The sequence below is a fragment of the Piliocolobus tephrosceles genome, chromosome 8 (assembly GCF_002776525.5).
Source record: "Piliocolobus tephrosceles isolate RC106 chromosome 8, ASM277652v3, whole genome shotgun sequence".
NCBI lineage: Eukaryota > Metazoa > Chordata > Mammalia > Primates > Cercopithecidae > Piliocolobus > Piliocolobus tephrosceles.
In genome coordinates this window covers 92,269,243-92,341,331 of record NC_045441.1, presented here as the reverse complement: position 1 = coordinate 92,341,331, position 72,089 = coordinate 92,269,243, and the positions used below count along the sequence as shown (strand labels likewise).

The 72,089-nt window shown below is 36.3% G+C and overlaps 1 pseudogene; it reads right to left on the bottom strand.

Annotated features, from left to right (window-relative positions):
* Window positions 1-43,692: 43,692 nt before the first annotated feature.
* Window positions 43,693-44,162, bottom strand: LOC111552414 (annotated as a pseudogene).
* Between the last annotated feature and the right edge of the window lie 27,927 nt (window positions 44,163-72,089).

Genomic DNA, 72,089 nt, shown 5'->3' with positions numbered 1-72,089 from the left:
TCAATTTGACAGCACTGTCTCCACAAAGAGGGACCAGGCTAATGTTTAAATATTATTGTTCATAGGAGGAAGGCTAGCTCTCCTCTTTAATATCTGAAAATTGTCTTTGCTACCCAAATACATCCCTTACTCACAGATATGGATTGAACATACATGTGCGCCCACAGGTGAATATGTGCATGATCACAGAGTTCAGATTGTTACCTAGGCTACAAGGTAGCTAAAGACATTTAGTTTTTCTCCTAGGGCAGTTTACCCCTAATTACCCTGAAAATTAAATAAATCTTAGGAATTTGACATTTTCTGGAAATAGCCCTTTGATATTTATAAACATGTTAAATGCAATACAATTCACATAATGCTCTATAAAAATGTTAGTACATATTTTAATCGTAATTTTCCCACCTAAATGTTAAAATTTGTTATACTTATCATGGTTATTATTTTGGATGTCTTATGGACTCCTTAAATTCGATCAAAGGATTTAAATGAAGATCATTTAGGGTTTCTGTAAGTTTTTACTTACAAACTATTCATCAACATTTTTCAACAATAAGGCAATTGCACAGTACAACAAAGGATAATTTATAAATTTTCAATAGGACTGAAATCACGCCTGTGTGATGAAGAGCTTCATGATGCTACTAATAATTCAATTGCTTTGAAGATACTGGAATACATCCTGAGTCAAGTGTCACCAATTACTTCTCAAACATAATGATGTAAGAATATTCCAAAAATCATTAAATTCTGAGGTAAAGGCTAACTTAAATTGTTTAGTGAGACCTCGTGGAAAGTATCTGTTGGACCAGTGAATGCATTTGACAGATTGTGTGCTAATATGAAATGCCAACACGTGATTACTTCAATTAAAAATCCACTGACTTGGCCATGTCTTTTGTGAACCTCTTACAAATATGGAGAGTAATCATGAGCAATGGTGCACGACATGACAAGTTCTGAGGAGGTTTACAACAACTTCCATTATATTTATATTATTTTTATATTAATACTATAATAATATGACTTAATGTTACCTTTAAAGTGAATGCAATATGTATATATATAATATATAGTGTATATATATATCATACTTATATTATATACACACACACACTAGAGAGAGAAAGAGAGAGGAGAGGTACTCCAAATAATAAGTGCCATCTAGTAACAATCATCTTACCTTCTTTATATATAAGAATTTCCATAGCTTGATATAATTGTTCCACAATATATACATATATATCAAAATGTCACATTGAACCTCATATTGACAGTTATCATTTTTCTATTAAAAATAAACACTTTAGCCTGGTGCAGTGGCTCATGCCTGTAATCAATCCCAGCACTTTGGGAGGCCGAAGCAGGAGGGTCACTTGAGGACAGGAGTTCAAGGGTAACCTAGGCAATACAGAAAGACCCCATCTCTACAACACAAAAGTAAAAAAACAGCCAGGCATGGTGGCACATACCACTAGGCCTAGCTACTCAGGAGGCTAAGGCAGGAGGTTTCCTGGAGCCCAGTAGTTGGAGGCTGCTGTGAACTATGATCATATCACTGTACTGCAGCCTGGACAACAGAAAAAGACTCTGTCTCTAAACAAACAAATGAATTTTTTCTGTTGGGGTGCAGAGTAAAAAAAAGCAAAACGATAAAACAACTATATATATATTTCTATATACAGAGAATTATATATATATAGTTATATATATAGTTATATGAAAGAATTTCCAAAGCCTGTAAGTAAGTTTGAGGTTACCTATTCATTCATTTCAAATACTCAAATATTTTTAAGTAATGAAACATTCAAGACAAAAAGAAAGAGCAAAATTACACTCAGTGGCAACTTTAGAGCCTTTGGAGACTAAAGAACAATTATATATACATATATATCATATATATGCATGAAATATATATCTCATATATATGTTGCAGTAAAGCAATCACTATTACTTTAACACAGTTTATTACAAAGCAGAGCTGTCATCCAGTGGCCTTCTACTAAGAGTTGAAGTTACAATCTACATGAGATCTGATGTTGGTTGTGAAGTTGATTTCTGCTCTTATCTCCCTGTAGAGTTTCCACCCACTGAGCTTCAATGGATTGTATGAATAATGGAAGTAGAAATAGTTTCTATTGCTATCTGAAATATAAGGTAAAAAAGAAAAATCACACATGTGAATGAGAAAATGTGGTTATTACTAAAATGTATGCTCTTTCATATTTGCCATCTCAGCATTTTGAAAATGAGACGTCAGTCTCTGAAACCAGGTGAGGAGGATCCCACCTTCCTCATCAGAAGAGGAAGTGATAACTCATGCAGATCTCTACGTAAGTCGCCATTACTGGAATCAGATCATGAAAGAGAATATTTACCATTCATACCTTTGCTTTTAAAATGTTTGAGGTACAGTTAATAAATGTTTATATATTCACATTAGACTCAACCTCTTCACCTCATGCTAATGTTGTAAAAATTTGTCATTCTACTGCTCTTATAATTAATACAAAATCCATGTAAAGATTATAAAGGTTGATGAGGTTTTCAAGTGAAGAAGGAAAACAGTATATCAGTTATGCCTACAATTGTGTATTTTTTTATTTATATCTCACTTGAAAATTGTGGGAGACAGCATTGACTTCCAGCTCTTGAGGTCTATGGTGAGCATGTGAGCAAAAATTTGGTAAGTTTGGCTTTTGTCATATATCATCCTCCTTTGTCTATTAGTACTTTGTCAATCATAATATAACAACACCAAAGTCATTAATATTCTTCAGCAAGCTTACATTTTAATTCTTTTTCTCATTGCTCAAAAATTATAAATAAGTCTTAGTATTATAATATTAATAATATGTTGGCAGTTTATTTTCGAAGTTGGGAGTACTTGGCTAATAGAGTTATGACTTGCTTATTTACCTTTCAGGAAATATATTTTCTAATATTGCCATATTTCTAATATGATAAGCAATGGACTTATTTAAAATATATTTCACAAACTAAAAATAGTCTAACTTCTGTTTTGAACTTTATATTTTTAAAAGCATTTTATAAATGCAAAATAATTATTATAGTTTTTCTCTCCAATTAAACATTTTAAAATAACCAAAAGTAAATACTTACAATTATTTGATATCTTTTATTATGGAGATGTCAATAAAAAAATCAGATATCCAAATATCCAGTATTTCTAGATATCTTAATCCAGGGGAAGATAAAAATGATTTCAAAGCAAAGTACCTTACACATGCGTACATTTTTAACAAAACGCTTGGAAACAAAGAGAATATACATTCTGGTCTTCTCACCCAGGATCACCTCACAACATCCTTCTGGATATTTTCCTCTTACTCTGCTCCACTCAAAGCACAAATTTCTTCAAAATGTAGTACTCTATGCATGTTGGTTGACAGCAACCCAATAAAGCTAGACACTTACGCCAAGGCCTGTGTTCAATTCAGCAGAGATGAACGCTTAACACACCATTAAGCCAACCATTAAGGCCGCCTTGTTCTCTCTGCTTGGATGCTGCCTAACCTGCCAGGAAAAGGCCCCTCGAGTGCTTCCAGTGAAAGAGGCACATCACAGCAGCAGAGTAATGGATTCAAAGCACAAATAAGAGCTCCAGAGGGTGATTGCTAGGATTGAAAAGCAGCTGGCTGCTGCCTTAATATTCTCTGATTCTGTTTAAGAGCAAGATTCAAAAAGAAAAATGCACACACAGGGAATGGACCAATCATTAGAAAATAAATATTTAGATAACTCTTTTCCATTGTATTCAAAAACGTTCTCTTAGAGTTTCTATGTCTATGACTTAGAGGTAAATTTCCAACAAGCTATATTGTATGTATGGGTGTGTGTAAAAATGTACCCAAGGTGTTTATTTTTTCATATTGCCACTATAACACAGTCTATAACAATTTAACAAATGAAGCAAGGTAATTCTTCTCACTATTAAATTACCTTCTTGAGAGTAGGCTGGGTTCTTTCTATGATTTAACTTATTAAATATTAACAAAAATCATTTTTTTATTTTACAAATTAGGAAATAAAAATGTAAAGATGTTAAGTAAACTTATCTGAATATGCAAAACTAATAAAAATAGAGTTTTCACCTAAGATCTATCTGATATTATGCCCTGAAGCATCTGTCATTCACATAACATCACATCACCTCTACTCAAAATTTGTTATCTAATCTTTGATAGCTATAAACCAAGTTGTTTCATTTGCTGAGACAAGTGTCTAAGTATCTATAAATATGACACTTGGTTTGAAATTGAGCTCTGATGATTTCACATTCAGTAACTTTCTGTAAATATATTTCGCATACCATACAATTTTTCCATTTAAATAATACAATTTAATGGTGTTTAATAAAGTCACAGAATTGTTCAACCGCTACCACGATCAATGTTAGAAAATTTTCCCACTCAACAGGAAACCTCATACCCTTTTACAGTCATCCTACCATTTCCCACAACCTCCCAAACCAGCCATAGAAAACCACCGATCTACTTTCTCTCTCCCTGCATTTGCCAATGCTAAGACATTTCCAATAAATAGAATCAAACAATATGTGGTCTTCTGTGGCTGGCTTCATTCACTTAGCATCATATTTTCAAGGCTCATCTATGCTGCAGCATGAATAAGTATTTCATTCTTTCTTATTGCCAAATAATATTGTATTGTATGACTATACATTTTATTTATCCATTCGTCTGTTGGGCATTTTGATTATTTCCACTTTTTGACTATTATGAATCATGCACCTATGGACATTTGTATATATGTTTTTACATGGACATATGCTTCCACTCTCTTGGGTGTATACCCAAAAGTGAAATTCCTGGATCCTATGGTAACTCTAGGATTAACCTTTTGAGAAACTGCCAAAGTGTTTTTCAAAACTGTGATCTTTTTTTCATTCCTGATTCTAGTTGCATGAGTCTTCACCTCTTTTTTTTTGGTCGGTATAGATAAAGGTTTGTCAATTTTGTTAATTTTTATTTAAAGAACCAACTTCTGATTTTATTTTTTTCTTTTATTTTTCTGTTCTCTATTTCTTTTCTAACCTCATTTTTTCCCTCTTTCTGCTTGTTTCAGGTCAAGGGATGTTTGAAGATGGTAGGTCAATACATAGTTTTGAACATATAAATATTTTGATTGTGTATTTACATGACTGTCTTCTCATAGTCTGGATTCCAGGTTTTGGAAATCAGGAATTCTGACTTATTCACCTTTTTCTCAATTCCTATTATCTTTGCCACAAAGCACTGCTAAAAATATCAATAAACAATTAAAACCATGTTTTTAAATGGACTGAGGAACTAACAAGAAAATTGGGAATAATCAGAGAGTGAAAACAAAGTTAAATTAGAAAACTAGAAACAGGTAAGCAACAGGCCATTTTCACCTTGACAATAGCAACCAAACAAAGGAAGGAGAATCGAGCTTTAGTTTTCACTGACCTATAGGAGTGAAACAGAATACTGTGAAAGGTAGGAAATCTGACAAGGTACTCAAGGTTGGTCCAGTAAACTATATATACACCTGCTTCCCCAGGGCAACGGCAAGGGAAAACACATGCTACAAACGTATCTATAGAACATTCAAAGCATACTAAAATAAAACATATTTGTGATTATACAAACATGTGGTAAAACTATGAAAACTATGAAAGCAGGCAAAAGAATGATAAACACTAAATTCTGATCATGTTTCCTCTGAGCAGAAAGAGAAGAGAATAGGTTACACAAAGATACATAGGGATTTTAAAGGATATGATAAAAGAATTTTTATAAACTGGACAGTAGAATGTAGGTATTCATACTATTATTATTATACATTTTAAATACATTTTAAATAAATATTTGTATTTTACAACATCTGATTTTAAAAATTAAAAATAAATATACATAGAAGGAAGCCCATAGATCATTGTAAAAATAATATGAAACCTAAATAGTTGAATGACCAACTCAAGGTCAAACAGCTTGTTAACAAAGTCCAGAATTAAACTAAGTTTTATTTAATAAGTATGTACAAAACTTTTGACCAGCCATGGTGGTTCACGCCTGTAATCCCAGCACTTTGGGAGGCCGAGGCGGGTGGATCACCTGAGGTCAGGAGTTCGAGACCAGCCTGGCCAACATGACGAAACCCGTCTCTACTAAAAATATAAAAATTAGCTAGGTGTGGTGGTGCGTGCCTGTAATCCCAGGTACTCGGGAGGCTGAGGTAGGAGAATCGCTTGAACCCAGGAGAGGGAGGTTGCAGTGAGCTGAGATCATGCCACTGCACTCCAGCCTGGGCAACAGAGAGAGACTTTTTAAAGGCCATCTACAAAATGGTATAATTTTATCACTAGGAAAAATGACTTAAAATAGCAATAATGTAATTGGCCATATTCTGCTAACCACAAGTTTTATATCAATTAACATTATTAAATGTCCTTAAAAATATAGCTACAATAATTTGCAATAAGATTTATCTACTTGTGGCTCATTTGCTACAAGTCCCCATTCCCAGGTTTACTTTTCCTAATCACAGAACATTCTTGAAAAGTTGCACCCTACTGCCTTGTTTTGTCAAGATGTGTAAGTAACTTTCAATATTAGAAAATAGTACCAAAAATTCATAAAGGAATATAATCCCTTCATATTTTCAAAAAACAATAAATCAACATACATATGATAACATGCATATGTGGACTTTTTGTGCAAAGAATCACAAGAGTTGGTAAATTTTCTTTATGCTTATTTTACCACAATTTTCAAAAGTGGTTTTAGTCAGTTGTGGGAGCTTAAAGAAATAGATCATAAAAGACAAGTCAGACAAAGTTGATTCTAACATTGTTAAAAGTGCGGTTCTCAAAGGGCAGTTCCTGGACCAGCAGTATCAGCAACAACGTCATCATCACCTGGGAAACTGTTAAAAATGCCAGTTTAGCAATTTATGTTTCAATGAACCCCCTAAGTGTTTCTGATACTAGCTGTGAGAATCACTGATCTATTTTATATTCAGGACTGAGAGCTATCAACTTTAGGGCAGGGATTTGCAGCCCTAAGACATATTAGAATCACCTGGAGAAATTATAAGCCATGCTGCTATCTGGAGCCCATCCCAGATTAACTTAATTAGAATCTCTGGAGGTGCAGCTGCTATGAAAAACAGTCTGAGGTCCTCAAAACAAATAAAAAATAGAGCTAACATATTATTCAGCAATTCCACTTTTCAGTATTTATAAAAAAGAATTGAATTAGGCTCTTGAAGTGATTATCTGCACTTCTATTTTCATTGCAACATTATCCACAATCGCTAAAGCGTGGAAGCAACCCAAGTGTTCATTGACAGATGAATAGACTTTAAAAATTTACACACACACACAGGTACACTATTCAAGCTTTAAAAAAGAAAAAAGAAAAAGAAAAAAAGGATATTCTGGGCCGGTCGCAGTGGCTCGCGCCTGTAATCCCAGCACTTTGGGAGGCCAAGGAGGGTGGATCACTAGGTCAGGAGATGGAGACCATCCTGGCTAACACAGTGAAATGCCGTCTCGACTAAAAATACAAAAAAGTTAGCCGGGCGTGGGGGCGGGCGCCTGTAGTCCCAGCTATTCAACAGGCTGAGGCAGGAGAATGGTGTGAACCCGGGAGGCGGAGCTTGCAGTGAGCCGAGATGGGGCCACTGCACTCCAGCCTGGGCGACAGTGAGACTCTATCTCAAAAAAAAAAAAAAAAAAAAAAAAAATTCTGCCATATATGACAAGGATGCAAACATACTTGAACCTGGGGGACATTATGCTAAGTTAAATAACCCAATCACAAGAGAACAAATACTGTGTGCTTCTAAAATAGACTCATAGAAGAGACAACCGAATGGTGATTGCCAGGGGCTTGGGGTTGGGTAAATAGAGAGTTGTTCAATAGTTACAAAGTTTTAGTCACGCAAGATGAATAAGTTCTAGAGATCTGCTATACAATATTGTACCTATAGTTAATACTGTATTATGCACTTAAAGAAATTTAAGAGAGTAGATCTCATGTTGAGTATTCTCACCACCGAAAGGGGGTGGGGGAGACAAGATGTGCTTACTGCCTTGACTGTTTTTGTGATGCTGGTTTCACAGGAGTATGCACATGTCCAAACTCATCAAATTGTTTACAATAAATATGTGCAGATTTTTGTACTTCAATTATACGTCAATTAAATAAAACAGCTCCCCAGATGATTTTAACATGCAGCTAGAGTTAAGAAACATTGCTCTGATGGCCATAAGATGGTTTAGTTAAGGTCCTTAAAAACTCTAATCTTTAAGGCATCTGGGCATGCCTTAGATGTGTAGAGTGATGCAGTGTAAACGAGTGATACGTATAGCTTAACTCCATCACCAAAATTACCGTTACTATGAGATGTGGCTGGATATTTGGTTTTGTTTTGTTTTCGTTTTCGTTTTTTTGATACGGAGTTTCACACTCGTTGCCCAGGCAGGAGTGCAATGGCGCGATCTCGGCTGACCGCAAACTCCGCCTCCCGGGTTCAAGTGATTCTTCTGCCTCAGCCACCCGAGTAGCTGGAATTACAGGCATGTGCCACCGCGCCTGGCTAATTTTGTATTTTTAGTAGAGACGGGGTTTCTCCATGTGGGCCAGGCTGGTCTCCAACTCCCAACCTCAGGTGATCTGCCGGCCTCGGCGTCCCAAAGTGTTGGAATTACAGGCGCGAGCCGCCGCTCGTGGCTGGCTGGATGTTTTAAGTGTTTGAATCAGAGTCCATATTCCTTAAGGAAACTACTGATTATCATTTGATTTTTTTATGTACCATGTCTAGAGCTTACACTTTGATCATGTTACATGGAAGCAAATCTGGTCCTTTTCAAAAAAAAGTTCACTTCAGATTAATAAATTGGCCTTTGAATTTATTTTTTATCAATCACAGGAACTTAAGTAATATAAATGTGGCCAGAGATGGGGCTTAAAGGCCTTAATTCTCTAGTGATAGCATTCCTATATGATCCTATATTTTTAATATTTTGTTCTCTACACCTACCATGTGGTATTTCATGATTATTAAGAAACAAAATGTTTTCAAGTCACACAGTTTTCTTTTAATTTATGCTTTGTAAATGGTGATTGTTACTATTTTCATCATTTCCTTTCTGTAAAAAGTAACTTTCATTGTAGATCTTCTCCCCAGTTCAAGTGCTTTTAATTCAGTGTTATAAATTCTCCAGGACCCACCCTGTAGCACTATGGCCAGACTTGGATTTCACAGGCAATGCCCTTCGCTCTGAGCCTTTCCATCTGCTTTTCTCCCACTCACTTGGCTTCCAACATCCTTATTTTATTTCCCACCTTTCACCTATAGAGCAGTGAACTGATTATGAATACCTACATCTATTGATTAATCAAAAGACAGATGAGGTTGTTATATAGCTTTCCTCATTTTAAATATATTAAGTATATTTTAAAGGTTTCCTTTTAAACTCAATTATCTTTCCTTTTCAGTTTAATTTTAAAAAGTAAAAACCCGTAGAAAACTTTTGACAAGAAACACTTTCAAGGCAGGTTGACGTCAGCATTTGTTAAAATTTCTCCAGATGATTCCAGTGTGTCACTAGGGTTGCAAACTCCTATTCTAGAGTCCATAGTTCATTACCCTGGCTATACATTAGATTCTTGAATCCCACTCTTAAAGATCCTGATTTAAGCTCTAGAGGTGATTTGAATGTGCAGCCAGGGTGGACAGTTGCTGCTTTAAACCAGTGATACTCATAGTCTCCATCAGAAACACAAGGAGAGCTCATTAAAACCGAAGGCACTGCGGGAGAAGATAGCTGGTTGTAGACTTCATGTCTACCAGGCAACAGAAATAGAAACTGGATGCTACTCGTTTTATGCCGTATAGCTTCTGATTCTAGTCCCCAATATGTAATGAAACAATACAATATGCAGTAGTCTCATATATTGGAATATCTGCAAAATGGAGACATAACTTGTAAAATATGTCGCAAAATTTTTTGGTTTCCAGCAAGACACCATACGAGTCTGTAACTTGCTTTCTGAGTATTATCTGATCTGATTCTATGAAAAGTATTTTGCAACTGTAAATTGTAGACAGCTGATAGCAATGCAAAATGATTGTCTGTAGATGCAAATTCTGTCTGTCTGGAACAAGTTCTATTGACTTTCCTTCTCCTCTACCAACCAACAGAAATAGAAACTGGATGCTACTTGTTTTATGCCTTATAGCTTCTGATTCTAGCCCCCCAATATGTAATGAAATAACACAGTATGCAGAAATCTCATATATTGGGACATCTGCAAAATGGAGACAGAACTTGTAAAATATGTCAAAAAAATTTTTGGTTTTCAGCAAAACACCACACGAGTCTGTAACTTGCTTTCTGAGTATTATCTGATCTGATTCTATGGAAGGTATTTTGCAACTGTAAATTGTAGACAGCTGATAGAAATGCAAAATGATTGTCTGTAGACATGCAAATTCTGTCTGTCTGGAACAAGTTCTATTGATTTTCTTTCTCCACTACAAAACAGGCATGCTTTGCCTCATTTTGTGCATTCAGAGCTGTTTCCCACCTTTTCTAACATTATTTTAACTAATTTAGATTTTTTATTTTTTATAATAAAGGACTGGCAATAGACATTTTTTCAAAGAATCTTTTGAGCTCAAAGGAACAAAAAAAATTTCAAGGGAATTTTTAATTGTAACAGTTTGATAGTGTTTAATAAAAAATAATATTTTACATATTATGTGCCTATCCAGGTACAATGCAAAAATTATAAACTAAATTTTTCCCAGAATCATTTCATCCTAAATATAAACATAGCAAAGATCTCCTGGTATAGTGTATAATCACATATTACTTACAAGGACTCAAAAAAATTTTTGAGACTAAATATCAGGATGAACCACTAGGTGGCAAAGTAACATTTGTCAAATTTTTAAAAAGACTTGAAACCTTCCTTCAATGTTATTTGTAATTGAAATACGACGGTCACTGGATTCTGATTCAGTAACATTTTCTAAATATGCTCTTATTCAAATGAAACTATGTGGTTAGTTTTCTCAAGAAAAACCTATCTTCATAATACATTTTTAAAAAGAACACAAAAAGTTGTGTTGGATTGAAGCCTCTATTCTGAAATCAAAGCTAAACTTGAATTTAACAGTTTTATATCTGATGTAACAAAAATCCTCAAGTATTAATGGACCTTACATATCCCCTGGACTAAAAGTTCACCTTTAGGCTGAAATGACCTTTAAGATTTTCCTGATCATTAATTATTTGTGCTCCTATTAAACATTTTCATGTAGAGATAATATGCTCTCTCACAAGGCATATCTATTGTTCTTTCTTTAACATTATACCTTGGGGTTTTTCTTTCAAAAAAAAAATTGTTTATTTTATTGCAGTTCTGGAAAATGTGTGAAGATCCCATCACTAACCTACAAGAAAGCAAAGAATAAGGCAATATAAATAAAACCAAATATAAGAATAATAACATGGCCAGGCGCGGTGGCTCAAGCCTGTAATCCCAGCACTTTGGGAGGCCGTGACGGGCGGATCACGAGGTCAGGAGATCGAGACCATCCTGGCTAACTCAGTGAAACCCCGTCTCTACTAAAAAAAAAAACTAGCCGGGCGGCGCCTGTAGTCCCAGCTACTCGGGAGGCTGAGGCAGGAGAATGGCGTGAACCCGGGAGGCGGAGCTTGCAGTGAGCTGAGATCCGGCCACTGCACTCCAGCCTGGGCAACAGAGCCAGACTCCGTCTCAAAAAAAAAAAGAATAATAACACTAAGTGTGTAAATGAATTTAACTCCCTAAAGACCAAATTCATAGGTTGGGTGATTTTTCTAATCCAACTACAGGCTTTCTATTTTATTTTCTCTTTAATAAAGTGACACAGGAATGTAGGTGAATAGGAAAGTTATTTCAGAAAAAGATGGAACAAAAAGACAATATAAAAATAAAAATACAGGCTGGGCGCGGTGACTCACGCTTGTAATCCCAGCACTTTGGGAGGCTGAGGCAGGCGGATCACCTGAGGTCAGGATTTTGAGACCAGCCTGGTCAACGTGGGGAAACTCTGTCTCTACTAAAAATACAAAAAATTAACCGGGCATGGTGGCAAGTGCCTGTAATTCCAGTTACTCAGGAGGCGGCGGCAGGAGAATCACTTGAACCTGGGAGGCGGAGGTTGCAGTGAACTGAGCTCGCACCATTGCACTCCAGCCTGGGCAACAGAGTGAGACTCTTGTCTTAAAAAATAAATACATAAAAATAAAAATACAATTCTTAATATACATATTAACATGCTAAAGGACAAAGTAGGCTACATTGTAGTTATAAATAAATAGTGTAATTTTCAAAAAAGAAATCACACTCATAAACCTTTCCATGGTTAAAATTTTAGATCAAAATATTTCTAACAAAGAAAAACAGGACTTCTGGTAATGACAGCAGGAAGAAATCAGGTGGTCTCTTCCACAGAGAACAATGACAAGCATCAGACAAAAATATTAAAAGCAACTCTTTGGAGGCACTGAAAATGACCAGAGATAGGCAAAATATTGAGAAGAATGTACTCATGGAAGGATACTATTTCCTTGGGTAAGAACTCTGAGTCTGTAATTTTCTTTCTGGAACATTCCTCAAACCCACCCTTTCCTTCAAGTCAGGAAGTAGAAATCAGCAGCCTGAACAGCTCAAGATGGCAAGTGATGGAATTCAGAGGAAGAGAGCAACTAGAAATTTAACAGAGAAATTCTGAAAGTGAGACAAAATCTGTCTATAAACTCTATCCAAGTCTCCAGCTGACCACTAAACTATGTGTGCAGAGGGAAGATCCCATAAGCCTGATGAAAATGTAGGCAGAAACTAGAGGTGGGTGTACTCCTGAAAGACATAACTGCTCCTAGTGGGATTTGAGGGCTTGTTGCACCTCTGACCCACAGTCTTCCCCAACCTGCACACAGCTTAGGAAGCAGAAAGCAGAAACCTTTCAAGTTTGAGGTGTTGAAGAGCAGAAATTGGAACTGGCAGAGCAACTAGTTATTAAAGGGGGAGGGAGATAGATTTTGCTGTTTACAAAAAAAAAAAAAAAAAAAAAAAAAAAAAAAGCCAAAGTTCTCACAATATCAAGAGATTCCAGAATCACTGCAAAGTCTTATCTTAAAGGTCAATTTATTAAAGCAAAAATGATGAGACATGCCAACACACAGGAAAATATAACTCATTTTTAGAAAAAAAAAAAATAGCAGTTTCTGAAAGGTTCCAGATGTTGAATTTGACAAAGACTTCAAAGAATCTATTATAAATATGTTCAAATAATTAAATGAAAATGTCACTTTAATGAATAAACTAATAAGGAATTTTAACAGAGAAATAGAAGATATATGTAACTGAAATGAGAAATTAGATGTGAACAATAACACATCTGACATTGCAGAAGAAAGAATCTGTAAATTTGAAGATAACTCATTGAAATATCCATTCTGAAGAACTAAGAGTAAAAAGACTGAATCAAAGTAAACAAAAAGATCTGTGGGGTGATATCAAACAGTCCAACATTTATGGAATTTGAATCCTAGAAACAGAGGAGAAAGAGTAAAATGTAAAACAACTTTTTGAATACAAAATAATTTAAATACCTTAAATTCTGTGGAAAGCATGTAGTTCCAAAAACCTCAACAAACCAAAATTAGTATAAATTCAAAGAAATCCACACCTAAACACACAGATGAAAGCCAAAGCTAAAGAGAAAATTCTAAAAATAAGAAGTGTTTTTAACATTATTTATCATAGCAAAAAACTAGAAGCAATCTACATGCTCATCATCTGTGACTGGATAAATAATGACATACTTTAATGTAGTAGACCATCATTCAAAAACCAAAAAGGAATAAATTGCTGGGTGCAGTGACTCATGCCTGTAATCCCAGCAGTTTGGGAGGCCGAGGAGGGCAGATCACCTGAGGTCAGGAGTTCGAGACCAGCCTGACTAACATGGTGAAACCCCCGTCTCTACTAAAAATACAAAAATTAGCCAGGCGTGGTGCGCATGCCTGTAATTCCAGCTACTAGGGAGGCTAGGCAGAGAATCGCTTGAACCCGGGAGAAGGAGGTCGTAGTGAGCCAAGATCGTGCCACCGCACTGCTGCCTGGGCAATAAGAATGAAACTCTGTCTCAAAAAAAAAGGGGGGGGGGAATAAATTACTGGCACCATAACTGGGATGAAATCTCAAGAATACTATACTAACTAAAAGAAAGTACACACAGATGATTATATACTGAGTGATCACCTTTATAAAATATTCTAGAAAAGGAAAACAACCCAAAAAGCAAATCAGTGATTGACTGCAAATTGGGATGGAGGAAAGGATTGACTACAAAAACATAGGAGAGAAATTTGGGAGTGATTATGATATTCCATACTTTGATTTTGCACATAGTTACAAGATTGTATTCATTTACCAAAACTCAATAAAAAAGTTTAAATGGCTGAATTTTATTGTCCATAAACTATACCTCAATATAATTATGAATAAAAATAACTACAGGTAATGGACACCCCCACATACATACTATGAAAGTGGAAGATCTTGAACTTAGTAGACATTAACAGGTCAAGACAGCAAAAGTAAGCAAAAATATAAAGTGAGATGTTTTAGACCATTCTTGCACTGCCATAGAAATACCTGAGACTGGGTAATTAAAGAGGCTTATTTGGCTCACGGTTCTGTAGCCGGCAAAGGAAATATAGAGGTATCTGCTTCTGGGAAGGCCGCAGGAAGCTTACAATCATGTGGAAGGCAAAGGAGGACCAGGCACATCACATAGTGAGAATATAAGCAAGAGAGAAAGTGGAGGAAGAGATGCCACACACTTTTAAATGACAAGATCTCATGTGAACTCAGAGCAAGAGCTCACTTTTCATCAAGGGGATGGCATAAGCCTTCCTAATAATTCCTCAAAGCCTTAACTCACTCTAGCATTAACTCAAAAGTCCAAAGTTCAAAGTCTTATCTGAGGCAAGGAGAGTCCCTTCCACCTATGAGCCTGTAAAATCAAAAACATTAGTTACTTCCAAGACACAATGGGAGGATAGGCTTTGGGTAAACACTGCCATTCCAAATGGGAGACGTTAGTCAAAAGAAAAGGGCTACAGATCCTACGCAAGTCTGCAACCCAGCAAGGCAGTCATTAACTCTTAAAGCTTCAAACTCTTAATATCATTTGATTTCATTTCCCATATTTAAGGCACACTGCTGCAAGGCGTAGGCTTCCAAGAACTTGGGCAGCTCAGCCCCTGTGGCTTTGCAGGATTCAGCCCCCAGGGCTGCTTTCAGAACTTGGAGTTGAATGCCTGTAGCTTTTCCAGGTGCAGGGTACAAGCTGCCGGTGAATCTACCATTTCGGGATCTGGAGGACAGAGGACCCCTTTTCACAGCTCCTCTAAGCAGTGATCCCTGGGGGCTCTCTGTCGGGAATCCAACTCCACATTTCTCCTTGATACTGCCCTACTAGAGATTCTGTATGAGGGCTTTGACCCTGCAGCAGGTTTCTGCTTGTGCATCCAAACTTTTCCACACATCCTCTGAAATCCAGGTGGAGGCTCCTAAGCCTCAACTCTGTGCACCTGCAGGCTTAACACCAAGTGGAAGCCACCAAGACTTACAGCTCATACTCTCTGGTGCTGAGGCTCAATCTGCACATGGACCCTTTGAACCAAGGCTGGAGCCAGAGTGGCCAGGATACAGGAAGCAGTGTCCTGAGGCTGCTAAGCGTAGTGGGGTCCTGGGTCTGGCTGAGGCAGGGAATCGCTTGAAGCCGGGAGGCAAGAGTTGCAATGAGCCAAGATCATACCACCACACGTCAGCCTGGGTGACAGAGCAAGAGTCCGTCTAAAATAAAAAAATAAATAAATAAAATGAAACATAGGATGAATTTTCTCTTACATTGGGAGAATTAGGATCTTTCATTTTGTTTCATAAGGGCATAGGTTGAATCTATGTGTAAATACTAGAGCAAAATCAGGTTAAAGAGATGTGGGAGCCCAACCAAAAGCTAGTGGCTACACTGGCAGCTTAATGCCGTCTCTAATCTGAACCAGGATTGAATTACAGCATACATAAAGCAGGACATGTATAGGGATTTCATGTGCTTCCCACCAGTCTGCTGGAAGAGAGTCAGTGTTGTTTACTTTAGCACTAGATATTTTGTCTCAGAGCCAGTGATCCACAGCCTCTAATTTCATAATCCAGAGATCATTTTCAAACACTGACCTGGTCAAGGAGACATCTTCTAAGTCTAAGGCATTGAATTCTGTAGGAAATTAAAACAGTAAATATACAATTAGGAAATAAGTATGCCACCTAGTCTTCATGTATGTGTGTATTTGATTTCCTGATTTTTACTAGAATTCTATTTAAAGATTGTAAATATATGTACCAAGTTGATGAGATATGCCTAAAATTGTGCTTAATGAAATTGAAGGCATATTTTAAAGCCTTAAGAAATTTGTTATTGAACCACATTTTGATAAACATCTGTTCTCCATTCAGTCCAGCACTTGATTCTCTTTTTCTCTCCCCTTACCTCTTACCCACATCTCTCCTTCTCTCTCTCTTTCCTTTTCTCTCCTCTTGTAGCCTCTGGTTTGGAAAAATACCTGAGTGGTATACTTGTCACAGAATTACAAAATATTATTTATGTATATATATTTTGAAAATGAAACCAATTAGGATTCTACCTCTCATCTTCTAAAACTTATGATACTTAATATGATAATATGAGTAATATTCATTAATTCTACAGGTAAAACATTATTTGCAGATGGATAAGAGATATTTTCTAAGGGCAAATTCAGTAAGTCTGTATGTTATTATAAGTCAAAAATAGCAGGAATTATTATAATAAAAACTTGAAAAGCATAACTTGGACATATAAATCAGATAATCTTGTCCCAGAAATGGAAAAGCCTGTAGAGACTGCAAACTGTGTTCTATTTCTGAAAGAACTTAAAACAAATATTATACATTCCATCACTGAAGAATCATCCTCATCATGATACTGACAATTGACTTTATATACTTATGAAAAAGCAGTTGGATATTCTGAATTTTCCATATGCAACTGTGATATCAACATACTTCCAGCTTTCAATTTTTGTTTTGTTGTTGTCTTTTCATGTTGTTATTGTTGCTGCTCTGATACTAGGGTAGACATAGCAATTTTAATAACTGTCTTTACCATTGTCCTGTGTCATCTACAGCTCTGACTGATGACCAAGTGACACTTCTCCCAGGCCACAGGTGGCTGTGACAGAATCCTATGGCATTTTCTCAGATAGCTCAGGCAGTTGTAGGGAATATTCTGTGAAAGAGGATTCACAGAAATTTGAATTGGAAACATACAGAAAAAAATAAGGTCATTGATGAAAACTAAAGATGAAATAAAGCCATGAGAACGATTCAGGGTCATGAGGGTCATGCTAAATTGAGTTTATAAGGAGAAAGAAACTCTTAAGCACAATAGGAAATTGAGAATATGAATAAACAAGAGCTGCAAGGTAGAACAATAGAGAAGGGCTGTATTTTAGCATTCCTGTAAGACAGCATACTTTAGATTTATGAAAATCATTTAATGTTCAGCCATAAGTTCCTATAAGAAGGAATTGTGAGGAGACTTATACATCAGATACTTCTAGATGGCCTATAGGCCATAAAATTTTCCCAAGGTGCTTTGGATATTTGCCATCAGTTCAATCATCATGACCATTTTCAACTATTTCCCCTAACATGACTGCATGTTTAGGCAATATATTACGTTTATTAAGATAAGACAGCATTTTTAAATATGATTGCTATTTGATAAATGTCATTTGCAACCTCCATCACTGCACTCATTAATTCATTAAACAAATATTTATTAAGCTCTTATTGTATGCCAACACATTGTTATCTGTGATCATCTGAGGTAAAAACTGAAGGGATCCACAGGAGGACACTAAATTACAGAAAACTTGTCAAACAACGAATGAATCATACTTAACAGGGAAAAGTTGAAATCTTTTCCTCTAAGATCTGGAACAAGACAAGGATGCCCACTTTCATCACTTCTATTCAACATAGTACTGGAAATCCTAGCCAGAGCAATTCGACAAGAGAAGACTGTAAATGGCATCCAAATTGGAAATGACAACGTTAAATTGCCCCTGTTTGCATATGACATCATCTTACATATTTTTTAAAACCCCTGAAACTCTACCCAAAAATAGCATGTTAGAACTAATAAACTAATCCAGTACATTTGCAGGATACAAAATCAACATACAAAAATCAGTAGCATTTCTATACACTAACAGCAAACTATCTGAAAAAGAAATCAAGAAAACAATTCCATTTACAATAGCTACAAAAAATATATATACCGAGGAATAAATTTAACCAAGGAGATGAAAGATCTCTACACTGAAAACTACAAACATTGATGAAATAAATTGGAGACACAAATAAATAGAAAGATATTACATGCCCATGAATTGGAATAATTAATATTGTTAGACTTTTCCTACTACCCAAAGCGATCTACAGATTCAATGCAATACCTATCAAAATACCAGTGGCATTCTTCACAGAAATAGAAAAAAAATTAAAATATGTGGAACCACAAAAGACTTCAATAGCCAGAGAAGTCTTAAGAAAAAAGAAAAACTGGAAGTGTCACACTATCTATCTGACTTTAACTACAAAGCTGTAGTAACCAAAACAGCATGGCATTGGCATAAAAGCAGAGACATAAAGCAATGAAACAGACTAGAGAACACAAAAATAAATTCAGACACTTACAGACAAGTGATTTTTGACAAAGATGTCAAAAACACACAATGGAGAAAGGACAGTCCCTTCAATTAAGGGTGCTGGGAAAATTGGATATCCACACACAGAAAAACAAAACTAGACCATTATCTCTCACCATAATCAGAAATCAACTCAAAATGGATTAAATACCTTAACGTAAGATCTAAAACAATAAAAGTGCTAGAAGAAAGCATATGGGAAATGCTTTGTGACGTTGGTCTGGGTGAAAATTTTTTGGATAAGATCCCAAAAGCACCAGCAACAAAACCAAACATAGACACATAGAATTGCATCAAACTAAAAATCTTCTGTATGGCAAAGGAAACAATCAATAGAGTGAAAAGACAATCTACAGAATGGGAGACAATATTTGCAGACTATACATCAGACAAAGGTTAATATCAAGAATATATAAGAAGCTCAAATAACTCAATGGTAAAAAAAAAAAAAAAATGCAATTTTCAATGAGCAAAAAACCTGAGTAGGTATTTCTCAAAAGAAGATATACAAATGGCCAACAGGCATATGGAAAAAAACTGCTCAACATAACAACAATAAGATATCACCCCACTCTAATTAGAATGGCTAGTATCAAGAAGACAAAATAAAATAACAATTGCTGGCACAGATGTAAAGAAAGAGGAAGGAACTCTTATACACTGTTGACGGGAATGCAAATTAGTACAGCCATTATGGAAACCAGTATGGAGTTTTCACACACACAAAATCCAGCAATCCCACTAATAAGTATTTATCCAAAGAAAATGAAATCAATATGTCAAAATGATGTCTGCATCCCCATGTTTATTGCAACACTATTCACAAATAGCCCAGCTATGGAATCAACCTAAGGGTCCATCAATGGATGGATTTTTTTTTAAGTGCTATGTATACACAATGGAATACTATTCAGCCATCCTGTCATTTGCAACAGCATGGATGAATCTGAAGGATATTATGTGTATTAGTCTGTTATCACATTGATAAAGAAATACCTGAAACTAGATAATTTATAAAGAAAAGAGGCTTAATTGGCTCACGGTTCTGCAAGCTGTACAAGAAACAGCTGGGGAGGCCTAAAGACACTTTCAATCATGGTAGAAGGGGAAGGAGAAGAGGTACGTCTTAGATGGTGGCAGGAGAGACAGAGCAAAGGGGGAGGTGCTACACACTTTTAAACACAGACTCCTGAGAACTCACTCAGTATAATGAGAACAGCCAGGGTGATATCTGCCCCTATGCCCCTCCCCCAACACTGGGGATTACAATTCCACATGAGATTTGCATGGGGACACAAATCCAAACCATATCGTTATGTTAAGTGAAGTAAGCCAGGAACAGAAAGATAAATACCTCATGATCTCACTTAGATGTATAAACTAAAGGAATTGATCTCATAGACATACCGAGGAGAATAGTGGTTACCACAGAGGCTAAGGGGAAGGAAGTTGGGGTGGAGATGAGGAGAGATTGGTCAATGGATACAAAGTTTACAGTAAAATAGAAGAAATAAATGTTGGTGTTCGCAACAGAGAGACACTGGTTAGCAATACTGTATTGTATATTTCAAAACAGCTAGAAGAGAGGATTTTGAATGTTCTCACAGCGAAGAAACGATAAATGCATGAGGTGATGAATATGCTAAGTACTCTGATTTGATTTTTATATGGTGTATATATGTATTAAAACATTGCACTGTACCCCATAAAAATGAGCAATTATGTCTCAACTGAAAAAAAAAAAACCTAGTGCAGTGACTCACACCTACAATCACAACAATTTGGAAGGCTAGAGAGGACGGATTGCTTGAGCCCAGGAGTTTGAGACCAGCCTGGGCAACATGGTAAAACCCCATCTCTACCAAAAATACAAAAGTTTGCTGGGTTTGATGGTGTCTGCCTATAGTCCCAGCTACTAGAGGGGCTGAGGTGGAAGGATTCTTTGAGCCCAGGAGGCAAGCGTTGCAGTGAGCTGAGATGGTGCCACTGCACTCCAGCCTGGGTGACAGAGTTAGACCCTGTCTCAAAAAAAAAAAAAAAAAAAAAAAAAATTAGCTAGATCTGGTGGTGCACAACTGTAGTCCCGTCCACTCCAGAGGCTGGTGGGAGGATCGCTTGAGCCTGTGAGGTGGAGGCTGCAGTGAGCCATGATCACGCCATTGTACTCCAGCCTGGGTGACACTTTCCTAGATAATTTGAGACCTCTGCCCACCAAACAGGAAAGAAGTAAAGAAAAATACTTATGTCATGCTAATTCTTCAGATAATTTAGGCCTGAAGAAACAAAGGAAACCAACTTTACATCCTGGGGTAGGATGATACACGCAGAAGTAACAACTAGCACGAAGTCCCTGATGAGAAAATGAACTCAAGGCCCTTATTTTAAGAGGAGAAACCACGGTCCTGGGTAAGGAAGATTATACAGCAAAGCTGGAGCTCCAATCTCAACATTTTCACTTAAAGTACATTTCTCAGCCAGGCACGGTGGCTCAGGCCGCCGAAGGGGTTGGATCATGAGACCAGCCTGACCAATATGGTGAAACTCCGTCTCTACTAAAAATACAAAAAAAAAAAAAAAAAGAAAAAATTAGCCAGGCATGGTGGTGCGTGCCTGTAATCCCAGTCACTAGAAGGCTGAGGCAGGAGAATCGCTTGAACCCGGGAGGCGGAGGTTGCAGTGAGCCGAGATCATGCCACTGCCTTCCAGCCTGGGTGACAGAGTGACAGTGAGACTCCATCTCAATAAATAAATAAATAAATAAATAAATAAATAAATAAATAAATAAAAGAAGTACATTTCTCTTCCTAAAGGAATGAAATGAAATTTCCTAGAAATGAGATGTAGTGTGTATGGATTATGTGATCTACATAAAATCAAATTTACCTACTTAAATATCTTCAATAATTCCCATGATAGAAGAAAAAGGAACATCCTATAAAAGGAGCATTAATAAAATGGAATATCAAAATGTCATGTAGAGGAAGGTCAGGTAGTGATACAGAAAATGTTAATGATATATTATAAAAAGAGGATTTACAAAGAGTATGTAGTTTGCTTTTCCCTTATGATCCTGCCCAAAAGCTGTTGGTGCATCTGAGCTATGTAGTATATGCACCTCCTAGTGCATATACCCCAGTGGGGTGTATATAGCATATGTTCAGAAGGTGAATAGACTTGCATGGAGTGTCATAACCCTTACAGAGTGAGGAGGACATCTATGCTGGGAGGTGGCCTGATATTGGATGTGGAAACCCAAGCAGAGTGAGGAGGGCTTTTGCACAGAAATTTTGTCTGGTTCAGGGTGTCAGAGTCTGAGAGGGGCCAGGCAGGTGTCCGTGCAGATATCTGCCTGGTAAAAAGTATCATATCTCTTGTAGAAAAAGAAAGTTATCTGTGTAAGAAAAAATAGTGACAGTAGCAGGACATTAGTTACATACAAGGATATTGATAAAATTAGTAAATACATTAAGTATAATGAGAGCTAAGTTTCTCACTGTCAATGAAAAGAGGTGCCAATAGGAAAAGAGAGAAAGCTAGAATTAATCCAGTAGTGTTAGATAGGAATTGGAGATATCAGTGTTATCTCATGCTCTAGATCTACAGATAGGTAAGTAGATTAAAAAACAGATGTATATGTGTACGTGTGTGTGTGTGTGTGTGTATGTACACATATTATCTTAGCTTGGGCTGCTATAACAAAATACTATAGACTGGATGGCTTAAACAAGAAAAACGTATTTCCCACACATCTACAGGCTGGTCCAAGATTAAGTTGCCTGACAATTAAGTTCCTGGTGAGGGCTCTCTTCCTTATTTGCAGACAGCTTCCTTCTTGTCATGTCATCACAGGGCCTTTCAATGGTATGTGGACATGGGGAGAGAGATTTTCTCTCTTCCTCTTCATATAAGGCCCCCAGTCCTATCAGATTAGGATCCCACAATTATGACATCAGTTAATTAATGACTTCTTTAAAAAGGCCTGTTTCCAAATGTAAGCACATTGGGAGTTAGGGCTTCAATGTATGAATGGGGGGAGTGACACAATTCAGTTCATATATATACATACATTTTGTACATGTGTGCAAATGTACAACCAGCACCCAGATCTTGACTTCTAATACTATTTTCTACTAAAAAGAACCAGAACTCCTAGTAAAAAAAAATTACTGACTTCAAGCCTGGAGAAAAAAACGATACAAGATAAGCCTGAAATATATTTGTGTGAGAAAGTCAAGAAATGCTCAATGAAAGGGAACATCTCCAAAGGATATAGAAGCCAGATTGAAAGGGCTCCCAGTGGCCATGTCTGGGATAATTTCATCCTCAAAATAAATTATTATATAAATTTATTATAATCTATTGAATAAAATAGGAATCTATGAGTCCATAATAATTAATTAAATAATTATATAGAGCAGAATCTTTATAAGGAACAGTATACTTACATCATTCACAATGTAGACTTTCTCTTCCCTTGGGTTTATCCTCTCTCGGTTCTGGCTGCTGCCCTCAACCCCTTCTTGTTGATATTCCCTGGCCTCTGGTCTCAGCCCTGAGCACTTCTCACACTAAAGAGTCAATGAACAACCAACCTTAAAACTTAGGAGTTCTCCTTGATTCTCCCTTTGCCTAAATCCCCGCATCCAAAAAGTAAACACATCTTATGTTCTTAAACCATTCTTCAAAACTAATTTTTAGTTGCTAAGTTTGTGTTATGCATTTTTTACCTCAAAACTTTTCCATCTATTCCAGCCTACCTACTTCTGCAATAATACAAGCCTAAATTACTGCCTCCTTTCCGGCCTCCCTGCCTCTGGTTTATTCATTCTGCCATTCATTCATCAAGTTTATATTTAACTTCTATTATGCATTAGGACAAGACAGCCAGTTCTCTCCCTCATGTAATTTATAGCCTACTGGTGACTAATGAACTAATTTGATAAGTAATTATAAAATTAACCTTGTAAGTATAATTGTGACACTGATGCAAAGGAGAACTACAGAAGTTATGAGAAGATATAACCAAGAAAAAAATTCTAATCTGGAGGATGAAAAATAATTATCATCAAGAAAGTTGTATTTGGGCACGGTGGCTCACTCCTGTAATCCCAGTACTTTGGGAGGCTGAGGCAAGCAGATCACCTGAGGTTGGGAGTTGGAGACCAGCCTGACCAACATGGAGAAACACTATCTCTACCAAAAATACAAAATTAGCTGGGCTTAGTGGCATATGCCTGTAATCCCAGCTACTTGAGAGGCTGAGGCAGGAGAATCACTTGAACCCAGGAGGCGGAGTTTGCAGTGAGCACAGATAGAGCCATTGCACTCCAGCCTGGGCAACAAGAGCAAAACTCCATCTCAAAAAAAGAAAAAAAAAAAAAAAGAAAAAAGAAAGAAAGTTGTATTTTAGCTGTGGTCTGAAAACAATAACGGTTTTTAATGGTGGGATGGTTGGGATAGAAAATTCCAAATAATATACATTGCATGTGCAAAATCCTCAAAGCAAAAAGAAGCAAGGTACATTCTAGAAGCCAAAATAAGCCAGCCTAGTTAAAGAACAACGAGGGAGGGAGAGAGAAGAGGTGGATTTGAGAGATAGCTGGGAGGTAAAATTGACACGAGTTTGGATGCACCGGATCCGGTGTTATCTGGGAGAGAGAGGTATCAAGGATGACTCTTGAATTGCTGATTTTAGCAACTAGTTAGATGATTATGCTATTTGCTTTGAAAAAGAACTGGAGTGATTCCAGGCTTGCAATGGAGGAGGAGGAGAAAGAACATGTTTACTTTCAATTTCAGGTATAAAAACTTTTATCTGCCTATGGAACCACTTAGAGGAGACAAATGGAGCTTGGAGGAGACATGTGATAGACGTGTAAATTTGAGGGCAGCTATTGAAGATAGGAATTTTCAGAGACAGAAGACTCAAAGAAGCTAAAGGAAGGAAGCCTTTCTAAATGCAGGAAGTGATTAAGTCTCAATGTCTGCTGACACATCACAGAGAATAACTAAAATTCGTCTATTGGAATTAACCATATGAAGGTCAAATTACTTCCAACTCTTAAACATACCAGTCAGTGGGAGGGCTGGTAGTGGGGGATGCAGCCCTCTCATGCGACATTCCTGATTGACTCACCTCCACCACAGGGCACTTATTCACATTATTTCTCACTGCCCCACCTACCCATGTTCCCTCAGAAATATTACCTTTACTCAAGCACCGATTCAAATTTCTCCCCTCAAGAACATTTTTGGCTTGTGTTTTTATTTACAGTGCCCATCACTTTTAATGTTCATTGTGATTTTTATGTATGTGTTAGCTCTCCCTATAAAAATATTAGCTCTTTGAGGGCAAGGATCATATTTCTTTCATCGTTGCTTCCACAGTGACTGGCACATGGGATATAAATATGAGTTCAGTTGTACTTTTTAAATTTTCTATTACTCATGAGTTGCTTTTCAATGAATTTCTCATTATCCTGTTTCTCTTTTCATGTGCATTTCTGAAAGAGGCTGACAAGATGTTTCCCAGTGAGCTTTGCCAGGTGTCGGCACATTCGTGAAGTCACCATGGATACAAGTTCTGTTCCTCAATTTTGTAAGTCAAAAATCTTAATTTCACCAGTTAATCTAGTGGTGGCCAGATTCTAGAAAGTATTCACAACAACTAAGTTTACAAATATAAACATATATATATATATATATATATATATATATATATATATATACACAGGTACACACACACACATATACACACATACACATACACTCCACCCACACACACAAATCAGAAGATGGCATACTTTCATATGTTAAATATTCCAAATTAAAGAATACTTTGAATGTTTATGAAATATGGAAACAATAATATACACATTAAAATATTTAGCTTTTCCATGATTTTCATATTTGATGTTTTGAAAAAGGAAAAGGCAATGATAGAGAATGCAGAATCCATAGATCCTGTGAGAGTCATGATAAAGTGGGAAGAACATAGTGCATCTGAAATGAAACAAACCAGGGTACCAGTTTCAACTATGGTTCTTAAGCAATTTTTTATCCATAAACTAGGAATCACAAAGCCCACCAAATAGGATTATTATGAGAATTAACTAATTCAATTTATAAGAAGTTCCGAGGGCACTATATAATATGAATACAAGATAAATATTGAGTCTCATTCTTTCACTTTTGTTAATATCAGTATATCATATTATATAGTTTTTTGTAGTCCTAATTCTCCACTTAGATGAGAAAATATTTACTTCCTACCCTCTTTACATTATTTCCCAGCTAAAGTATTATTTTATTTATCAACAGTTTCTGGAATTGAAGTAACAGATTTCAGAAACTCTGGACTAATAGGAAAGCAAACATTATCTTCGTTCAAAATCAAATGTAAATACATGACCAACTGACCCTACCAGAACTCCAAGCCCAAATCATCAAAGCATACACGTTAGAATGTGTAGAAGCTAATGTTGACTAGGAACACTCTGTGTGCAAGTGAATATTCTAGATCCCTTCTGTCTAGAGAAACAGATTTCTAGGAACATGTTAAAGATGTGTTAACACAAAATCTCTCAGGCTCTGAGCCTTGCTAACCTACTATGATGGTTAATTTCATGTATCAACTTGACTAGGCCATGGAGTGCCCATACATTTCTTCTAACATTATTTCTGGATGTGTCTGTGAGGGTATTTCTGGATGAGATTAACATTTGGATCAGTAAACTGAGTAAAGGGGATTGACCTTCCCTTTACTATGTGGGCAGGCTTCATCCAGCCAATTGATGGACCACAGAGAACATAAAGGCTTGATTCTTTTGTCTGCCTGTGATGAATTGGAACATCAGTTCTTTTCTGCCTCTGGACTCAAACTGAAACATCGGCTTTTCTGGAGCCTTGAGCCTGCCAGCCTCCAAATAAGAACCACACCATCAACTCTCCTGGGTCTCTAGCTTGCCAACGGCAAATCTTGGGACTTGTCAGCCTCCATAATAGCAAGAGTCAATTCCATATATATATATATATGGAATATATAGTATATAGATATGGAATATATAGGATATATATGGCATATAGGAGATATATATCATGAACATATATATCTATATATGTTACATATATAGGCTCTCTTTCTCAGGAGAACTGACTAATATACATATCTTGGGAGAATGAAAGAGATTGATGAGGGTCCTTCCAGTGGCATAGTTAATGATAAAACTCACTGTAGATTATTGTCAATATTTACTATCTCAACCAGTGCCTCCAGATCTCTTAATTGATGTAGCATGCTAAAAGCATACATTTACTAGAAATATTTAGCAATATTTAGAATCCTTAGTCAGCCATTGAATGTTTTCCAAGGTACGCAGGTAAACAAATTTCTGATAGCAACACTTATTGCTACTTTTTTCCCTCTCTGACATATCCAGTTGTAACATGATTTCTTTTTCATATTTGCAGCATTACAGTCATAAGGAAATGTTTAATCCATCTCAAAAGTCCTCATTAAAGACACTGTAGAAGCTAAAGCATGTGTTTTTGAAATGCAGTGATTTTTAAAATGTCTCCCCACGCACTCTCTCTGCACACATGGGCACACACACACTTGCACCATCTATAAAATGTTTAAATGAGAAAAGGAGCATATTTTATTTGGAACTAAAATATATTAATCATATTTTATTGAAAATACTTTAAATTTTACTTAATGAGCTTTTGTCAAAATCTGTGCCACACTTTTTTTTCTTAGTTACTGTGGAAAATTTTTTCTGTAGAAAAAAATGTAAGATGCTACCTATGGTTCATTTTTGCACAATCTTTTGGAATTTTAGTTAACAGATGAGCCACAGTATAAATTTTGTACTAAAACAGGGCTCCAAAGGCAATATGGATTTGAGAAAATTACTCAACATTTTTATATATGTTTCAGTTAATAATACAATCTTTATTACAAAATATAATTTCAAATATGATAAAAGACAAATTTATAAACGTACTCTTTTTCTCTCCCTTATGTTTAAAGGAAAATAAACATCTTTTCTTGTCCTTGTTAACAGATAATTTTCACACAATGGTAAAATCATGACGTTCACACAGATATAAAAATAAACAGTTGTTCATTGTTATTTAACTCAATCAAATTTTTAAAAACAGGCAGATATTATAACTGGTTCAAACAAGAAATCATGAACAGATGCATTTATAGATCAGGAATATTGAAGTAAATGTGCAGATGGGTGCAAAACTGTTTTTCCAGAAGGAGGGGAGGGAAAATTGCAGTAAATTAAACATTTCTCCAGAAAGGAAAAATTTCATATGTCTGTAGATAATAATTTTTTTTGCATTATTATCAGTTACCTACATTTAACACAGTGGTAAAATAGCTTCCAAAGAATCAGAATCAGATAACATGAAGAGGTATTCTCTAGGGCCTAATAATCTGTAGTTTTCCACTGAAGCACAAATTTTTCTTTACATTCAGAACTGTAAACTGAGTCTGGGTATGGGGGTGTGTGCCTGCAGTCTCAGCTACGCTGGATGCTGAGGTGGGAAGATGGCTTGAGCTCGGGAGTTTGAGACCAGCATAATGAGACCCAATCTCTTAAAAGATAAGAGAAAGCAAATCCTAACCCTGTGTCTACAGCTATCGATGAGCAAAAATATTGGCATTTAAATGTGTTTTCATTGTTTGGCCATGTACTAACCAAAAATTTCATTGAGCTTCACAGGGATAACTTAAAGCCTCACTCCTTCATCCCAGCCAGAGAAATATAGCTTTTAAAAGATTCAGATTAATTCTTTTAAAAGACCCCAACTGTTCAAAGTTTATGATGTTGGAGTCAATGGAGCAGGCAGGGGTAGCTGATGGAAGCTGGCTGGAGAGAGAAAGAAGGGAGATGTTGGAAAGACAGAGAAAAAAGGGAGATGTTGATGCCCTCTATCACTTTTCTGCCCATCATTACCTAATCCTGTCTCTAAAAAATAAAAATAAATGTGGGCTTTGTTATTTAGCACAATCATATTTATACATGAATCTATTACTGTTATACCCAGTAATCCATTTTTTTAAATTGTGGTATTTTAAGATGTATGTAACATAATATTTACCGTTTCAACTCTTGTTAAGTATACAATTTAGTAGAATTAAGTGTATTAACATTGTTGGGTAACCATTACCCAATCATCCATTTTTTATTCGATACCTTTCCAGGACATTTTCCAGGGGAAACTGAAATGAAGTAGTAAGAGGAATAAAACTGTAATACATTTGACATAAAGAAAGCTTCTCCTTGTCTGCAGGTATTTTTCAAAACATCAGTCTATCACTAATATATTGCTATTGGTGACATTTCATATGTTCATTAAAATTTGCCTGAAAAATTGGTTTGAAATTGTGAAAAACAATAACAGACCCGGGATCTGGGGCTTGTTTGCAAGTATAAAAATCTATTTGTATAAGGCCACCTTTCAAAGCATCTCCAATATGTCTTTTTCCTACTAATATAAAAGGGTGGACCCATTGCTAGACAATAGTAATCAATAATTTTTTTAAATCTAAGACTCCATAACAAAGAGAATATGTGTGGAAGTCTTTGGCTGTAATAGTGTTTCCTGATTACCTCAGTCCAGTCACGTTTAGAACCTGTCATTATGCCCGTGGTTTCCTGCCTATGGCTTTTTCAACATGAATAAATCATTTTACTGATTCATGGGACCTTTTCTCAGCTTGATTCTCTGTTTCCTGATTGGAGTCCACTGCTCCTGAATCTACCTCTAATCAGAGTCATAGAATTCATTAAAAACAACAATAATAACAATAGCAAGCTCTAATGACATACTAGACCTTTAATTCTCCCGATAACCCCATTGCAAACTTAAGAGATGACATGACTGAGCCTTTGATTGGTTAAATAAGTGGCCTAGTCATAAAACTATTAAGTGGTTGAACTTTAATTGATAGGTAATTCACTCAGGCTTTTATTAAATCTTGGCAGGCAGTCACTGACTAGATGCTAGAGCACAGAGGTAAAAAGATAAGAACTCAGGCCTTACATGGCACAGTTATGCTTAGAGTCAAATATGGTTAATTAGGTACCTGATGGATCTGAACTGGAAAAATTATGATTTGAGGAACTTATAAGCAGTTTTTACCCTTTTAGGAGAATAATGAAATATCTTTAAGGAAATTATTTACTTTTTTCTTAAAAGTGAACTTTTGATGATACTTTGTAGACAAGAACAGATAAAGCAACTCCCTATAAATTATTCTTACAAGTCCTGATCATTGATAAGCTGGTTTAAAATCAGATGCTTTGAATCCACGTATAAATTCAAATTGCATGTGCTCCCAATATTGAGAAAATCTTTTGTACTAAAATTTGAATTTAGATCAATCTGTAACTGAAGATCATTATTTGTTCCTGAGATATCTATGTGTTTTTGCCCAAGAAGTTCCCGAAAGGCTATATTTGTCTAAATCAATAACAGGTTGGACACACAAAACTGACCTCTTCTGCTCATAACACAATGAAGTTTCCAACAAGGAATTGGTCTAGATTTGGAGGAAAGCTACTCAGAGTAAGTGGTTTTTGTCCTAAGAATAGTATTATTAAAGGCTGAATAATCTGGGTTTTGGATGCTTAATGTGAGCTATTGTGAGTGTCTTGATTAGTTCTTAATGTTGAGAGCACACTTCCTGGAACAAAAAGAATAGTCTTACACTCAGTCATCCAAGGCATTGGCCTCTGACTGGAAAATGTTTATTGGTCCAAGAGCAGTTGGGCCTAGATGGTAAGGTGTAGAAATGACTGCAGATTCACATGGGTGAAAACAAACCCTACATCTCTTGAAGCATGCAGCAATAGGTATGGACTTTGCAAATAGGGTTTGTCCCGCGGGCTCTAAAACTTCAGGAGGGGCTTCTCATTCTATGCCATACATTCAAGTATTCCCAGACCTTTAGTAAAACTTGGTTAAATTTTGGAACTTAATTTTAGTTGTACTAGGGGGAATAAGGAGCATTGCTTCTTCCACAAGGTTAGAATGGGAATATCTGCAGAGGTACCATCAGATTTTGGGTGTTCCTGAGGGAAAATAATCAGAGATTTGTACATGTTTCTTTCATTTGTGTATTTCATGACAATAATTTATTTAGGTTACTTTCATTTGTTTATTTCATGACAATTATTTATTTAAGTTTGTTTTGAAATGTTTATTATGTTTTTCCCCTAAGCAGACTGCAAACTCCTTGAAGGAAATAACCATGTATCTGGTTTACTGTTGAACACCGATGGCCTAGCACAGTGACGAGTACAAAAGAAATGCTCAAAAAAACTATTTCTTAAATAAGACAGAGTTATTGAGAGCAAAGGCAGCCGTAAGATGACAAAACAAGAAATCACTGGAAGGAAGAGAAGAAACTAAAAATGAAGTTTGCTTAATTTTGGAATTGAGATGGGTAAATGTGCATAGGGATTTTGATTACCAAAAACAACCAGAAAAATCAAGTCATAGTTCAGTGTAAGTGTGCATCTATGAGTAAGGGATGAGTAAGGGATGACATATTGCCACTCAATAAATTTAAAGGGCCGGCGGGAATCCCAAAAATAAGATGCCTTTATGAATTCATTGCCTGAAATGGGTCACGTCACTGTGTTTGTGGTAAATATGCATATGCATGAGCCTAATAAATTTCTTAGTCCTCATATTATATACTCATCCTTAAGGCAAGGGCCATGTTAATAATCATAATTAGTAGACAGCATGAACTAGCTGGTTTTAAGATAATGTGTTTTTTTTTCTTTAAGGAAGGAACTTAAGAGAGTTTCCACTACCTGTGTGAAATAATTACTAAAATTCATTATTCTATTGATCTAAAGAGTGGGATTATGACATTTTACAACCCAGTACAAAACCCTTTTAATATTTTCATCAATAATAGAGTCAGTCATCAAAAACTTATCATCTGAGACTAGGCGCAGTGACTCATGCCTATAATCCCAGCACTTTGGGAAGCCAAGGGAGGCAGATCACCTGAGGTCAGGAGTTCAAGACCAGCCTGGCTAACATGGCAAAACCCCGTCTCTAATTTAAAAATCTAAAAATTAGCCAGACGTGGTGGCACACGCCTGTAGTCCCAGCTACTCAGGAGACTGAGGTAGGAGGATCGCTTGAAACCAGGAGGTGGAGGCTACAGTGAGCCGAGATTGCACCACTGCACCCCAGCCAGGGCAACAGAGTGAGACTCATCTCAAAAAAAAAAAAAATGATTTATCATCTGAGGTCAATGCAAGGGTGCTTTACATGCTAGCAAGTCATTCCCTATTCTAAAACTATAATGATAAATTCTAATGTGATTGTTTGGCCATCAAAGTTCCTGATTTAAAAAGTATTAATCTAGAATAATGGTTTTTGCTTTGTTTCTTATATTTCTTCTGAAATCTAGACTCTCATTATTTACAATATGGATTTAGCTGTCAGTATCTGAGCAGCAGCAGAGAGCAATTGATTTTAAAATTACAAAAACATGAATAAAAAGATTAGGTCTCATCTGTCCAATCTCTAAGCAGTTTTACAGAGAATGATAACTGTAAAGGAATTAACATCAATGGCATTTGTTCCCTGAGTCTTTAATTCATCTTCGTTGTTGGAGGCTGCCTTGTAAACTAAATTGAATGCATAGGTGTCTGCTTCTTCAAATCCGGACAAGTCAGAGCTCTTCTGCAAATGGCATCTTTATTGTCTTCATTTTAGCTGTTTCCTCTTTCTTTTTTTTCTTTTTGTCACATATATTTGTTATCTCTCCAGTAATCAATTGTGCCTTCCATGCTCTATAAGCTCAATCAAGAAATATGATTTGGTAGATTACACAAATGGATTGCTTTGTGCAAGGTAGAAAGCAGGAATTTGCCACCTCCCTTAATAGATTTTTCAGAAAACTTATCCACAGAAGAACATTTATTTTCCGTGGCTTAATCTTCTTAAGCATTCTCAGTAATTACCATACTTTAGTTCACTTGTTGATTGTCTTTTGTACTTTTTAAGGAAGAACAATACAGCCTGTTTTCTATTGTGTTTTCCTAGAGCAATTCTGTATCTTTAGACTAGGCTCCCAAATATCTTCTTGAATACAAAGGACTCTATTCTTCCATTCAATGTGAAAAATTTGTACAAATAACTACCCATACACATCATTGGATTGTGAGGAATAAATAGCTCCCTTAAAATATCAAACACATAATTTAAACTTACTCGCATCAATCATTTTAGATCTGTTGTCACACTTCAAACATCTGAATTGGAAAATTCAAGCAATAATGTTATAAAATATTAAAGTCCACAAATTTCCAGAAGACTTGACACATTTTTCTAAAAGTTTTAATTATGACAGAATTTATACCTTTTTAATTGGACTTGAAAATGACTCAACAGACACCTTATCACATTTGTGAATTTGTAATCCTGCAGCAAGAGAAAATTGAATTGTGCCCCGAAGAGATGTCTGGTCAGACACAATTGTATACATTTTTAACATGTTGACAATATTATTCTAAATTATCATGCATTTATCTATATTCCACACTCTTTTATATTAGTTGATATGTAATTCAGTACTTATATTTCAAGGATACTAAATTTGATCATATTTTTCTATGTAATTGTTTAAATAAGTCTGATTAGGATTGTATTTCTATTAGAAAGCATATGTTTGAATAATAAAGCAAATATTAGAGTAAACATTATGTTTAATTTTTAATTGTAGGAAGTCATTTATAGCCACTAAAGGTTGTTGCAATTTGTCTAAACAGCTATATTACTCTTGGCTGTTTTAACTTTCATTTTAAATCAATTGTAACATCTGCTTGGTTTCCCAATACCATGAGTAAAATAAACACTATATTTAACATATTGTTCATGATTACATCTGCATGAGAGTCATAATTTTACCTTTTATCTGAAAATTATTTTTAACAGAATTTGCCAAACCAAGATCATTGTCATAAATTAGATTACCCAGAAGCAGATGCTGAGGAGGAGGCTGGAGTATAAGATGTTTCTTAGAGAGTAATAACTGTGAAAGGGAAAGAGAGGAAGCAGAACTGGGCTGCAGAACGAGTGGAATTGCCAAGCAGTTCTAACATTGCCTTTGCCAGGCCAGTGGTAGCCCATTGAAGAGTCCCATGCTGGCCATCTACCTCTCCTGCCTTAGTTACACGATGCAGGCTTCCCAGAGAAGGCTGTGACCTCAGCCAAGGAAGCTCCCTACCCCTAAGACAAATCCTGCATCCTCCTTCTTTCTCTTTCACATGTATAAATTTGCGTAAAGGATACCTGCAAACCATCACATAACCTTTGACTTGCACTTTTTGGGTGTTTCAAAAAGCTGAGTGAACCAGCACAGGAGTTAGCAGGAGTCCTCCTGGAAACTATTTCTACATGAACTGCTAGGCCAGCAGTAATACAACTGCACTTGGAAATGACTTAAAGCACGTAAACACAACCTCCTAATTCCATGCTCAGTGTATCGCCTTAGATCCCAGAAATGCTTGTAGCCTCCCCCAGACCACAAGCACTAGGGAGTGTTAAATAGGAGAAGCAAAGTGACTTATCGAATGGCAGTTTTTAAAAAAATCTTACATTTGCTAAAGTCACAAAAGCGTATACCCATATGAACACATGGCAAGGGCTCCGAAGGAGCTTACCCTGAAACTGAAGCATCATTTTCTTCATAGCAAATCTATTTCTAAGTATATGTGTGAGTTCAGTGTCATAGGGGAGTACAGAAGATAGAGTGACTAATACCAGGAAAACTTTACCAAGGAGATGATATTTGCTCTTGCTAGGAAAAGAGAAGGCAGCAGGTAGAGAGAAAATACTGGACTTACAAATCAACAGGAAATACGTATAATGAGTGTAGCTTTAAAGACCTGGTTTGGATAAACATTCTAAATTTGAATGCTTATCTCAATCTCTAAATGTTTTCTGAAAACCAACTACATTTAGAAAATAGGAATGTAAATATTCTGAGAATAGCTTCTTTCATTAGATTATTTCCTCTGTGAACTTTTGCCTGAAGAACAAACTTGCCTTGCTTCCCAGTAGGTATAAAACAAGAATCTGGGCTAGGCTTCTCTTAAAGGAGACATAACAGGCTGTCAATAATATTCCATATGTAATATTGATCAAGTAAAACAGTGTATCGCTTTAATTCCTCTCCCAGACTCTCTTTACTTCCCATTCTCCCTTTTATTTCCCCTTCATTTTTAATGCACCCAATTAAATAAAAATTCCAATTTTCCTCCCTTCCCACCCTTTCCTAATATTGCCTCTGGAAAATCTCCTTCAGTAAAGAAAATCCTATATGTCCTTTATATCTTCCTGCCATAGCTTTGCCTTAATTGAGATCTGCTTCTTTTTCCTATTGAGAAAGATTTTTTTTTTAGCTCCTAAATTTAGGGCAACTGTACAGTTTATCATACTAACTGGAAAATTTCAAAGAGTGAAAAGCGTGGTGGTGGTGGGGGTTCTGTTTATCATAAGGCTGGGATCATAGGCATAAACCTGAACTGCCTGGGACAAACCAAGATGTCTGTTACTCTACCTTAACCACAAACATCATGGAATTAGAGTTCGGTCAGAAAAAAAGAAGTAAAGTTTCTTAAATCTCCATTCTCACTTCCAAAATATTTTTTCACTGTTATTTGACAGTTCATCATCCAGATAACTGTATTGCCAGCCTAGAATAGGGGTCAGCAAGCTGCAGCCTGCAGGCCATGCCTGTTTTTATTAATAAATTTTTATCAGAATACAGCCACAGTCTTCATTTACATATTGTCTGACTGCTTTTAGCTACGGTGGCAGAGGTGAGTGATTGCAGCAGAGCAGAATGGCTCCATAAAGCCTAAAAGATTTACTCTACAGTCCTGTAAAGAAAAGTTTGCTGATCCCTGGAATATACTGTAAGTGGGGGTCTGAGCATGTATGTGTCTATTGATCTTACTCATCATGTATATCAAAACAACACATCAAGCACAGAGTAGATGCTCAGTATTTGTTTTATAAATAAATCAAATGTAAAATAAAGCTACAGTAACTAATATGCATGAACAGACTGGTCTATTGAACAGAAAATGCAAAGTCTCCCTGACTTTAGTATAGTATTTAGTATAGGTATTTAGTATTTAGTAAATTTTCTACAAAAGAAAAAAATGGCTTACAAAGTAAATAAACTTGAAAAAAATTAAACTGTTAGGAAAAAATATATATATTTACATTAGCTATTTTGTGTGCAGAAAAAAATAATTTTCTAGTTACATTGGAAACATCTGCCACCACGCTGATGCTCTCCTCTTTGAACTGCAGAAGTAACTCTGCGCCTCTGCTCTGGCTTGAGCTCCTCCCTGTTCCAGACACTCAGGCTTTCACTCCACTCATTTTGTCTTCTTTCTCCAGGATTTTCCATCTCTACCCCGCCTAACTCTTACTCAAGAGGCAATGGTTACATACAAGGGCTCTTGAGTCAGACTTCCCGGGTCTGATCCTGGCTCTAACTCTAGCTAGTTAATCTTGGGCAAGTTTGTAACCTCTCTGTGCTTTACTAGGCTTGTCTTAAAAATAAGGAGAGTTATCTCATGGATGCTTCAAAAATTGTTTTGTGAGAAGGAAACACAACACTTCACATAAAGTGCAAGAACACTAACACATAATTAGCACTTGATTTTTAAAAAATAACCATAAAAATAAAATTGTATTTAAGGCTAACCTATCTTTAAAAATCCAAATGGTGTATGACTCTATATTCCTCTTTATATGCCCTTCCTTTCTCAGACAAGTTTTTTGAAAGAGTAGTCCTAATAAATTCCAATGCTCCTTTTTACCTCCATCCTTCCAACAAACTGCTTTTCTCTCAAGGATCCCTGATGATCTAATTTCCAGCATCAAGGAAAATGTTTCAATGCACATTTTTAAATAAACTGCTGTGTTTTCCTGTTAAGTACTAGATCCTTTTGAAATTCTCTTCTCTCTTACCGTCTGTGAAAATCATTTCTTTTGATGGTGTACTGAACTATCTGATTAGTCTTAGTCTCCTCTGTGAGCCCTTTTGCCTCTGTTAAAAGATGGTTAATCTCCAAAGTTCTATGTAAGTCCTCCTCTCTTATAATTCTATTCCCTCTCACTGGAAGGTTAGATGAATGCCTCTGACTCTGTATCTACATCAGAGGATATATCTTTCGATCTCTGGAGTGGCATGTGCAAATGCTTCTGTACATATCTAATTGCTTACATCACAGGTCTTTTACAACCATCATATCCAAAACTGCACACATCATCTTTTACCTCCACCCAATATTGCATACTTTCATTAATGATCCCACTAGCTACCTAACTGGTCAAGCCAGAAATCCTGTAGTCCTATTGCTCCTTTAGTTCTATTGAAGGAATTCGATCTAGAATGAGAAAACTGTGTATTTTGAAGCCAAAACAATCTGGCTTAAATACAGCTCTTGGACTACTTAACTGGTATTCTTTGGCATGTAAAAAACATTATTTGATCTTCAAGTTCCTCTTCTATAAAAATGGGGCAGTATCTGGGTGCGGTGGCTCATGCCTGCAATCCCAGCACTTTGGGAGGCTGAGGTGGGTAGATCATCTGAGGTCAGCAGTTCAAAACCTGCCTGACCAGCATGGTGAAACCCCATCTCTACTAAAAATAGAAAATTAGCAGGGCGTGGTGACGCATGCCTGTAATCCCAGCTATGCAGGAGGCTGAGTCAGGAGAATCTCTTGAACTCAGCAGGCAGAGGTTGCAGTGAGCTGAGATTGTGCCATTGTACTCCAGTCTAGGCAACAAGAGTGAAACTCCATCTCAAAAAAAAACAGTGGGGCAGCAATACTAAATTCACAGATTTGTGGGGGGAGATTGAATGGTAATCTGCCACCACACGAATGCTCCCCTCCCTCAATTACAGAAGTAATTGCACCTCTGCTCTAACTTGGGCTCCTCCCTGTGCCAAATATTCAGGCTCTCACTTTATCCATTTTGTCTATGTAATATATAAAAGCACTTAACATGAAATCCGTAGTAGATTTTCAAAAAATACTAATTTGCCCTACCTGTCTTCATTGACCACACATCCAATTTATCACTTTCTCCATCTTCTTTCTACATGGTTTTCAACCCCATTTTTTCTTTTCCATTGCTATTGCCCCTACCTTAGAGCCGCCCTTCATTGTTGCTTGGTTGAATCAGCAACACCTTCAACTGGTCTCCCAACTTCCAGTGTAAACATCCCCCAAATCATCCTTTACCTTCAGAATGGCTTTTGAAAATTTTGAAATCCTACTTGTATCTTCTTTCTTTCTTTCCCTCTGTACCAAAATCCCTTGAATGTGTTGTGTCTGTGCCCACTTTCCCTACTCCCATATGCTCTTAAATCTAATCGATTTTTCACAAAATACGCTTCTATTAAATTCACCATCATACTTTACACTGCACTATCCAGCCTGTATTCTTAGTCCTTTTTATTTTCACTGACCTCTCAACATTATTGAACCCATTAACTGACTTTCTCCCCCTTGAAATATTATTTTTTTCTCTTAACATTTAAAATATAACATTCTCCGGGTTTTTCTCTCTCTCCGGACACTTTCTCAGTCTCCTTGATGTTTTATCTTCATTACCTGATCTCTAAATATGGAAACCTTCTAGGATTTTGTCCTTCAAGATATTCTCCCCATGTCAATATTCAGTCTTTATGGGATTTCATCTAATCTCATAGTATAATATAATATCCCATCTATATGCTAAGGGTCCCTGCATTAATACATTCATGCTGATCCTCTCTCCAAAATTCAGACTCATATAAACAACTGCCTTATTTATATCTCTACTTGGATGCCCAATACCAATAGTCACCTCAAGTTCAAGTATCCAAAACTGAACTACTAATAACTCTCCACCACCATCACCAACATAAAACTGTTGTCCACAGTCTTCCTATCTCAATAAATGGCAACTCTAGGAAGGTGTATTAGCCGAAAGTGGAGGTTACAATGTAGTTGTAGTTAAAAATTAACCTGTGTTAACTAATTATAACCCTAGTTAAAACCAGTGACCTGCCAGGTGTGGTGGCTCACACCTGTAACCCCGGCACTTTGGGAGGCCAAGGTGGCAGAATCACCTGAGCCCAGGAGTTTGAGACCAGCCTGGGCAACATGGCAAAACCCTGTCGTTTCATTATTAAAAACTTTTTACATCTATGGATTAGATTAGTAGTATTTAATTTTCCTTATTAGCTTGATCCCTGTCTTAATTTTGGTTCTTTAGGTGGAGGGAAGCCTATATATTAATATGCTAATTAATTGAAAGTATGATCTTAGGGCACTAAAAGTGAGAGATAAAGAAAGTGAGGCAAAGAAGATTGAAAAAAAATGCAAGGGGATATAGTATCTATCACTATCTGACAGGCCTCAAAATGACATGTCTGGAAAACTTGCGTAATGAAACAGTCCATTGGCAGGAAAAATAGGAAATTTATCTGCTGTCTCTTTTGTGTCTCTTACCAACTATTGGTCAGAATTTGCCCTGGCCTGCACCTCTTTGTTGTGTCCTGGTCCCTATGGCAGCCTCTGGTGAAGTGAGATCCCAAATTCTGCAGTGGTAGCTGTGGTGAGGACAGTAATAGAGGGTCTGAAAGCTAGGCAAGTCCAGGAAGCTCTGAGGAGACATGTGGATGGTGTTTGACAAACCCGCATAGAACTCCATCAGCAGATTTAATAGTTAATGCCTCCTGAACACCAATGGAATTTATTTCTCCTCTCAGCAAGAACTCACATCTATGTTTCAATACTTTCAAGTAATTTTTTAATGAGAAGAAGAAAACAGTAATTTAGAAGTACTGTCTGGCCAGGCTCGGTGACTCACACCCATAACCCCAGCAGGCTGGGAGGCCCAGGCAGGAGGCTTGTTTGAGGCCAGGAGTTCGAGATCAATCTGGACGACATAGGGAGACCACATCTCTACAAAAAATTGTTTAAAAATTACCTGGGCCTGGAGGTGCACATCTGTAGCCCCAGTACTCTAGAGTACACTGTGTACTCCAGACAAGATGGAAGGGTTACTTGAGCCCAGGTAGTCAAGACTGCGGTGAGCCATGATAACCTCACTACACTGCAGCACAGGTGACAGACTGAGACCCTATCTCAAAAAAAAAAAAAAAAAAAAAAGAAAAGAAAATCAATACTATCTGATAGCTTTTATTTTTAAAATGAATATCAACTTATATGTTGCTTACAATTGTGGAATAGCTTGAAAATACATAGGCATTTGGGACTATCAGTTCATTGTTTTATGAATATTCACAGTTTCTCACTCATTTCCTAAATTATTTCTCAAATTAGAAATAACCTGATATTACATTTTATTCAAACCTTACTTTTCAATCTCTTTGATGTTTAGAATGTTGATGACTAAGGCAAATTTCATGACTTTTTAATATCTAACCATAAAATAATATTTTTCCTCATAAAGTTTCAGTTTGAACTCCTGCAGCAAGGATTTTTTATCATTTCCGTTTTTATTATTTTTGGACCCAGCTGACTAGAATAATATTTGTATGTGAATTAGCTGTGAGGTCTATACAGATTTACAAATAAAATACCATTGTTAGAAAACTTGGCCGGGCGCAGTGACTCATGCCTGTAACCCCAGCACTTTGGAAGGCCGAGACGGGCAGATCACGAGGTCAGCAGATCGAAACCATCCTGGCTAACACAGTGAAACCCCGTCTCTATTAAAAATACAAAAAAAATTAGCCGGACGTGGTGGCGAGCGCCTGTAGCCCCAGCTACACGGGAGGCTGAGGCAGGAGAATGGCATGAACCCGGGAGGCGACGGAGCTTTCAGTGAGCCGAGATCGCACCACTGCACTCCAGCCTGGGCAACGGAGCGAGACCGCGTCTCAAAAAAAAAAAAAAAAAAAAGGAAAACTTATTTTGGCACTAAATTTTATGGCAGGCTACTACTGATTGGTAATGTTACTTGTTTTAAAGCTACCTCAAGAATAAATGAGTCTACCTAACATATTTAAAACCCTAACTTTGGACACGATCTGGTATTAACTAAATGAGTAATTCTAAATTCTGGAATAGATGATCAATATTAAAAAGTGTACAGTTTATTTTACATACAAATAATTGAGCTCTTTTAAGAAAAGTACAAAAATAAATATTAATATCTATTTAAATTATACCGACAGGAAAAATTTTGATATATTTTTTAAGTGATTGTAATACGATTAGTTCAATAAGTATCATCCATTAGGCCCAAAGGTTTGAAATAGTGCTTATAATATGAAGAACTTTCTTTAGAAAATTCTCAATTTTCACCTCCATCAGTCATTTAATGTAAATTTTATTTACGTATAATATACATATTATGTACAATATACATATATAAATAATAAGTTATATAACTCAATAAATTTGTATAAAGTATAACCAGCCTTCATATCAAGAAAGACAATATTACAGAACTCCTCCTTGTTTTACACAGCAAATGTGGAACTAGGTGTGAATATAAATTTGTTTAAATTAATAATTGCCATTCAATAGCCTTCTGAGTTTATTTCCGTCAGATTTATTTAAAATAATTTTTAGAGTACAGTAATAATGAGAGCTGAATTTCACATATGATGTTCATGAGGGAACGAAATGTTCTCAAACAAATTTTGAAAGCAGTCTTACAGTGTCTTGTATTGGCTAGATCGTGCAGATAAATCTTTATAAGGGTATCACTTTGATAGGAAAATATATTCAATTATTACTAATAACTTCTTCATATATGAAAGACAATATTTTATTTGCTTTTCCTAAACCAAACTGGTGCATGCCATACTTGGTCATAGTAAATAAAAGATAATATCAACATCTTTCTTCTAGTAAGCAGAATTCAGGAAGTTCTCAACATGAATACATTGTGGTCAGGTTTATAGACAGGTTTATTAGGCTGCGGGTTTAAAGAATATTCATATACTAATAATACCAAGTGGTGATAAGCAGTGCTAAAATAGCTTACACTATTCAGTTCTATTATAGAAACAAAAAAGGCAAATTTTATTACTTCCAAAAGTGAATCTCTTTTTTTTTTGAAATGGAGTTTTGCTCTTTTTGCCCAGGCTGGAGTGCAATGGCGTGATCTCAGCTCACTGCTACCTCCGCCTCCCGGGTTCAAGAGATTCTCCTACCTTAGCCTCCCAAGTAGCTGGGAGCTGCCACCATGCCTGGCTAATTTTGTGTATTTTTAGTAGGGATGGGGTTTCACCGTGTTGGTCAGCTGGTCTTCAACTCCAGACCTCAGGTGATCCACCTGCCTCAACCTAAAAAAGGTGCTGGGATTACAGGCGTGAGCCACCTTACCCAGCCAAGTGAATCTCTTTTTATAGACTGTTGTTTTAAGGTAGTCTCTTGTTTGATGTTTTAAAGTAATTCATCTATTTTGGTGGCAGTAACTCATTAACCCTAACTACATACAAAGATTTCTGGTAGAATGACATCAAAATAGTAAGAATAATGCTGTTGACATTAGGCTAAGTACACAAATAAAAAACAAAAGATAATTTTAATATGGCAAAAATTTGAATCTGTAAAGCAAGAGATCCTAGTGAATAGAACTAGCAATTGAACCAGCTGTAGCCAATTAATGCCAGATTCAAACTAAAGAGTAAAGACAAATTACAAACAGTTGGGAGAAGGATTTGTATAGACCACTAGGTGCCACTGTTTTGTGAAAAATTTATTAAATGATATAATAGAACTCTAACTTACATTCCTTTTTCAAAAAATCACATCTTGAATTGGGATGTTGCTATATGATAGTTCTAAAATGAGCAAATTTATTTGTCTCTGGGATTAAACTCACAGACAAATGAAAGTAATACAGTATTTGAAATAAGTTATAAAGCCCAAAATTTATCATTATCAATGTAAATTTTTGGCTGTTAAACTTGAGCCATCATTGATCTGGAAACAGTGATTTTGAACGGAAAGCTTAAGTGGTTTGACTGTATGTAATAAGAGGGCTGTACAAGCATATTTAAACTGTGGCATATTACTTGGGCCCAAAATACTTTCTTAGAAAAAGAAACATGATGGCTTACAGAAATTTAGGAATGGCACCACCCATAAGGTAGCATGAGAAAATTTCTTGAAAGCAGCTGTCTTTAATCCATCAACTAGCATTGATCTCAAATTAAATTTAAACGAGTCCACATCAAAACTACAAAGAAGTAACCAACCCACTGATATTAAAATACATACAGAAGACCCTTTTCTTTTAAATATGCTCATTTTAAAGGATGATTCTACTTATTTTCTAAAATGAACGTAAGCAAAATCATTAACACAATCCTTTAGTGTCAGGCAGAGATATAACATTTTTTTCAGCACTTATGGAAGTTTGGTGGAAAGTTGTAATAGATGAGTATTCATTCTTTTCTTTATTTTTCTTTCTTTTTCTTTCTTTTTTGGCCAGTAAACAGAGTTTATTAGTAAGCATAAGTCAGATTGGCATGGCCCAAGGAGACAGTGCTGCCAAAAGCCTTCATGAGTGCAGAACCTGCTACTTGTCCAAGGGGCTGTGATTGGGAACTTACTTGGCCCCACAACCATCAGGGATGAAGTGCTTCTCAGCCACTTTGTCTTCAAATTTGTCAGCGTTAAACTTGGTGAAGCCCCACTTCTTGGAGATATGGATCTTCTGCCATCTAGGGAACTTGAACTCGGCCCTGCCTAAGGCTTCAATTACGTGGTCCTTGTTCTGAAGCTTGGTGTGGATAAACTGATGACTTGACCAATGTGGACCCTGGCCACAGTACCCTGGGGTTTTCCAAAGGCCCCTCACATACCCGTCTGGAGTCTTTCAGCCCCAGCACAGGACTACATCTTGTTGATGCAGATGACATAGATGGGATGGAGCTGCACTCAGATGTGAAAGCCATCTCTGCCACAGCTTTTCACCATGTATTTATTGGCACAAATACAGGCAGTCTCCAGGGCTTCTGAAAACAGCAGCTCATATTCATCGGACACCATGTGGCCACAGAGTGGGAACTCATCCACTTTTGCCTTCTTTCAACCCAAAGATATGGATCTTGGCATCAGGAACACCTCGGTGGAAACGAGACTTTGGGTATGGCTGTTTCTTACAATACCAATAACAAGGAGCAGGATGGTGGCCCCTGGCAACACAGGAACTTCGCCAGTGCATGGAAGAGAAAGTGCACTCCTATACTTTTCAACTAACGCTAATATCTATAATATTTATAAAGAATTCCTTTGAATAGACTAATGGCTTTCCAAATCTAACCACCATAATTAAAGCAACTAATGTTGACTAACAAGTTATCATCATTTTATTAGACAAATGATGTCTAATAAGCTGTCGTCTGATTAATGTTTTAGATACTCAAGATAATATACTGTTATAACACAGGATATTCTATTAGTTATCTATTGCTGTATAACATCTCTCAAAATCTAGCAGCATAGAAATAACAAACATTTATAATTATCTCACAGTTTCTGAGAACCTGGAATCCAGAGTGGCCTAGCTGGATAATTTTGGTTCTAGTTTTCTCAGAGGGTTGTGGCTAAACTGTCAGCCAGGGCTGTAGTCATCTCAACACTCAGCTGGAAACAGATCCATTTTAAGGTTCATTCACATGTTGTTTGCAAGTTTGCATTTCTCTCTGGCTGTTGTTTAGAGACTTCAGTTACTCACCATGTAGGATTCTCTGTAAGATGGCTTATAATATGTTAGGTTGCTGGCCTGAGAGTGAGCGACATGAAAGAGAGAGAGTGGATACCCAAGGTAGAAGTCACAGTCTTTTATAACCTCATTTAAGTGACATACCATCTTTTATTTGTTAGAAGTTCACCACTAAGTTCCCACACTCAAAGTGATTGCAAAATAGCATAAATATCAGGAGGTGTGGATCATTGACAGTCATCTTAGAAGCTGCTTACCACACCAACATTGCAGTCAAGGATATCCTTTCAGTATCTCTTGAAGTAACTAAAGGCTTTCTAAAGCTAACATTGACTAATAAGCTTTTATCTGATTATTAAACAACTAATTTGATATTTTTAAGTATTCAAGGTAATATTGTCATAGCACAAAGGTACTGATTTCACAGAGTCTATAAAAAGAAACAGTGAATAGATACTTTCATTGCTTCTTTATACTACTCAGGCAGTTTCTCTAATAGAAATAACCCCCTGAATTAGGATATAATAGTTTGATTACATTATTTCCTGAAATCACTGTTCTCCTTACCATGATTGATTATATATATTACATACAAACAATATAATCTTGACAAAGTGAGGGTCTATTCCAAACCTGTCTAAATATTTGTCTTTTATCTGAATAATATAAAAATTCCTGATGAGCCCTCTTAAAATGTGAGTGTTCAACAGTTTTCTTAGTGCAAACTAGAATGTGAAGGTGATCTGGCTGTGTTATGTGTTGTCCCATGATTAATTCCTCCCATCAGACTAGTTTGCTCCTTGGCTATGCCAAGTGTCTACCTCCTCCAGCTGTGACCTGGATTGAAGGAGATGATATTTCCAGAAAGTGCCAATTAAAACTTTCGTATTTTATTATATTAGTCTCTGGTGATTCATGTGAAATAATTTCTCAAGATTTTAATAATCTCTGAGTAACCTCATAAAATTATGACTTTGGCATATAATTGATACACAATAATTCTGTAGAATGACTGAACATGCAAACCTCAAGAGCAGTTTGACCACATGTACCCTTCCCTTCCCTTTCTTTTAAAGATCCATTGGTGTCCTTTTAAAAGCATCCTCTATGCTTGTTTGTTTGATAGTTACTTTCGTTTTAGAGTCTATCTTACTGGAAGTATTGGGGTTATCCGAACAACCCCTGTAGCACGCGAAGATGGTGGAGTTTTTGTGGCCTCCTGAGAAGGGTATGGGCTGGAAGGGATGCAGTTTGATCCTGCTGGATGTCACAGGTATTGCCTCATAGTTTAAAATATTATAGAAACTAAATTGAGCAAAAGGAGGAGAGTCAGCACCGTTCCTCTGCTCCTTGCCTCCCTTGTCTAAGCTAATTACAGCAAATGTGCACCCAAAGTTCGCCAAGTCCAGCCAGGTTCAGACCAGAGCTAGGATGGCAGAATCAGACTAATGAGGAAAAACACCAGGGATGAGACAAAATTTACAGAAACGGTGGGGGGAGCGGGAGATAAAATATAAAAGAGGAAAAATGTGAATAGGGCTGTGGTAATTATACAAGAGAAAAAAATACATAAAGAGGGAGGCTATTGCTTTAGGAGGAAGGAAGAATCTTTGTTATGCCCTTTCATAGTCACTTCAAGGCCTGATGGATGTCCATGTTCCTTCCCTAGCTGTTTTGAAATTCTCTCTCCTAAGAAATAACTAGAGAGATATGGTCATGTTCACTGCAGGTAAAAACTCTGAGAAACAAAATTGTTTTACTTGGACTGGATCCCAGGAAGTAAACTGACAATATCAGCTTTGAAAAAGAAAAAAAAAAAAAAAGGCACAGACAAACCTGATAAAATTATCCTTTGAAATTGAAAAGAAATCACAGTTATCAGTATCACACGTATACACACAATTTATATTCCTTATTAGGCCTTTGCTAACTGTGGGAATATAAACAAGTTATGTAATCCATTTTTAAGCTTCGTTTTCTTCTACAAAGAAGGAACACCTACTTCACAAAATTTGTTTACATGTTGTATTAAATAATTATTTTATGCTACAGTGGAAAACTAAGCATCTTTTACGGGAGACCTTCCTGGGATACTAGATTCTAGCCCTGTTCATTGTCTTTCAGGTATTTTGCAGCTCTTTTTAGTTACAGGTAGCTGACAGATAAGTAAATTCTGCACTATCTGGTAGTGATTTAATTGAGTTCCTCCCCTCTGTGGAAAATTAGTTTTGTCTCCATTTGCAATTCATCTCCACGTTCCTTTATTCCGTAATAATTTTTGCTATTTCGCTCGTTTTTTCTGAACTAGTTATAACATCTACCTGTTAACTTCATATCATATAAGGCAAATAAATTATTTAGCATGGGTTCATTTTTATATCTATATGAGTCATGATTTTGTGTTTTGCAGAAAATTATCTTTTAACAAATGTACGATAATACTGAGCACAGTGTATGGTATATATTAGAAATTCCAGAAAATAAATTATATTTCCGATTTTAATTTTTTAAACTTTTGTGTGCTATTATATTTTGAATTTTTGAAATTATATTTATTCTTCATAAAAATAATTTATGGATATATTATAAAGATAGTGGCAAGACTTACAATGTACATCAGTAGTTCACTACAATATTCTCCATCTTGCAGGCCCTGACTCCACAAATTATGAACTATGAAATTTATAGCTTTGTATTTATAAAGAATATACTTGCACAGCTATTTTATAAGCTACCAATTTTAGATATTACCTATCGATTTCACATCATGGAAAATTAGAATTTAGCTCTTTCATTACTGTCTATTTCTCCTGCCCCCATAATTAACATAGATGTACTGTAAATTTTATTTATTTATTTGTTTTTGACAAAGACTCTCTTGCCCAGGATGGAGTGCAGTGGCGCAATCTCGCCTCACTGCAGTCTCCACCTCCTGGGGATCAAGTGATTTTACTGCCTCAGCCTCCCGAGAAGCTGGGATTACAGACGTGCACCACCATGCCCAGCTAGTTTTTGTATTTGTAGTAGAGATGGGGTTTCACCATGTTGGCCAGGCTGGGGCTCAAACTCCTGACCTCAAGTGATCTGCCCGCCTTGGCCTCCCAAAGTGCTGGGATTACAGGTGTGAGCTACCACACCTGGCCCATAAATTTTAGTTAAACTAAGTGTTAGTGCTTTCTTACATTACATGTTATGTATGGTGCCCCAGAGGCTCTGCAAAGTAGGGATAAAGATTAAATACGTTCACACAAATAATCTTCCTTCCCTCCAAAGTACTACACTTTGATTATTCTTTCTTTCTAATGCGCTGTATTCATTGTCTATTGCTACTGAACGAATGACTCCAAAGCTTAGTTACTTAGAACAACAATTAACTCTGTGGGTTGAGAATTCAGAGGCAGCTTAGTTTGGTGGTTCTCGCTTGGAATCTCTCATGAGGTGCCAGTCGAGATGCTGGCTAAGGTTACAAGTTATCTGAAGTCTTGACAGGGGCTTGAGGATATTTTCCCAAATTGTCTCACTCATTTGGGGCACGTTGTTGGCGAGTGGCCTCAGTTACTTCCCACAGGAGCCTCTCCATGCGCTGCTTAAGCATGTTCACAATATGGTGCCTGGCTTCCCTCGAAGGGAGCATTCCAAGAAATAGCAAGGCAGAAGCATGGTATCTTCCATGATCTAGGCTCAGAATTCATAAACCATCATTTAAAAAAACAGTTTTTAAAAAATATGATTCACATGCCATATAGCTGATCCATTTTAAATGTACACTTCAATGGTGTTTAGTATATTCACATATCTGCACAACCATCACCACAGTCAATTTTAGAGCATTTTCATCACCTCAAAAAGAAACCCCATATCCTTTAGCTGTCACCACTGTAAACCCCTATCATCTGGCACCCAACCCTAAGTAAACAGTATACTATTTTCTGTCTCCATAGCTTTTCCTATTTGGGACTTTCATATAAATAGAATATGTTTTTATGTGGACTTTTGGACTAGCTTCTTTCACTTAGCACAATGTTTTCAAGGTTAATCCAAGTTGTAGCATGTGTTGTACTTCATTTATTTTTATAACCAAACGATATTTCATTTTATAAGCATACCACATTTTATGTATCCTTTCATCCACTGACAGACATTTTGGCTACTGTGAATAATGCTGCTATAAACATTCATGTACAAGGGTGGGCATGGTGGCTTATGCCTGAAACCCCAGCACTTCGGGAGGCTGAGGCAGGAAGATCGCTTGAGCCCAGGAGTCCTAGACCAGCCCAGATAACATATTAAAAACACAACTCGACCAAAAATTAAAAGAAATCATGGGGTGTGGTGGTGTGTACCTGTAGTCCCAGCTACTCTAGAAGCTAAAGTGGGAAGACTGCTTGAGCCCACCTTTTTGAGACAGGAACTCATTCTGTCACCCAGGCTTCAGTGAGTCAAAATCGTACCACTGCACTCCAGCCTGCATGACAGAGTGAGTCCCTGCCTGAAACAAACAAATAAAAATTTATGTATAACTTTTTATGTAGACATGTTTTCACTTCTGTTGCATATATACCTAGAAATGGAATTACTGGTATTTCTGTTTAATTATTAGAGGAAATGCCAGACAGTTTTCTAACATGACTGGACAATTTTACATGCCCATCAGCAATGTATGAGGGTTCCAATTCCTGTACACTCTTACCAACACTTGTTATTATCTGACTTTTGAAACGTAGTCATCCTAGTGGGTATGAAATGGCATCTTCCTGTGGTTTTGATTTGCATTTTTCTGATGGCTAATGCAGTTGAGCATCTTTTCATTTGCTTATCGGCTGTTTGTATGTCTTCCTTGGAGAAATGTGTATTCAGGTACTTTGGCCATTTCTTAGTTGGTTTATTTGTTTTTTATTATTAAGTTGTAAGAGTGTTTTAAATATTCTAGATAAAAGTCCCTTATCATGTATATAATTTGCATATATTTTCTCCCATTCTGTGGTTTGTTTTTTTAAATTCTTGACAGTGTCCCTTGAAGCACAAAGCTTACTGAAGTCCAGTTTGCAATTTTTTCTTTTGTTGCTCAAACTTTTGGTGTCATATTGAAAAATCCAAGGTCATGAGACTTACTGTTTTGTTTTCTTCTAAGAGTTTAAATTTTTACATTTTAGCCTTTGATATATAATATCTTGAATTTATTTTTGTATATGGTATGAAGTGACTATCCAACTTCATTCTTTTGCCTATGACCATCTAGTTGTCCCAGCGCCATTTGATGAAAAGAATATTTTTCCGCATTGAATGGTCTTGGCACTCTTGTCAAAACTTATTGACCATGGATACATAGGTTTATTTCTGGTCTCTCAATTATATTCCATTAGTGTATATGTCTATTCTTGTGCCAGCACACTGTTTAATTACCATTGCTTTGCAGCAGATTTCGAAACTGGAAAATGTGAATCCGCTTACTCTGCTCTTCATTTTTAAAATTATTTTGGCTATTCTGGGTTTCTTGCAATTTCATATGAAATTTAGAATAAGTTTGTCAATTTCTGCAAAACGTTTGTTGTTATTCTGTTAAGAATTGCATTGATTCTGTAGATAAGTTTGGGAAGTACTGCTATCTTAACAATACTGCTCTCTTAATAAATAATTGCTATCTTAATAAATAATAATGAATAACAAGCATTCATTGTCATCTTTATTATATATCCAAACAATACATAATCCAATAATCCAAACAATAAGTAAACCTTGCAACCTATAAGTTTAGGTTTTTAAAAATTTCTTTCAACTGTATTTCATAGTTTTCAAAGTGTACATTTAGTAGTTCTTTTATTTATTTCTAAGAATTTTATTTTTTTGATACTAGAATAAGTGGAATTATTTTCTCAACCTCATTTGCAGGTGGTTAATTGCTAGTATATAGAAATAAAATAGATATTTTTGTATTAATATTGTATACTACAACCTTGTTTATTATTTGCTCTCATACACGTGTAATAGTTTTTAGTGGGTTTCTTACGATTTACTATATATATACAACATCACGTCATCTTCAAAAAGAACTAGTTTTACTTCTTCCTTTCCAGTGTGGATGCTTGTCTTTTTCTTGTCGACTTGCCATGGCTTGAATCTCTAGTGCAATACTGCCTAAAAGTGGTGAGAGCAGACATCCTTTCTTGTTATTTTGCATGATGTTGACTGTGGGATATTTGTAGATGCCCTTTATCAGGTTTAAAAAATTGTCTCTATCAAGAATACTTGACTGGAGCTCTCCATTCTCCTGATCCACTGTGGACAGGTTGCTCTCCAGGAAAGCCACACAGCAGCTGTCCTGGTATTTCCTTTTATTGTCATCCTTAAAATTTTACTGACATTTTTCTAGAATTGATCATTTTTTTCTGAATACTGCCTCTGTCTTTCTTAATTTACTTCCTTATTTGTTCAGGTATATCCTCCAGTAGCTTCCCATGAATCAGTAACTGACATATATTTGTGCATTTCTAAAAATGACTTTAATTTATTCTCATCCTTGATTGATAATTTGGTTGACTATAAAATTATTCATCAAATATCATTTTCATCAATAATTTTGAAGACATGGCTCCAAGGTCTTCTATCATTCATTATAGCTTTTGAGAAGGCTAATGCAATTCTGATTTTCTGTCTCTTGTAGGTGACCTTTGTTATTTTCTCTAGAAGCTTTTTCTTCTTGATACTATTTTGAAATGTCACATTTTATGTGATTTGTGAGATCTTCCTTTATTTTTTTATGGGCCACTTGTGCTGGACACCTTCAATTTGGAGATTTATGTCTTTCTAAAAACTATTTTATATAGTTCTTGATAGTTAACCTATTTTGTTTTTTCTTTTCTCTATATATTTTGTATAAAATAGTTGCTGAACCTCATGAATTTTTCCTCTTTCTTTTCTATGTTTACTATTTTCACATTTTTGTGTGTCTGCGTGTGTGTGTGTGTGTGTGTGTGTGTGTGCGTTAACTTTTGGTCCCTGGTTTTATCTTTCAGTCCTTTTATAATGTCATTTATTTCTATCATAGTTTTATTCTCTTATTTTCCTTTCCATAGCATCCTACTCTTGTAATATCTCATTGAGAATATTAGATTATTTTCAAATGTTAAAAACTGTTTCCTGTATTGTCAGTTTCCAATGGGTATCTTTGGTTTTGTATTTGTTATGGTAACTCTTTTTTATTACTTTATGGTTTTAATATTGTTTTAGTGAGGTTTGCAGAGGAAGAAAAATAATGTGTGATCAGTCATTTAAAAAAAATGTACTTACTGGGTTAAATAGTATCCCCATATAATAAATGTCTCCTCAGAATCCATGAATATGGCCTTATTTGGAAATTGCAGAGGTAATTAACTTAAAATGAGGTCCTACTGGAGTACAGTGAGCTCTAAATCTAATAGGACTGGTGCCTTTATAAAAAGAGGGTAGGCCAGGCACAGTGGCTCATGCCTGTAATCCCTTTGGGAGGCCAAGACAGGTAGGCCACTTGAGCCCAGGAGTTTGAGACTAGCCTGAGCAACATAGGGAGACCTTGTCTCTACTAGAAAAAAAAAAAAAATCAGCCAGGCCTGGGCATGGTGGCATGCATCTGTAGTCTCAGCTACTCAGGAGGCTAAGACAGGAGGACTGCTTCAGCCCAGGAGATTGAGGCTGCAGTAAGTTGTATTAAGCCACTGCACTCCAGAGCCTATGTGGCAGAGTGAGATGAAAAGGAAGAGGAAGAGGAACGTGGCAAAGAGGAGGGGTATTGGAACACATAGATAGATACACACACAGGAGAAATGGAAGGAATGTGAAGACAGACGCAGATGTTGGAGTGATATGTCTACAAGCCTAGGAACACTGAAGATTGCCGGCAATCACCAGAAGCTGGAAGAGATAAGGAAGCATCCTGCCCTAGAGCCTCAGAGGAAACATGGCCCTGCTGCCATCTTGATTTCAGGCTCCTGTCCCCAAGAACTGTGAGAAAATAACTTCCCGTCATTATAAGTTACCTGGTTTTTGTACTTTGTTAAGGCAGTCTTGGGCAACAAATGCACTCTTCCTCATAAAACTTGGATGTAGAATTTAGCAGGAACAGAAATACTAACTTGCTTTTTAAAAAAATGTCTCAGATTAGTTCCTTTTAAACCTTTCTTTTTTGAGAAACAGAAAACTGAGACAATTCAGAGTCTAGCACCTCTTCCCTATAATCATTACCAATGTTGTAAAAGTTTGGCTGCCTCTCCCTGTTCAGTGGTTTCTCCTGGCCTGTTCAGCTCAAGCAATACTAGCAATATTTTCCACCCAATGACATGTGAGTATAATAAAACAGTTCTTCCTATGGTGATAATTGAAAATAAAATTATAGTTTTATATATTTAACTAATTGGAAGTATAGCTAATGACTGCTTTTCATATATAATTTTAGGATCTGGGCAGTTCGATGATTTTTTTTTCTAAATCAGATTGGCATTCATTTTTCTTTTATGTCTAAGAATTTGTTCAGCTCTGCTACTAATTTTACTTAAATATTTTTGTTTCAAGACTAGTGAAAGAAAGAAATGTAGGAAACAAGAAAGAAAGCCAAAAAAAGAAAGTTTAAGAAGGAAATACTCAACTGTCTAGTAAATGCCACATAATCCAAGTTAAATATTACCTAGAGACTGTTTTATGTGGAGGGAGTTAATGTCATCTTCGGTGTCTTAAATACTGTGAGAGGCCAAATAGCAGCAGACTCATGATTGCATTGGAAGTGAGGAAATGTAGAGTGCTCTACTCTTTCAAGAAGTTTTGTTTCAAAAGGAAGGAAACAGGGGCAGTTATAATACTTTCAGAACAAAAGTGAATAAGAGTGCTTACACTCAGAAAAGAAAGGGTTTGAAAGAGCCAGTGGAGCTGACGAAGTTGAAAATATAGGACAAAAGGAAAGATAGAGATGAGATAAAGAGATAGAGCGATAGCATAAAGAGTTAGAGAGCTGACACACAGACAGGAAGAGGGGAGAGAGAGAATTGGTAGAGGGATTTTCTTGAGTAGGAGGGTGTACAAATATCCAGAGAACAACATCAGTTAGCATTAGCTTTGGACATAAGCACAGCCCCTGAGACTAGAAAGAGAAATAACTGATGTGGACGCAGCTTTGTTTTCATGGAATTAAGTGAGGAGGGACAGCAAATTGAGAACTCTTGACTTTCTGTGGAATTAGAAGGCAAAATCATGTGCCGAGTGCATTTATAGAAAGCAACTAAATAAGCTAAAATCATTATTTTACCTTGAAGTCAAAGTAGAAATAAAATGACAAAATAAGCAAGTGCTTTGAGAGCTCTCTTTAAAACAATGTGGAAATAGAATCATTGAGTAACATAGAGTGTCCTAAAACATGGCTTCTTAGTAGGCCATTAACAGAATTTATGGATTTCACACAGCCCATCCATCTTTTATTTTTAGTTCATTTACAAAACAATAAATGACAGGTACAGACTGTGGTTTCAGATGCTGAGAGACTGGTAGGTTCTGCTATTTTATCTCTGAAGGCTGTAAGTATCCTGTTTTGGTTGGAAAAAAAAAATAGCGCTTCCTCTAAAAGACATCCATTGAGGATGTGGCTTTTTGAGGTACAATTTTGCTTTTATTTGCCTAAGTACTTGCTCTGAAGAGTGTAAGAAAAAGCTGCATGGAAATTATATTTGACTTCATCTGGTCACACTGTCTTATTCCAGAAAAAAATTAGTACAAGAAGTATGTAGCTCCTGTAGATAAAAGTTCCTGATATAAATTTCTAAATTCAGTAAAATACAGATCAGTTACTTACTGAAGTATTTTATATCAAACTGCTTATTTAGAAAAGAAAGTGCTTTCATCAGCTAAGCATATAATTTATTCAATCCTCTCAATTAAAGGAATGCATTCATAATTGAATATGGCACAAATGTTTGCTAGAATACTAAGAGACACACAGAATAAGACTCTTGTTTACAAAAAAAAAAAGTATAGAGACATTTGTAAAACACAAACATTCCAGGAAAAATTGAAAAAGTATTTTTATAAGTATTGCTGTTTCTATTTACCCTTGCTTTTACTATGTATATAAGTGTATTCTAGACAAAAAGAGAGAGTAATGGCACAGGTACAATTTATGTATTCAGTTTAGGCACATAGCTACCTGTAGTTGGTTCCATCTCCAAGTGAAATCATACAGTAATTGGTATGAGCCAATCCAAACTTGGATAAAAACTCTCTATTTCTAGCAAGTTAATCAATCCTACCACTATGCTAAACTACTTTGTGATGCTTTTCTTCCTGACCATTGGGTTACTGTGAAAAAGTAAAGTTGCATTAAATGTGGTATCTGTCTTCTTGGTTTTTACTTTTTCTACCAATGATTATTTCTTAATGGATTTTAGTTTTGCAAATTATAGCACAATGTCAGTTTCAAGAATGTTAAGATGAAAAATATAGAATCGTAGAAATGATTGATTCTAGCCACACTTAAAAACTTTTATTGTATGTATGCAAATGAGACTGCTTTAACTTAAAAATCAAATAGAAATTGAGCATTCTGATTACCATAGAAATAGAAGAACTGAGTTTTTTAAGTGCCCATTTTCTTAAAATAGCAGGGTAATATCAAGGCATTTTGATGTTTGTTGGGAGGTGGAAGAAGCAGTATGTGGGCTGACAGACCTTATATACTTCATTCAACGTATTAATTGATAATAAAATATTACATTCATGATATTTTATAATTTTCTCTTCATACTACATTGTTTTTCTTTAAAAAGAGAAAAATATAACAAGTTATTTTTAAACTATTACATAATAGAAAATTTCTGTTAAGTATCCAATAATTAAACCAAGTGGAAAGTAACAAATATTTATAGTAATAAATAATTTGCAACCATACAAGAGTATATACACATTGGACATCAATGTTATTGTTCTTGAATTCTTGACTACTTTCCATGTTTAAAAATATTTTCACAAACATGGTATGCAAACTGAGTTTAGTGTTCACAGTCAAGAAACCTAGATAAGCCATAAATGTATCACTTATGTTAACACAGTTGTACATACCTAAATACCTGATAATAATGCACATAAAATGGTTAACTTACTGGTTTGTAATAATTTGGGTATACTCTCAGTTTTTAAAGCAGAAAGCTCATTTTGATGGTTCTACATTCCTGGGCAATGCTGGGCCCACTGCTTACTCCTAAGAGCACATAAATATATATTACCAAGGGTACTTATCAAAATCTGTATGTTTTTGATACATTCATAAAACATTCGAAATTATTAGCATTTTGGTCTGTCTTCCAGAGCCTTGTTATTCAAATGCATTCCCTGAATCAGCAGTATCTACAACCCCTGGGAGCTTGTCAGAAATATAGACTCTCAGGCCCCACCTCAGCCTTACTGAATTGTGATTTACATTTTAACAGGATCCCCAGCCCAGGTGATTTGTGTGCACATTAAGAGTTTGAGCAGAGATGCTCAAGGAATTAAAAACCTTGTATATTGAAAAGTTTAAAGGTCTCAGGAGGCGTAGAAAATAAATAAATTCCAAAGAAAGGCAGCTCAAATTATACTCAACTTTACTTTTTCACATCTTAAATACTCTTTAGAATCTGTATGTTGCAATTTGGCCATTGAGTGAGTCCGTTAAACGAACAGGCACAGTTCAGGATTTTGTAGAAATAAGAGACTTTATTATAAAGTACTGTAGTTTGGAAAATTGTTTTGAAAATAGAAAAAGATATGAAGGGATGATTAGCAATATGTTTTCTTCAGCATTTTAAATCCCAATTGCAATAATATTCAATCTGTCACTGAATCAAAAGCAAAAATCCCTAAATAATGAAGTGATTAAGCACTCCATTCACTTTCACTGCATTAATTGAAAAGACTTCCAAAGCTAAAGAAGTTGTAATGTAATGGAAAGTACACAGGAATTGGTCCTATTTCAACAATTGTCTAAATGTATGTTCTGGAAGTTTTCCTACCATCAGGTATTGAGTTCTCTGTAAACATATTTTGAATAAATGAATTAGTGAGAAATCAGAGACAAAGACTATTCTTTCTAGAATGTACTGTAACAGGAAAAGATAGAAGACAATATTCCAAAGGAAGATATATTCAAAATATTTTTGACTGCTTATTAATCCAGAGAGCCAACTTGTTATTTTAAAATAAGAATTGCATTATCGGCCGGGCATGGTGGCTCACACCTGTAATCCCAGTATTTTGGGAGACCAAGGCAGATGAATCACCTGAGGTCAGGAGTTTGAGACCAGCCTGGTCAACATGGTGAAACCCTGTCTCTACTAAAAATACAGAAATGTGCTGGGCATGGTGGCAGGCACCTATAATCCCAACTAATCGGGAGGCTGAGGCAGGAGAATCACTTGAACCTGGGAGGTGGATGTTTCAGTGAGTCGAGATGGTGCCATTGCACTCCAGTCTGGGAAACAAAATTGAGACTTTGTATCAAAAAAAAAAAAAAAAAAAGAATTGCATTATCAAGAAGAGAGGATACTCATGTTTGCTAATCAGCATATTCTCTTCCTGGGGAAAATGTGTGTCAGAAGCAAAGTTATAATCAGAAAGTTATTGTGAACCCAAAACATTAGATGGATGATTATAATGGCTACTGCCATCATGCCTGAAAAACTGATAAATAGCTTTTTGCCTTAAGATTATACTTAAACCCACAGAATAGATGATTGTTTTTGTGAGTTCAGGGCACCTTTTCTGTGGTCAGTTATAGAGATATTTTGTTACTATTTGCCCTTCTGATTCTTGTTGTTTCTTTCTCTTTTGGAAAAAAATGCTTGGAATGAAAGTAAGAATGGATTAAAGGAGGCCAATTAGTAGCCAGTTGCCTCTGTGTGTGTGTGTGTGTGTGTGTGCACGCCCGCATACAAGTGACCTCAAGTAAAAACTTGGCTTAGACAAGCTTCATTTACTGCTGTTTAGCATTTGTCCAGGACTTTTTTTATTTTTATCAAAGTATTTGTATTAATATTTGCATTAAAATAATCAGAGATGAGTTAGATCTACTCTTTGTATTCCCAGCTTCTGTCAGTCTGTCAGGCATATGGTTATATATTTAAAACAATATGCAATAGCTACCTTTTCTAGTGCTTTTCCACCTTTAGTAAAACTAACATCTCCCTTTCAAACAGCATATAATATGCCCACTGAGAAAACCAAGTACATTTGGAAGTGAGTGGCTAGGACAGTCAACTCTGCAGTTTCAGTTAGTGAAGGGAGAAGTTTTGAAGCCATAGCATCTGCCAGACAGTTGGTAAACTAGCCAGCTCTGTCATGGCAAATGCCACAGACTGGACAATGCATGAAATTACCAGTCAACAGTCAGCAGGGTCAACAGGAAATATGGCAAATGAAAGGTTAGCTACACATGATATTTCTACTGTATAACACAGAGAATACTTTATAGTCTCTTGGTACAGTAGTTTCATCATTTATTGTAAATCTATAAATATTTCATTGTTTGGTAAAGCTTTTCTAGTTTGCAATAGATTTTGGTAGCAATGAACTCAAAACATGAAAAGCAAGTGCTATAGTATGGATATTTGACTCTCCAAACCTTAAGTGGAAATTTGATACACAATAATGGAAGTGAGGCCTAGTGAAAGATGTTTGGGTCTTGAGGGCAGATCCCTTATGAATGGCTTAGTGTACTCATCATGGTAGTAAATGAGCTCTCACTCTATTAGTTCCCAGGAAAGCTGGTTGTTAAAAAGAGCCTGGCACCTCCCTGCCCCTGCTTCCTCTCCTGTCATGGGATTGCTACACAGCAGCACCGCTCTGCGTTCCACTATGAGTGTAAGCCGTCTGAGGCTCTCACCAGAAGCAGATGCTCGTGCCAGGCGTCTTGTACAGCCTGCAGAACTGAGCCAAATAAACCTCCTTTCTTTATAAATCACACAGTCTTGGGTATTCCTTTATAGCAACACAAATGGTCTAAGACAACATGTATACTAAAAAAATTAGTTATGGGTGCCTGTAGTTCCAGCTACTCAAGAGGCTGAGACAGGAGGATCACTTGAACTCCCAGGAGTTCAAGGCTGCTGTGAGCTATGCTTAAGCCATTTCACTCCAGCCTGGGCAGCAGAGAAAAAAAAAATCGTACTGAACATCCATTTCCATTTTTAAAATAAGTGAATAATATAAATTTGCACAAAAAAAAGTTTATCAATGATTACTATTCACCATAGGGACAACAGTAAAGTCAGTAGTCACTAGAAAACCAGAAAACACAAATCTCTGAGAAACCATCAATATCTATTCAAAAGTCAATCATTATTTTAAGAAGAATGTTTCCAAAGACAACAACTTAATACCTGCAGCTGCTACATTCCATTTTGAAAAGCATGAGTTTTCATTTAAAACAAATGAACGTTCTTCTAAATAAATTATTTTCAATCCCAATTTTTATGCACATATAAAAAGTGAAGCAAGTAGCTCTGATGCCAGTTTTATGTAAGTGTAATTATATGCTTTAAATAAGAAATTTTGTTAGTTGAATCCAATAATCCTTTAGAATATTTTTCCACCCAATTCATGGAATCAAGATCAAATCAATAAAAAAATTTAGAGGAGGTGAACATCTGTCATTTACAACATTACATAAATATAAAATCAGTTTAAAAGTTCAACATTTAAGGTACAATTAGATACGTTAAGACACAGTTTTTAAAGGTTCATTTTTACAGTGATAATAGGAATACAAATTTTGGTGGAGCCAGGATTGTGGTAAACACAATGTTGCAGCTAAGAAACCTATTGTATCAATTGGCTGTGCCACATTAACAATAACACTCCCTAATAAATCACCCCCAAATTCAACAGTTTAAAACATTTATCTTCATGGCTATGTGATGGCCAGCTAATATCTGAATCAATAATGAAGAGTGAGATGATGGTAGCTCAGAGGAGGACAGGAGTGAGGCCTTGGGTGATAGTGAGAAGTAACTGAATTTAAATATATGATAGTGAGAGGTGAAACCAGCTGAGCTTCTGGGTCATGGGGACTTGGAGAACTTTTGTGTCTAGCTAAAGGATTGTAAATGCACCAATCAGCGCTCTGTGTCTAGCTAAAGGATTGTAAATGCACCAATCAGCACTCTGTAAAAATGCACCAATCAGCACTCTGTAAAATGGACCAATCAGCACTCTGTAAAATGGCTGGAACAGCAAGATGTGGGCGGGGCCAAACAAGGGAATAAAAGTTGGCCACCCAAGCCAGCAGAGGCAACCTGCTTTGGTCACCTTCCACAAAGTGGAAGCTTTGTTCTTTTCCTCTTCACAATAAATCTTACTGCTGCTCACTCTTCAGGTCCGCACTACCTTTATGAGCTGTAACACTCATGCAGGGGTCTGTGGCTTCATTCCTGAAGTGGGCGAGACCACAAACCCAGGGGGAGGAACAAACAACTTCGGAGGAGCCACCTTTAAGAGTTGTAACACTCACTGTGAAGGTCTGCGGCTTCACTCCTGAAGTCAGCGAGACCACGAAACCACTGAAAGGAAGAAACTCCGGCCACATCTGAACATCTGAAGGAACAAACTCTGGATACACCATCTTTAAGAGCTGTAAAACTCACTGTGAGTGTCCGCGGCTTCATTCTTGGAGACCAAGAACCCACCGGAAGAAATAAACTCCGGACACAAGAAGCTTTGCATCAGACTGTAGCAGCTGAATCCATTGATGAGAGCTCCATTCAGCTGACATAATAGTTCATGTGTTTGTCATTGTTCTCATGGTACTAGTGGGCTAGACCAGGACCTGTTCTTCTCATGGTGATAGCTAAGGCTTAAGAGGGCAAGCACAATTACTGAAGAGCTTTTCAAGCCTAGGCTCAGAAATATTAATAGCACACTATCAAATCTGTCTATACGCCACTGGCCAAAATAAACTAAAGGATAGGAAAGTACAATCTGCTTAGGATGCCAAGGGTGTGGATACAAAGAAGAATGCAAAGACTTGGGCTAATCGAGTTCAATCTACAAACCGTTCTGGCAACAAGGAACTCAAAAACAGACATATGCTTTATTTGGAAGTGGTTGTGGTAGACACAATTAATTGCAAACTGAAAAAATACAATGTTCTATAATCAACACAGAGAATGTATATGTCAAAATTTACACATTTTTATATGTGTACAGAGTAGGCAAATACAAAATTTTTGTGATAAAGCTTATCTTAAATAAGTTATAACACACTTCAGCTTAGCAGTACATCCTTTTTTCTCTTTGCTGCTCATCATCAATAGGATTTTTAAAAATATTTGAAACTTGGAAGAATTAGTTTGTAAAACAACCTAAAAGGTTTACAGTGAATTGAACTTCTTTAAAAAAAAAACAAGGCCTCTAAATTTTGGTTCATTTTTTTCAAAATTAAGTTTGGAAATCTTCAATCAAAATGTTCTGCAAATAGAGCAATAAAAAATGTAGCTTTTCAGGCTTATAGAAAAGTAACATGGAAAACAATGCTTAACACAGGAAGGCATTAAAATATATCTGTATAACCAAGGTAGAGACTGAATAAATTAAGAAATGAGAGATCAAATGGTGTACATAATTTTGGAATACTATAATTGTACTTTGAAATATTTAAATTTGTGGAATAAACCTTTTGGTGTAGGTCTTTTTTTTAACAAATTAATTTATAATTTCTACTAAAACTGAATAAAACATCTATAGATTTAAACTTGGTAAAATATACAAAAGAATAAAAAAGAGAACATTTATTTGACAAACTATTTTCATTTATTTATTTATTTATTTATTTAGAGACGGAGTCTTGCTCTGTCGCCCAGGCTGGAGTGCAGTGGCATGATCTCAGCTCACTGCAACCTCCACCTTCCGGGTTCATGCCATTCTCCTGTCTCAGCCTCCCAAGTAACTGGGACTACAGGTGCCCACCACCACGCCCCACTGATTTTTTGTATTTTTAGTAGAAACGAGGTTTCACCGTGTTAGCCAGGATGGTCTCAATCTCCTGATCTTGTGATCTGCCTGCCTCGGACTCCCAAAGTGCTGGGATTACAGGCGTGAGCCATCGCGTCCAGCCAAGTTATTTTCTTATGAAATACATATCAAAGAAAGGTTTTTAAAATGCGGACAATAAGATAAAACTTGTCAAAATATCTAGGTTGAAACATTTGTACATTTGAACACCAAAAAATAAAATAAAATAAACAATAACTTCTGTTTAGCAAAATTTGCTCAGGTCTTACTGGGCATCTTACATCTGTAAAGAGAATATTTGTTGTTTTTTGTTTGTTTGCTTGCTTGGTTTTTATTTTTGAGACAGAGTCACTCTCTGTCGCCCAAACTGGAATGCAGTGGCGAGATCTCGGCTCACTGCAAGCTCCATCTCCCAAGTTCAAGCGATTCTCCTGCCTCAGCCTCTCAAGTAGCTTGGATTACAGGCCCCCACCACCTCGCCCAGCTAAATTTTTGTATTTTTAGTAGAAACGGGGTTTCCCAATGTTGGCCAGGGTGGTCTCAAACTCCTGACCTCAGGAGATCTGCCCGCCTCAGCCTCCCAAAGTGCTGGGATTACAGGCATGAGCCACCGTGCCCAGTCAAGAGAATATTTGTTTAACTCAAAATATAATGGTCCACATAGAAAATTAACCTAAATTGTCAAAAATTCCAAATTTGTTAGCCGTAAAACACAACTTTGAAGAAAATTGTATGTAATTTTGTGAAAACTGAAAATAATTAAACAGTATTGAAAAAATAAATTATTAAGAAAAATTTCAGTGGCATTATATATAGACACGTATAACAAACTGCTAAAAGAACATAAATAGTGGGCTGGGCACCGTGGCTCATACCTGTAATCCTAGCAATTTGCGAGGCCGAGGCTGGTGGAACACTTGAGGTCAAGAATTCGAGAACAGCCTGGCCAACATGGTGAAACCACGTCTCTACTAAAAATACAACAATTAGCCAGGTGTGGTGGCGATCGCCTGTAATCCCAGATACTGGGGAGGCTGAGGCAGGAAAATCACTTGAACCTGGGAGGTGGAGGTTGCAGTGAGCCAAGATCATGCCATTGCACTCCAGTCTGGGTGATAAGAACAAAACTCTATCTCAAAAACAAAACAAAACAAAACAAAACAAAAAAAACGAATAAATAATATGAATAGTTTTCAAGAATAATTATTCTGCTTATATTTTTAACATTAATATTAAAATTTTTGCTTTATGAACATGGACACATGCCACTTTTTATTTTTAGAAATTATTTTACAGTTTCGGCATAAAAATAATTTTTTTGTAAAGAGATATTTAAAAATATATAATTTTGGAGGGGGCCTCTTTCATTCTCATATATTTCCTAGATTGAGATTTAAATAAATGGTCAAACCTATATTTCAGCAGTCTAGGTATAACATAATAGTAACAAAATCTACACAGATGATAGTTGTCAGAGAGAAATGTGGATAGAGTTTGTTTTTAAATAAAATCAATAGGATATGAAGTAGACAATGCTAGGTTTTATACGTTGATGTGCGGAACTAGTTGTTTAGCAGAAGGTGTTGACCCTCATGGGATGAAAATTTCAAAAGAGACAAAAATAGTCACAGTTTGGTCGGAAACCAGTTTTCCAGTGGAGAGATTCAAGAGACATTGATGCATAGGTCTGAAGCCTACGGAAGTCTTGGCTATCGATATAAATTGAAGGGACAGCTTCCTCTAAATAGTGTGAGGGTTAATATTCAGTGTCAACTTAATTGGATTAAGGATGCGAAGTATTGTTCCTAGGTGTGTCTGTGAGGGTGTTGCCAAAGGAGATTAACATTTGAGTTAGTGGGCTGGGGCAGGCAGACCTACCCTCATTTTGGGTGGGCACCACCTAATCAGCTGCCGGCATAAAAGCAGGCATGAAAAGAGTAAACTTGCTGAGTCTTCTGGCCTCTGTTTTTCTCCTGTACTGGATGCTTCTTGCCCTCAAACATCAGACTCCAAGTTCTTCAGCTTGAACTCCTGGACTTATACCAATGACTTGCCAGGGGCTCTTGGGCCTTCGGTCACAGACTGAAGGCTGCATTGTCAGCTTCCCTACTTTTGAGGTTTTGGGACTCAGACTGGCTTCCTGGATCCTCAGCTTGCAGACAGTCTATTACAGGATTTCACTTTGTGATGCTGTGAGTCGTAATAAACTCCCCTTCATATATTCATCTATCCTACTAGAATTCTCTCCCTTTAGAGAACCCTGACTAATACACCATATTAAAGGCATTTCTCTTATCAAATGTACAGAGTTCAATTCATTTGAGATCTCTGGATGTAATTATTTTAGGTGTTTTGAAAAAATATTAGGTAAAATATAACATATTCTGTATTTGTCTTATTATGATAGACCAGTAACAAGTTAGTGAACAAGAAAAAAAAATTATTCACTACATATTAGTTTTCTGTGATATCAAGGCAAATCAATGAAGCCCCCAGTAAGATAATATAGAGGAAGGTAATTTCATAACCCCATTTACCCAGCAAACATAATGTATAATTCAACTACACAGTGAATCCACTGGAATTTAGTACACGGATGAAACTAAAAATTAATATATTTGCATTCTATATTGATATATTTTATTACTCATGAGACAACACTGTGTTGTCATTTACAAAAATACAAATACTACATAACTTAAAATCCCAGCTCATATAATACACCAGTTGAAAATGTACAGATACAGCAGATAAACTAAGGCAACCTGGCATTTTTAATGTTTAAAAAAGACTATTTCAAATTTTTCACATGATTCACTTTGTAGTCATCTGCTACGTTTAGTAAGGCATTACCTATTGCTTTAGTACAAACTAGGTTATTCATTTGCATAATCTTATAATGACTAAATCCATGTTTTTGTGTTTTCTCTTTCAAGATTTTTCAAGATCTTTCAATATCTTATTCAGCTGTTTGAATCTTGAAATGAAATTTGTATGTGTGTGCATATGTGTATATTTTGAAAAATCTTTGTGGAAAATGTTATAGAATCCTGCAGTAATAAAACATCTAAATTTATAGGACAGGAATTGGTAGTTCTAAGACCTCTCATTACTTCTGAAGAAAACTCTAATGCCTCTATTTATTGGAGACACTTAGATACTTAGTCTGACTAGATGTAAGTGTAGATAATCAAGTGCTTCACAGATAACTAAGAACAGAACAGAAAAACAAGAGCTAAATGGAAACAGAATCAACTAGATTCTAACAATTACTAGAAAGCTAATTCTAAAATTAATATGAAGCTTTAATTTCCTGAACCTTTGAAAATATGTCAGTCATACGACTTGACGAACTCAATCTTTCATGTCTTGAAAAATAACACATTCATTATAACATTAGAATACAACAGAAACATCCGCTCCTTGCTCCTGGTGAGGATATTCCTTTTCCCACCCCACCCCCAGTTAACTGTTACCCAGGTTTTTCTCTTACTTTATATTTACCTCTCCTTTCCCTTTAATTCTTAGCTGGTGCACACTAGACCTCATTGTTCACTGAGAAAAAAGGATACAGGGAAACTTCCTCACATTTCCTGCAGCAAATCTATTCATTTTCTCCACCATTCCTACTAGTATAAAAGAACTAACTGTGCTATCAAATCTACCCTCATCAGCATGCAGATACTCTCTATTATTTCTATGTTAAAAATCCCTTCCCTAATCCCATATTTCCTCCAGTTATTGTCCTATATTTTATTCCTTTTCTCAGCAAAACTCCTTTATCTAGTTGCCTGACTTACTCTCTCCAACTCCATTTGTCCAATTCATCCATCAAACTACACATATTTGACTTTATTCTCCTTTCCACTGACTTTATTATTTTCAAGGTCACCAACTACCTCAGAGTTGCCAGTTTCAATAGGAATTTAACCTACTTGGCAATGCTGTTCTTCGAGAAAGCTTCCCTCCTGGATTCCTGGATCTAACAGTTTTACGCTTTTCTTCCTACCTCACTATCTCTTGAACTCAGTCTCTGATTTGCATCCTCCTGCTACTTCTGATTCAATATTTAGCTTTCCCTCCTCCTCTTTACTGTCCACATCTTCTTCCTAGGTTGTCCCTTTCTTTCCTATGGCTTTGGATCACATTCTTGTGCTCCCATGTTCCAAATCTCATTCTAAGGTCGGACCTATCCCCTTGGTCTGAATTCTAGACTCAGGTGTTCAACTGCCTGTCTGACATCTTCTCTTAGATACCTAACTAGGATGAAAGGTTCAAACCATAGCTGGTGATTCTCTCCACTGATCCATTCCTCTTCCTGTTAAAAATGGCTCTCCCAGTTTATATATATATATATATATACACACACACACACACACACATATATACACATACACACACACACATACACACACACACACACAAATCATGCTTGATTCCTCTCTGTTCCACGCCACCATCCTTGATTGATGCCCAATTGACCATTAGGTCCCGTTGGTTCTAACTGAACTGCCACTGCCCTATTGTAAGTTATCATCCTATCTTTTCTAAAATACTGTGATAACTTCTTAATTACAATCCCTGCTTTCATTTTCAATTTTTCTGTTGTCCAAACTGTGACAACAGTGATCTTTTAAAATAAATCACATTACATCCCTTCTCTGTTTATCCCCCTCTAATGGTTGCCATTGTGTCTCTTCACAATCAAGCCCCTAATTCTTCTGCAAACCCAGATCCTCTATATCTTCTCTTGCTTACACTCCATGCTTCAGCCCCCTGGCCTCCACTCTGCTCCTCTAGCATCCACCTTACCTTTTTCTACTTGAAATGCTATTCTTTCCACCTCTACGCATCACCAGGCTCATTCTCATGAAAATATTCTTTAGATTTCATCTCAAACATCCCCTCTCCTATAAGATTTAAAGTGGGCTCTGCCTACTATCCTTTATCTTCTCACCCTGGTTATTTTGCTCTACACTTATCACCATCTGAAAACACCCTATTTGTTTTCTTGTTTACCATCGATCTATTTAAATGTCCATTTGATTGGATGCTCCCGAACAACAAGAACATTGTCACTTTGGATCTTCCTTAGACCTAGACCACTGCTCACCCTGTATAGCACTTGAGAAGTAAATGTTAAATAAATATACAATTAAAGAAATAGATTATTTGTATAGCATATTTGTTATATACAAAGGGCCAAGGATTTTGAAATTGGATGACATCACAATCTAACTCAAGTTAAGTGGTCCAACACCCTCAACTGTCTAGAAAATCCAGAAAATATTAATAATCCATGGAGACACAGAACAACAGCACATCTGAAGAGAATAAAAGTAAAACAAATATATTAAGTTGGAAGGGACCATCATTTTCCTTTTCCGAGAAGTTACATAGAATATGTTTATAAGAAAAAATAATCAAGAATACATAAAATCCTTCATTTGGTTACCACCTGAGTTAACATTTTATTATATAATTTTCAGATTTTTCCCATGAAGATCTATACGGTTACTGAACTCTCGAAATGTAGTTATTGCAAATGAAGAGCTGACTTTATTTTATTAACCTAAAAGTAAAATTGAAGCAATATACAAATTTTTTTCCAATAAACACCACTTTATTGTTTAGTATGACTACATTTTACTTCAATTACTGAAAATAAAATGTGTGAATTTAGACACATATATTCTGGATTTCTATGCTGGCTTTTTTTTTTTTTTTTTTGAGACAGAGTATCGCTTTGTTGTCCAGGCTGGAGTACAGTGGTGCGATCTCGGCTCCCTGCAACTTCCTCCTCCCTGGTTCAAGTGAGTCTCCTGCTTCAGCCTCCCCAGTAGCTGGGATTACAGGCACTTACCAGCACGACTGGCTAATTTTTGTACTTTTAGTAGAGATGGAGTTTCACCATGTTGGCCAGGCTGGTTTTGAACTCCTGACCTCAAGTGATCCACCCTCCTTGATCCCCGAAAGTACTGAGATTACAGGCATGAGCCACTGCGCCTGACCTAATTTTTGTATTTTTAATAGAGACAGGGTTTTGTCATGTTGGTCAGGCTGGCCTTGAACTCCTAACCTCAGATGATCCACCTGCCTTGGCCTCCCAAAAGTGCTGGGATTACAGGCATGAGCCACCATGCCTGGTCCATATGCTGGATTATTAAAAGACTTAATTTTTAAAAAAGAGAAAAATATATTACTAATAAATTTTTGATGCATAACATGTTAAAATAACATTTGTGATATAATGGATTAAAAATATATTTTTAAAAATTTAATGTATTTATTTTTATTTTTTTCTATGTGCCTATCAGAAAATTTAAACTACAGACGTGGCTTATATTTCTACTGAATAGCACTGAATATTTAGCCTTTTTGAGTAATTGTTTAGTATTTCACTGTGTGGAATATTAGAGCCATTCTTAGTGAGTATTTAGATGGTTTCTAAATTTTCATCTGTTTATACAATGCTATGATAAATGCATTAAGCAAAACTTTTATTGTTGATGGATGGTTATAAGGGCCAAGTATCTTTTATGCTGAATTTTAAAATAATTGGAGAAGGGCATGGCAAATTTTTAGAAAATCATTTTTATAAAGCATATAAAAATACATAAACTTCTATACTTTATAAAAGTATATATTTTACATACAGTTGTACCTTGGTATCCACAGGGGATTTGTCCCAAGAACCCCCAGGATACCAAAATTCACAGATGCTCAAGTCCCTAATGTCAAATGGCTTAGTATTTGCGTATAACCTACACACATCTTCCTGTATACTTTAAATCATCTCTATATATACAACACCTAATACAAGGTCTACAACATCACTTCCTTCACATGGATTCAACATAGTACTCAGCACCTAGCAAATTCAAGTTTTCCCTTGGAACATTGTGGAAGTGCTTTTTCCGTATATTTTTGATACAGGTTGTTTAAATCCACAGATGGGGAACCCAATGATAAGGAGGGCCAACTGTACTTTGATAAAGTATAATCATTATACAGAGTATAAACTATAATCAATATACATTAACATAATGTATATTATAAAGATTTCCATGAGGAACAATTAAAATATTTAAATGCTACAACATTTATAATTTTCTTTAAACACACATTCTATGACTATTTCACCTCCTTGAGAACATCATACAATTTTTGATGAAATACTGCTATTTTTAAAAATAGAATACAAGCCCTTGGATATAAGGGACCAAAATCTCTGGTCTGTTTCGGCCATTTTTGCCTGTCTCTGCAGAGATGCCTTGAGTACAATCTCAGAAGACAAAAAGCCAAAAGACAGGTACCCCAGCAGCCCTCCTGGGAAAGTGTGTGTCCTCTCTGTGCTAATGTCACCCATCTAGGCTCTAGTGAGGGGTTTGCAAACAGAAATGGAATTGTTCTCAGTCCAGTTCAGAGAGGTCTTTACTTTCTGAGAGCCAACCTGTTAGATCCACTCCAAGTGGCCAGAATCTATAACAATATTGTCTCCAGAGAATCATAATACACTCCACATTAGAGGAAATAAAGTAGGACTGTCTTGATTTTCCAAGCGTTTTGAGTACTTGACCTGAGTATTGACTATTTGCTCAATATTTCAGTATTATACGAGTTACATATTCCCAGTGTCCTCAGGCCACTATTAGGTTCCTAGACAGTCAAAGATTCATGTTTAATATAGAGAAAATTAGAGATAGAGAAAAATTATTTTATAATATATGAAAAAACTACCATATTTAATAATTATAGAAAGTCTTTGAGAGTTCGAACCAGTTATGCTACTTACCTTATACATAAAATCATATGACTTTCCTGGGTAAGAGCATTACAGTTTAGTCTTTTTCATTTGCTTGTTTCCTCAGTAAGGGCCTTGCCTTCTGTGTCCTACATTGGAATTTACTATAATTTCATTCAATTTATATAGATAATAAGTGGAATGTAAACATTGTTCACATTCTCACAGTTACACTTTTATATAACTAGGATGGAAATTCAGTTAGAAGGCACTCCTCTCTACATAATCTTTGTAGTGTCACAGAAACATCCAGAAGGTCTGCCTTCTTCCAGCCCTGCCACATATTGATTATGTAACCAAGGATCTGCCAATTAATTTTTCTGGAAGTCAATTTCCTCATTTATAATTTGGGGAAAATAAATCCTGTGCTACCAATCTCACAAGATTGCAATGATGCATATAAATACATTTTGGGAAAAAAAAAAGAGAGAGATAGAGATACCATTTCTGGAAACCCAGAACAACTTTAACAGCAATAACAATAACAAGTCCTCATTTTGTAACTATGTCTTGTATTAGGAATTTTATGATTGCAATCAATAGAAATCAACTCAAACTAGCTTAAGAGGGGGCAAAAACTGGAGAGAGGACTGCATTATAAGGATTCAATAGCATTCTGGTATCTGAAACTAGGAGCACATCAAGATCTCAGGAAAGAACTGGAACCAGTTACCTTTCCTCTCTTCTCTTGTATTTGTTCTCGGTTTATCTGAAATATTATTTCTAATATCTAAAGATATATTTCTTCTGCCTATCCTTGAGTAAAAATTTGGCTGCTTGCATATACAGAGCATGTATTTTCCAGATCTAACCACTTCGAGACACCAATCTCTATGTAATTTCCAACTACAAATTCACTGGGAATCTGGTTATGCTTAGATTATGTGCGCACCTTCAGTTATATAAATTGTGATGAATGATCAAGAATAAAATTTTTAAAATGGCTGTTGGGTGAATACTGCTATTCTCCAATATATTACAGACCTTTTATTTCTTTTTCCTCCAGAAAAAAAGGTTGTTGAATATAAAATCCCTTAGGTATCCACTATTCTCTTTAACTTTCCAAAGCACTTTCACATGTGAATGAAATGAGACATTGTATTATCTTAACAGATAGAAACAGAATTTCTCTGAGGGATGGAACTATTTTTGTTGAAAGGGGAAAAAAGATACTTCAGTAAGCCATTTGAAAGAGAAGAGAGATCTGGAGGGCGTAGGTGCCAGCTGAGTCCCAAGAACAGAAGAGCAGCTTGGGGTGCTCTGCTTTAGAAAATGAAAGTCATTGGATTTTGCTCTTAAGAGGATTGGGGAGAAAAAAGAAAAGGAGGAGGAGACTGGGAGGCAAAGAGCTCAAGAAATGTGGTGTGTCAAAGTGGCATGAGGCAAGGAACTTGTAAAAATCTCCTGAGTGGTATGGTGGCCCCCACCCCTTCACCTTTACCACCTCTACCCTACACAAACTCTTCAAGAAGAAAAATATTCAAGATGTGATTTTTAGTTGTTTTTGTGCAATATGAATTATTTGTTCATTCTGCGGACATTATCAGAATTGAGTAAGAGTGTGTGTATGTGTGTGTGTGCGTGTGTGTCTAAATTAAGTACGTCTGGCCTGAAGTGATGTGGAACGGAGGGAAAGTGTGTTAAAGGAGAAGTGGAGGCACAGCATATACCACCAAAGATGTCAAGGGCAGGGAGGCAGCAACTGACTCTGAGTTATAAATGCATTATCTCTTATGCTCCCTCCAATAACTTGCCAAATAATTAAGACAGATATCATTACTGTTTGACAGATAAGGAAACTGAAGACAATCATTTACGGAATGTCTTACAGCAAATTAGTCTTGGAGCCGAACTAAAATCTGTATGTCTTATCACTGGACTCAGGTTATTACACTGAACTTCCGTCAAATGTTACGATAGGGACAGGACAATAGTAGCATACCTTAGTGGAAGGAATCAAGAAGACATTTCTTTAAATGAAATGCTCTTAATACTTTTAGTGAAACCACTAAGATTACCTTTTAGTCATTTTTCCATTCATTTAATATATATGTGTTGAATTCATGCTTGTAATTAGCATTATGATAGGTAATACCCTTTTGCTTATGAGTAAGAATCATTTGACCAAAGCGAATTTTTTAAAATTTTTATTTATTTATTTGTTTTATTTTTTTGAGATGGAGTTTCACTCTTGTTGCCCAGACTGGATTGCAACGGTGTGATCTTGGCTCACCGCAACCTCTGCCTCCCAGATTCAAGTGATCCTCCTGCCTCAGCCTCCTGAGTAGCTGGGATTACAGGCATGCATCACCACACCCAGCTAATTTTTTTTGTATTTTTAGTAGAGACGGGGTTTCTCCATGTTGGTCAGACTGGTCTCGAACTCCCAACCTCAAGTGATCCACCTGCCTTGGCCTCCCAAAGTGCTGGGATTAGAGGCATGAGCCACTGCACCTGGCCTTGACCAACGGGAATCTTAAAATTATAAGAAGAAAAAAAAAAGGAATAGGAGGACCATGAAATCCACAGCATCCTGGTTTTTTTTTTTTTTTTTTGGTTTATGTTTGTTTGTTTTTTGGTACTTTTTGAAATTGCAGTGACACAAATTCTGACCTAGATTCAGCACC